Here is a 72,089-nt window from a genome sequence, read left to right as displayed (position 1 = left end):
GCATGTCGAAGCACACCTTATAAGCCAGCGGGAACGTCTCACGCTCACGCATACCGGCAGACATGTACTCCGCGGTTTGGGATATTCAACCAACGCTGGAGGGCACACTGCGAAGACGGAGACTTTACGCCTCGGGCTAAGAGAGAAACTCAACGTGGCCCCAATACCTCGGAACATGCACCCCGAGCATCATACAGGGAGAAGATCGGCGAAAGCGAAATATATATTCAGTCCAGATTCGGCAGTCACCCAGACTCGAGGTTTACAGATGCAGCCAAGTATCCGCATCTGCCCGCCATGGTAATTTCCGTGATCGACCCAGACCTACAGGAGATAGCTGCGGCCTCCGTCAAGACAAGCAGCCCAACAGAGGCAGAAGAGGCAGCTATAGCCATGGCCATAGTATCCAGTGCGTCAGAGCAAAAACACGTACGCGTCAAAGAACACGTACTCCCAGGCCGCCTGCCGGAGCTATGCAAGGAGCGGGGTCTCTTCTATAGTGCACCGCATTCTCGCCAGCAAGGCGCCAGAACACCTCCCAATTGTTACACTAGTATGGATGCCTGGACACGACTCTCTTCGTGGCAATCAGCGAGCAAACGCTGTCGCCCGAGCCCATGCCTCCCGGGTGCCACTGGAGGACAGTTACCCGGAGCCCATAATTCTGCAATACAACACAATTCTACAGCACCAGCGACTCGCCCGACAAGCCTTTCCTCCTCCGCACAAATCCTTAACGAGAGAAGAAGCGACATTCTGGCGTCAACTACAAACACCTTCCCCCACCTAGGAAGGCTCCATGCCATGTATCCTACTTTTCACCCTTTGAACCATTGCCCTTCTCGCACAACACAGTATGCCTCCCTTTACCACATTACGTGGGCCTGCCCCGACATTCCAAACATTCCCCGAATACCCAACCCAACCCTTGAGGAGTGGAATGCTGCGTTGCTCATCTTGGACCCGGAAGATCAGCGACAGCTGGTACGATGGGGCACCTCCCCTCCTCAAGAAAACTACACCCTCAGCGTAAAGTTATTCCTCCTCCTGCTTCTCCAAGTATTATGTACCCCTAGTTGGAGCAACTTGCGCGTGGATGTTGAGGGGGGCAGGCATAGGGCGAGTTTGTAGGCTTGGCGGATAAAAGTATTCAGTTGTTCTTTTTCGATGGACCTGAGAGCTACGTATGGTGTGCCGTAATTTAGACGACTGATCAGTATTGCTTGCGTTTTCTGAGGCTGTCCGTTTTCTGAAGCCCGTAGCGGCGGTGGGTGATGCGTGGCACAAGGTGCGTGAGTTGTGTGAGGGTGCGTTTTAATGCAGGCAAAGTTTGAGAGCCGCTTCCATTTTTGGGTATGCTGAGACCGAGTATGTGGAGGTGGGGGACTGCGGGTACTGCTAGGTTTTTTATCGTTAACTCGGATCAAGGATGGGTTCTGTTCGTTTTTTGTAAGTGCGGGCAAAGAGCGTGAGGAGGGCGGATTTTTCTGGGGCGCATTCTAGTCCACGAGCTCGGAGGTAAGTTTGAGTGACGTCTATGGCTTCCTGAATTGCGTCTTCTTGAGCGCCGGTGCAGCCGGTCGGGACCAACAAGGTGAGGTCGTCAGCGTAAAGTTCATGACGTAAATGGGGGATTGCTGCAAAGAGTGGGGGCAGATCTTTCATAGCTAAGTTGAAAAGCAATGGTGAAATGTCAGATCCTTGTGGGGTTCCCTTGGGCGCCATTGGTAATTGATCGGAAAGGAGATGCTCAATGCCTATCGTTGCCGTGCGGTTGGTCAGAAAGCAAGCGATGCAGAAGAATGTGCGTTCGCCGTAGTTTGTTGAGGCAAGACCTTGCAAGATAGCATGGTTTGTTACAGTATCAAATGCTCCTTTGATGTCTAGGGCTAGTATTGATTTTTTGCTCTGATTATTCAGGGTATCCAGAACGCCGTCTTTAATATGAAATAGGACGAACTGCGCCGATAAGTGGGGGCGAAAGCCGTACGTCGTATGCGGGAAGTACCCGTTCTCTTCGATGTGGGGTGATAGTCTGTTGTGCACCATGTGCTCACCCAGTTTTCGACACAGGAAGTGAGAGAGATGAGTCGGAGGTTCTTTGTAATGAGCGTTTTGTTAGGCTTGGGTATGAGGGCGGTTTCCGCGTGCTTTTACTGTGGGGGAAGGGTTCCAGCCTGCCAATGGGAGGTAAAAAATTCCAGAAGTTTTTCAAGGGCAACGTAATCAAGGTTGCGGAGGAGCCTCATAGGTATCCCGTCATTTACTTGGGCTCTGTTGCGTTTTAGATGGTGAACGGCTGCTTCGATTTCCGCCAAGGTAAAAAGTGCGTTCATGTCTAGATTGGGTTTTCCCATGTATGATGGGCGACTCAGAGTAGTAGTGGAAATGGGTGCTTCAAGCAATTGCTGAAGTTCTCGCTATAAATCTGATTTTGTACCGTGGTAATTATGAATGAGGCGCTTCAGGTGGTGTTGTGTGGTGGATTTTGATTCCTTGCTGCCTAATAAGAATCGGAGTAAGTGCCAGGTGCGGCGGGTGCCGAGCGTGCCTTGAAGTTGGTTGCAGAACTCAGTCCAATTTTGTTGGCTAAGTTGTTTGGCGTACGCATCTGCCTCTGCTGTGATTTGAGCGATGCGGATGCCAAGTTTCTTTTTTGTTCTGTCCCTTTTCCACCTTCGAAGCAGGCCTTGTCGGGCATCTCAAAGATGGAGCAAGTGTGTGTCAGTTGCCGGGGTTTGTTTGGTTAGGTGTCGTCTCGAACGTCTTTCCAAATAATGAGTCTGGCGGTGCCGATGCGTTGATTAGCGTGGCTAGCGTGTGCAATCTCCAGTTGTATAATATGGTGATCGCGGCCGAGTGTCTCGTCAAGTCGCGTCCACGTGGCACTCTTGATATTATATGTGAAGGTGAGGTCAGGGGTGGTGTTTCGGGAGATGCTGTTGCCAATTCTTGTCGGGAGATCTGTAATGTTGCACAAATGCAGAAGGTTCTGAAGTGTTGCGTCATATAGCGTTTTGCCGTTCTTGGTGTCTTTTAGGTATCCCCATGCCGTACGTTGGGCATTAAAGTCGCTACGGATGATTAATTTTTGTCCGCGTCCGCGTGTGCGTTGCCGGTCGGTTTTAAGGAGTTTGTCGATGCCGGTAAGGGGTTTATTTGGGGGGTGTGTATGTTACGTACAAATAGACTGGCTTGATGTTTCTTGCGTGGAATGATTTTTACAAGTGCACAGTCGATCTCAATTGGCAAAGTGTTCGATTGGGCCGTTTTGGGTGACTGTACCAGGATGGCGGTGCAGGAACCAAAGTCGGTTACATGTGCGTTGTAGCCGCGCAGAGTAACAGTGTCAGAGTCTGTTTCTTGCAAAGCGATGACGTCGGGTTTGTGCTGTTGCGTGTAGTGGGTAAGTGTAGGATGCTTGTTGCGGTAGGACCTACAGTTCCATTGCCACAGGGTGAGTGTGGATGGGGGCTTGTCTTTGCTGTTACATGTCATGGTCGGATTGAAGGGTGGATGATGTTCGCCAAGTTTGGGGGGTAGATGCCGCCTCACAGGCTTCTTGCGTGCTTTCTTGGCTTTCTTAGTTTCCTTTAGGAAGTGTAGCTTTTAATCCAAGTTATTAAGGCGTTCATCGAGGCGTTTGCCAATGCCGCGTATGAGGTGCTCTAAGTGGCTGAGATCCACTGTTGCGGGTTCAGCAGCGTGTGGGATGTCGGACAAGGGCTCTAAGTTTCTGCTGGCGGCTGAGGCGCATGAGGTCAAGGATGCTGTTTCTGGGTTTCTGTCGGCTGGTGGGGTTGGGATGCTTAGTGATTGGTTCGAGGTTATTTGTTCCATTTTAGCCAGGAGATGCTCGATGCGATTTTCAAATGTTAAAGTGCGTTGTGCTGCCTGTTCTAGCTGTTGTTTCAGCAGCGCATTTTCTGCTTGAAGCGTCTGGATAAGGGTGCCGGGGGGTGGTGTGATAGCTGTTGTGGCAGGCTCAGCGGGTGTGGGGGGAGGGGGGAATATGTACGAGCAGTAAGTGGTGGCGCAACAATGGCTGACCAGCTTTCTTGGTGAGTGGCGTTTGTTTGGTTGGCAGTCTGTCTTTGCTGCTGGCTGGCGTTGTAATTAGGTGAAGGTCGACGGCTGTTCTGGTTGAGGAATTTGTGCCGTAGTTGAGCGGTGGGTGGCGGCGGTCCTACTTTCTTTTTGCCCTCTCTGCTGGCCGTGAGGTGATCTAGTCCGCGGAGCTGACACATGGGTTTGCAGTCATGGTCTGGTTGGGGATCAGGCGCATGGCATCACTGGCAGATGGCGACGTCGGAATTGGGGCAGACATCTCGTCGGTGTGCAAGCTCACCGCAGAGTGTACAGCACTGCATCGTCTGGTGGTAAGGACGACAACGGGTTCATTGGCAATACGCCTTGATGTAAAAAGGGACATGAACGCCCTCAAATGTGATTAGAGCTGATAGGGAGGTTCCGAGAATTCGGGCGTGCAGTATACGTGGGCCATTAGCTGATGGGATATAGTGGAGCTGCTTGTTGGTGGTGTTGAAATCAAGTCCTGTTATTTCCCCTCGAGACGTGCCGGGTAGTGGTTTCATGTAGGGCAGCACTTCTTGTGTCGTGGACCCTAGTTGTATAGAGGTAATCTCGTTCAATGCAAAGTCGCAGGCTTCGTCGGGGGTGCTCGCACTGATGAGGGTTTGGGCAGCTTGGGTTTGGATAGTGACACGTAAGTAGAATGCAGTTTCGGGTGTGTTGCTTGCCTTATGGATGCCCCGGGAAACTTGGCGATCGCTCCACGAAGCTACGCGGAACCCGGTTTGCGGTCGGCATATTATCTTGTAGTCGGAGTCCGGGATCTGCGGTCGGGGGGTGCTACGTGGCGCTGTCTGAAGTGTCGCTGCTCGCGTTGTTGGCGGTTGCTTGCGGGCGTGGCGGTCTCGTAGTATTTGCTGCCGTGGTCCGGGAGCTGGGATGGCTCTGCCGCTGTTGGGATGGAAGTCCATGGTAGTGTTCGGGTCTGGCGCAGACGCCATGGCAATGAATTTGAAGTCGGGCCAAAGCCCTGAATGCGTTGGTTTGGCTCGAACAAGCAACGCTAGAATTTGCGTTGGTTCCGGTGTGATGGGCTTTATGTGGCTGTTCTCTACGTACCGGCATCCCGGTGACGTACCGGGTGGGCTTGACGTGAAACGCGTGACGTTACGAAGGCGTTCGTGGTAATTTGGTCAGCGAGAGAGGACGCGGCCCACACCAAATAGGCGTTTAAGCAAGCTTAAGCGCAACGTGCGTTGACTCTGTAGGCTGCTCTGGGCTTATAACGAGCAGAGAAGACAATGGGGGCGTCATTTCCGCACTGACCGGCAGCCGAGATGACCAGTAAAGATTGAGCCAAACGTATTGGGAAGCGCAACGTCTACCCCCACTGCTAAGACGTGGCTAATAGCGGATCAAACTCTCTCGGACATTGCCACACAAAGTGCTTAAGGGTACCTAAAAGCTGGAAGCAGCAGAGTAGTGTTATTTGTTATTGCGTTTGTTATATGTTTGTTATAGCTGGGTGATTTGTTAATGAGTTTTTAGCTTGGTGGGTGCCGGGGGATCGACACGGTGAGAGAAGCACTAATATCTGGTAATTCTACTGTACGTGGTCATCTGGCGTTTTCAGCCATCTCCCTGTTGGGAGGCGAGCTGGCTAGCCTCAGATGGTGAGTTCTCGAGTAACACTATGGACAAATTAATTTCCCCTTGGCCAACGCCCACCTCAGTACAGAGCATTTCTTCTGGTAACGTTGGGAGTGCTTGTTAGAGAGTTTTGAGTGGCTACGGAGAAATAAAGCAAGAGGCTAAATTCCGGACTCCTGCTCCGGAATCGGTGATGATTATGGACACCGGTGGCTTTTGCGTTAGCGCTCATTGTATTGCCTCTTTTCTCGCCTGGGCTAGCTGGTGGGGCGGATGGCCAGGACGTTTAGTTGAACGGGATTTCAAGTGCCATAAGAGAAGATTCTGAAGTCATCATGCCACAGATATTCCTCTGCTTGTACATAGTGAACTTCAGGTTTGCACGTATTGTAGATGCATTGCCTAAAATTCTTACGAACCCCGTTTGGCATGACATTATGAGACTCTGCATATAGGTTTTAGTCTTAGTATAGCAAAACTAGCTTAGGATAAAGATGTTGACGGAGTGTAGCTTTGTCTTCGACGGGGAGAGAGGGGAAGTGTTTTACAAAGGAGATTTGTAGCCTCTGAAGAATATAAGCGTCAGTCCTAGTTTTCAGAGCTCGGTGCTTGGAGGTCGGTTCGAATGAGCTTTTTATGGTGTTATTCAGGCCCACGGTTTCGAGTTTTGTGATGTTAGTGCTGCCGGGCAAACGTTTGGCCACTGTATATAATTTTTGAGTATAAGGTTCAGCATTATTAATTCTGTTTTAGATAAATTCAAGTGCGGGGGGAGTACATCAGACTGCCGTTTACCGAGCTAGAACGTGGCTGTAGCCTTCAGTCCTTAAAAAGAAAAATGGTGATGATGATGAAGATAATGATCATAATTATGATACTCAGATGCCAAACAGTGTGCAACTGGACACTGCCACTGGAGGCGCCACGTCATTTGACAGCATGGAACAAGCGCGCGGCTTTCCGCGATACACCTGGGCCGGTGTATGCGGCGGTAGCATGTGATTTGCTACATGAATATCAGATTCGAAATAAGAAGGCGTTCACAATACCGGCATATCAATTCTGCACCTCAACACAATTTTTTTCTCATTTACGCCATCGTAAGGGGTGCTTAAGTGTCCAATAATTTTTTTTTTGTTTTCAATAAAAAGCAACCAGCGGAACCTACAGCGGCAAAGGAGTCAAATGTCTATGAATTTGTATGTTGAATCGACAGCAACCAGCCGAACTTACAGGTACAAAAAACCATCGTCCGGTAGAGCATTTTTGTTTCGGCCATCACAAAGGCGCTAACTCAATAGGAAACAAAGTTTAAACGTGTATGATATAAGCGTCAACCTTTGCCACTTGCTATTTCACAAAAAGCTGGCTGTCCAACCTACTTTATCAATCCCATGACCTTCACAAAGTGACCTGCGTTTAACTTGCAAGATATTTGCATCGCAGATAGTTTATATTTCTAATCTCAAAACGTGATGCAAAATATAATTTAAACTTTCTGCTTTGAAATTCATCTTTCCAAAGTACTGCCTAATACTTGTTGATGTAAATCATGTTGTGTACTAATACGAGATGCTCCGCAGGGTTAACACGAGCTTCTTTATTTCGCCTCTAAAATATGGGATCGACAACAATAAAATGCCAAGACCAGTCTCTAACGCGCCATATAAATGTTGCGCATTATTATAGGGACACCAATGTCACTCATTCACAATACGTTATAACTTCGTCTCCATTGTTGTTTTTCAAGCAAGAGCAATGAACTCTCATTCATGATGTTTCTTCGAGAGTGCAATTTCGAAATCCCCTTCACGCAGTCGTTTGTCCTTCGCATTAATTAAGGGCGCCATCCTGAAATTGTAAAAAGAGCGCTATTAGTTCTCGGTTACGCTGATACCTTTGAAACAACCTATACCGTATACCAAAAAAACGCGGAGTATTAAACGTGCGTCTCGGCCGCTTAATTTATACTCAACTTACCCGCGACCATTTCAAAACACGATGAGCGAAAAGTTCCGATGACCAAACTTCAGCAACTGCATTCTTTATTTTATGGGTGCCAACCGCAAGATACTCATTGGCGAAAAGAGAACGTGCACCTTGCGGTAACAATATAAGCGTTTTGAACACAACAAATCTACACCCCTCACTTCGCGCCCTTGCTGGATGTACAGCGCATACGAGTTCCTGAAGTGCCACAGCGGCGTGAGGAGGAACCAACATTTTTGTGGGTATGTTCCGTAAATATTTTCCAGGCAGTGGCGCGTTTACCGCTGCTTTGCAGAGCTAGACGACGTCACGTTCCTTCTGCCATTACACATTCGGTGGAGCCTCCACAAAAAAATTGCTACACCATTCACGCACGCCTTAGAGCGTAGCTCTTAAGCCAGCCCCTGTGGTTTTGCTTCAGGCGTAGCCGTCAGTCTCGTTGCAACCGCGCTGTAACCTAGAAAACAAAGGAACACCGAACATAGATGAGACAGATCACCCTTGAAAGGGAAGGAGGAAAGTCTGACGATTGTTTGAGGGGGAGGGCGGTACGCCGAGGCCACGCGAGACATGCTCGGCGGCAGCGACCCGTTGCGAGATGAGGCCGGAGTAAAGCGCGCCGTTGTGCGTTTGATGATTTCCTGAGACCCAGAAGATGTGCGCCGCCGCCGAAAAGACTGCATTATTAATGTTCTGAAATTTCTCTTTAGGGAGTATCTTAATCTGTCGGCCAATTTCTTCTCAGGCAATTTTCTAAACCGATGCCTTTAGGCTGTTTCAAGCAATAATGTCGCCTATGTTTGTGCAAGACACTATGGTATCCTAATTGTTAAGACCGAATGCACCTTCAGCGGCGAAACGCGTTATTAGTTTTCTTCGGAACCGCATGTTCTTACCATCCGTCAGTTTACAGCGCATTAACCAAAAACTAAGAAATATATTTAAAATACAGGATAATTTTTTTACAAAATAACCCATCCCAGTCAGACACATTCACGCATTTATTTCAAGTTTTTACTGGCTTAACGTTTTGGCTGAGAAAGAAAACAAAATTGTGTGCAATTCTTCATAGACAAACACCGTGTAATTTTTAAGAAGGCTTTGTTGGTACTCCCGAAGTAACTTTATGCAGATATTTGCTTTTATTCTTGGAAACAACAACAAGAACACCTTGCGACACTATGGAATTCGCCCAAATTAAAAAGTCGGGTCACTTCAACGTGAAAATGTGATTGGGAGTCCGGTAACCACCAGTTATTGCCAAAATATTACTTACCAAAAAAAGCGTTGCGGCCACAAGTACTGCTTTCATACGAGTCTCCAAGTCTATAGGGAAAGAGACGTTATACACAGCCGCTCCAAGGGCTCTTACAATTTGTCCGATTTTAAATTTCCGGTCCCTCGTATATATCTGAAAAGTGAGATATATTTCCCTGAAAATAAGATAACAGCCTTTCTTTCTAATATTTTAACGTTAAGTGACACATCTGGGATATATAAGGAGTCGGTTATGATACTATTGGCCTGGACTTTTTATGTGCCACTGATGGTAATTCTAGCTAGGCATTACCTGTCCTAGCTCTGTTACTTAGCAGTTAGACTGTGTTTTGTTCCTTTTTTATAACTATTAGAGTTTTTTTTAACTAGACGCCGCTGATCCATGTGTATGCAATGGCCATAAAACTGGTAATTTTCCCCAAGGCTGCCACCTGAACCTGTGATGCATGGTACTGATGACGTAGACTACAACAGAAAATAAACTTGGCTCACACACCACACGACCTCGAACTATCATACTGAATGCTATAGCATGGTATATTCAAGAACGAAGTTATGTTAACGCAACTATTTTGAGCGGGGTAACCCAGCATTGGTGAACTAGGATACACTTCAATTTTTTACAATGTTGGGCTTTGGAAAGTTATTTTTCGCCATTTCAGCGGATGAGGTTTGAAAAGAGGAATATCGAACGTTAAATAACCATTATCAATTTCAAATTTAAGCGTGCTGCTGTACGAAGTCATCAACTGCAAACCGCCAACTGAAATTTAACATGGGCTTACACTACGAAGTTTAAAAAATGAGGTTTTAAGGCCGTGGAGCACAAAAAATAGGCGAGCTTTGATTAATGCGTTTGTGCAATACACTCAACTGGACATTCTTCCTGATGTATAGTTCTTTAAAACCGGGCTGGGGCATTTTCTTGAGTCTTACGGGTGCCGGTCAGTATCGGTTTTTTCTTTTCGCTGATATTTATTGCCTTCTGTATTTCGCAGTTGTGGGTATGTAAAATATTAGTACAGAAATTTTCCCTGACAATTATTATGCTTTCTTTGTGTCTGAAATTGATTAAGCGAGGTTAGCATTGAAAATTACGAAACCATTATTGCCATTTTGCCACGCCATAGAGTCATAAGCAGCACTGTCATGAAAACATTCGATAACAAGATTCGTGTATTCTGTGCCTTGGTGGTGTGGTTTAGTTTTACGTTATTTAAAAGAATGTAGGAAGGACGAAAGAAATTGTTTATTTGAAAGGTGCTTATGCTTCTGTTAGGCAGACGCCTGGTGCGGTGTGTCTTCAAACCGTGTTACCACTGTCATGGGTGGCAGTCCAGGCCATCTACACCAGTATAAGAGTTTGGTCACACGATGAAGATCTTTCAGGCAGGCCATCCACTGCTACTAAGAGGGGAAATAACTGATGGTAGGCTGGCAGTTTGTCCGCACTCCCTTACCTGATGTTATATGGTTGCTAGTAAAGGACAGAAATTACAAATGGCCGGATATAAGGTGTTTGGAGACGGTTATAAGAGGGGCTGAATAATGGTGCCATGAGGATATGAGTTTGTAATCTTCAGAGGTTGTGGCGTTTTTTTATTGTATGAATCACTTTGGATGCGGAGCCAGGAATATTCTTCTGCTCTAACGGCAGTGGCCAGCACGTATCCATATATATACTGTCACTGAAAGCAACCGGCTAGTTGGTTTAAAACAAAAGTCTGACCTTCCCAGAGACATGTTAGCGTAGATTACGTTGAGAAAGTGCTGAGAAATCGGTCACGCAACGCTTTTGAAACGTGACGCTAACAGCTAGTGTAGACCATTATTACGTCAATACATAACGAAAGAAGCTAGCACTGGTGATGCGTAATGGTATAAGAGGTACCGAATAGAAAGCTACCACGTACCCAGTGCTTTGGTCAGTTTGGTCAAACCAGTAGCGATTTCCCGAAATTCGATGCCCTTTTCATCTCTGGTCTATTATGCAAAATCTTCCTTCACAGGATGCGTGATCAGTATTAAAGGTTTCTTGAACAAAATCATATTGTTCTTTTGAGGCCCCCGAATGTTGCCGTTGATAAATCGCTCGTGCGTAGCTCACGGGCTTCTTTCAAAAATGGCAACGCCACCCCAACTATGAACGAGTAGGGTCATCCAGCTGCAGCCAGGGAAGTCATTGCGCATGCCAGATGTTTTAACCCCTTGCATTGCAAGTTGCACGCTAACGCCAAGGGAGTTTGAATCTGTCTTCTTGTTTTCGATATTTTCAACCTTTTGAAAAATGCAATATATATTATTGGTATATTCGAGTTCTCGTTGTGCAATTCTTTAAATGTTTAACCAGAGCAGCAGTCTGGGGAGCAGCAGGCGATGCTTGTGCCCTGTTAGGTATGTCCTGGTGTATATGCGCATTGGCAGCGGCTTGGGCAGCCTCATTGCCGGCGAGATAAGTAGTATACACGTAAGTAGACGATTTGTGTTTCTGGTAGCTGAGCCTTGGTTGTGATGTGTCGTGGGCAAATATGCCAGAGGATATAGCCTCGGATGCTCTCCAGTAAATAGGCAGTGGTGATCATCCGGCAACGGCACCCATGACAGAAGGGGGATCTATAAGTTAGCCGAGAGGGCGGTGATATCCTCCTATACCCCAGCACAAAAACTCTAGAATTAGTTGTCCAAACCGACATAGGGGCATCTATATTCGTTGAAAAACTAAAGCGTACGTCAGGACAAATCTTCCATGTGATCCCGCGAGTGACGCCAGGAAGGTTGGTCCTCAAGGATAGGGACACAATAAGGCTCGCCCAAGCCTTTGTGGTGAACAGCATCACATATCCAACATCTCATCTCCTCCTGAACAAAGAGGACACACAGGTGCTGGATGCCATCACCGGGAAAGCCGTCAAGCAAGCTATTGGAGTTCCTATGAGCGCCTTTACATGCAAACGCTTGAAAATCGGAGTGCATAACTCGGCCGACGAGCTTATTGAGGCCCATCTCGCTAATCGGGAGCAACGACTGAGGAAAACGAAAGCGAGTTGACACATTTGGTGCAAAATCGGCAGGAGCGTGACAACATCTCAGGACTTAGACAAGCTGCCCCATGAATGGCTGGAATCCATAAAATCCAAACCTACCCCCAAAGAATCTGAATCCTTCATATTACGGTGGCAGGCGGAATGCAAGAGCTCGTGCTCCTAACTCGCTTCTGACAAAAGAGGAAAGGGCTATGTTCATGGACGCCTCCATAAATGATTGTACGAACCCGTCAACAGCAATGAGGACGACCAATATAGAGCTGCTATCGTCTGCATCCGCTGTACTAAGATTACTGAAGCGGCACAGGAGCTGGTGATTGATCTGGCACTTACTCTCCCGGCAAGACCAAATAGATCACGGATGCCCGGCAAGCCTACAGGAGCTTACAGTACGGCTGGATGTCTCTGTTGGACCTCCGAGTGTTCAGAGAGAAAAAAAGTTGCAAAGGCAACAGTAGAAATAGTGTGGGTACCGGCCCATTCTGCGGTGAAGGGTAATGAGTGTGCCCATCAGCATTGAATTACCGGGAATCGCCAGCAGTGCAGGCAAGAAACCAACAATTCCTTACCTACATTGACATAACCACTTATTACAGGCAGGACAGGCGGAAGCTGCCAGCATCACACGCAGGACTCAGGAAGGAACAGCAAACTATCGACAGGACAATCGAGACACAGTCCTTTCCGCACTCCCGTCAATTCAACCGCATCTTTCCGAACCAATATGAACAAACTATCTTGCCCGCTATATTGCCCGAGCCGAGGAGTTTGTTGTGCTTTAGACATACTCACCGCCCTTGCAATATAGGGCTTTGTTTCCATCCATGTTTTTTGTTTGAAAATATACAACTCGCCCAATAGTACACCTAGTTAAGCTTTATTTCACTTGCTTTGTGAGCTACAGTAAATTGATAAAGTGGAAGTGCTCGCCTCCTCGATTACTGCAATACTACTCTCTTCATCCCATGTATTTTCAGATCATAGTCTACAGAGAAAATGAGCGATTCCTGCTATCGTCGACTCATTAACGGGGATTTAGTTTATGCTCTGCATATTCTCCCATTACATTGGGTATAAATAATGTTTGATAAAATGACTGAACAAATATGGCACGTTGATTGCTGTTACAATGTGTACGCCGACTGTTTCATGTGGTGTCACTTTAATTCCCACCGAATGGACACAATATATGGTAGCTATCAGGCCTGCATTTTAAATGATACCTCTTGTGTTGAATTATCACGGCAACATTACGTGTGTTGAACATTTAAGATAACACACACGTAAGATAGCAGCCTGGAATTTGGGGTAAACGAGAGCAAAGCCATATACTTCTCCGAATAGTTTAGCGAAAGCTATGTGTTAGTAAAATTCTTCCGCCATTTATGAAAACTTCGGATCTCTACACGCTCGTATGCCAAATCATTGAATACGTGCACAATATTGCGAAAAAAAACATGTCCCGGAAAAGCCCCTCATGGCTTCAGTGGAAAACCACCGTACCATATCTACAATTTCTGCCTTTGTAAATAAACCACAGAATGCTTTTTTCTCTTCGTTCTGTTTTTGCTATTTTTCAAAATTTACCATTGGCGCAAGCGACGCTTGCTTTTCAGGACACATAGCTCTAGTTCTCGAATTCATTCAACGCACCTGTCATTTTTATATTTTACAGACTCTCTAACAAGGGTTCCGAATCTGGGAGCCTTAGAGCCCAATTTTCTGCGTACGTCATTGACAATGAATCATCCTTTGCGAGAAAAGTACTAAATCAAGGAAGAAGGAGCACATCAAAAATAAGAGCCCGGGGTGGTGCCTCTCGCTACACCAGTTAGCATTCCCGCGCCCATTGTCCCTCAGCATTAATCACTCCCGCTACAACTAAAAGAAAGATACAATTACAAGGTGCAATGTAAATCTTAACGATACCCATTTTAAGCGCCGTTTGCGCTTACTCTACATCACAGTTTACGTACTCTCACTTGGGTCACTAATGAGGGCCAGAATAAATTTGGAAATTTCCCTATGCAATGTAACACTGGTCGTTCTGCTCACAATAAAGGCCTCGCGTTTCCTCGCAATGTAGGCACTGAGAACCAAAATACCCTGCCTACTTTCAGATTCGCGACCGATTTTTCCTCAATTTCCAGAATGCCAAGTACGCCATCAGCATCTGTTGCACGTAGAATGCCTCGCAGTGCAGTCACAAAGTTTTGTTTAGGAGCATCAATGATCGTCCCATTCTCCTACATAGTCCGTGGTACCGCAGTGGACACAAGCTTTTAATACTCTTTGAAATTGCCCAATACCCATGTGTGCGATAAAACAATCACGAATGGCTATCGCTTGAAGCAGAAAAAACACTTCGCATTCAATCCTTATTTTCGAGGCAACAGCTTTGCTTACTTGACATGCGGCAATGAATAAAAGTTGTTATAACTTTCTATATCTCTCATTACACGGTACCGAAGTTAAAAATGCTTGTGCACAAGTATAGACGTCACGAGAGCCGACAAAAGTCTATAGGACCCTGGTGCAGTGTATCATGCACTCGGGCGAGAAGCCGAGTTGTCGAAAAGAGCTACACGGCAATGAGCACATCGGTGTAGACGAAGATTATTTCTTCCTTCATACAAGGTAACATTTCTAATGGTGCCTCGCATTTAAAACTGCAAATAACATGTATAGCCAAACTACGAGGACGTAGTCGGAAACGAGGACCAACGAACAGTGGGATACCGTAGGAAACCGTTCCGACTAGTACATAGTTTGCTCCCTGAACGAGCAGCATAGAAATAGACTTGCTACGCTGCAATAAAAGGGAGAAATACTTCGTTCCAACATCGCTGTTGCAGCGTCTGAAACGTGCTTCGTCTAGACCACCGGGGGAGGCGAGTGGAGATAGGCAGTGCGCAAAAAAGGTTCTAAGTACAGCCACAGGGGCGCCAATTAGACGAGACGACGAAGCATGATAAGAGTTAGGTATAGGCTTCCTTGTTTGGGTGGGGTGATTTGTGTGTATGTCATCAACTTCCATAATGATGAGCAGCCTAACATTATTAGCAGACTTTCGGGGAAATGCCGGCCGGTGGTAGAGCGCTGTAATATTTGCTTCAAAGATGCAGTCATCAAGCAGAAATTTACCTTTAAGCGAGGGCTATTTCCTCCCGCTGTAATAGAATAATACTATTGCGCCCTTGCAGTTATTTTGGCACTATTCATTGGAGTTTTTAGAGCACCAGTGTCGCCGCTGTGGTAATATGTATTTGTAAAAACAACGTCCTCAACGTGTGTAATTATAGTGGTCTGCTTGGGACAGTTAGCGCTTGAGAGAAAAGGACGGTAGCGGCGGAAGATCAATGGGACACAGCAAAAAGGGGCAATGGATCTGGACGCGCACCACTTTGGTATCTTTTCTTCGCAAAATTTTGTCTAAGTGATTTGTTAGTGAACTGTTTCGGGGAGGAGTAATGATCTGGAACTCCTTGTGAAGGCACCCAGTTAGATCAATCTTCCGTTTTAGCCACAAAAGCAGTAGGCCATCCTTGTTTTGAATACGCATTGTTTAATTAATTACATTCTTCCTTGTATTTAGGCGGGGCTTTCAAAGAAAAGCAGGACAAGGTATACGACGACGTTGAACTTGACTGCGTGTATTCCTTCAAGTTTGACTCACCTGGCCCTGTCATACGCCACTATGGAGTCCTCCAAAGTTTTACCGCGCAGTCGTAGGAGTAACTTACAGAGGACATGTGCCCTGTGCCATTATCCACTCCTCAGCGCGGAGTTGTATATGCTTCAAGAACAATCTTAATAGCCAAAAAAAGACTTGAGTGCCACCTGCCAGGCACAGATGTGTCTTCGTATTCAGTGCTGGGCGTACTGGGTAAGGGAATGTAGGCATTTGTTCTAGCACATCTCAGGTTTACCGCTTCCTTCTACAACTGCAGACGCCTGTACACTATTTATTGGCGGGTAGGTAGTATGGTTTAATCGATACGAGTGTCATACATCTGTAAATCCTTTACATAGGCATGATGAGCTTCTCTGTGGTAAACAAGCATTCTCTCTTTCTGACTTGAAACTTCTACTAAGTTGCATTGCCCTGAGTTTAGTTTTTACGTTCTTATGTGCTCAGCTCTCAGTGCATTTTTAAGTAGCAGATAATGAGCGTCGGTGAGGTAAAGGCGAATATTTTGCATGACGGTCCGAAGACAGATGGTAGCAAGTTTTGTCACAGTAACTTGCATATTCCGCAGATGTACACAAAAGGAGAAGAAATACCGAATATGCTGCTTTGTAACGACTGATTTTTTTACTGAAAAGCCGAGATATACACTAAAATTGTAACAGCAGATCACTAAAAAAATTGTGAACGTTTACTGCATTCAGATTCTTTTTCACCACAGGACAAGAGAACAGAGCACAATAATAAAAGCCTCTATGTCTTCGTTTATTATGAAAGTTTACGCTGTTTCTCGTACGAGTTTGCTATCCTTTTTTCCAGTACGGGAAATCTTATGAAGCTGGCTTCACACATACATTCAAAGGAGGGAAGGGGAAGGGGGCCAGACGAAGGGGTTTTTTGAAACGATGCGTCCTGCCATCGTTCCCTGTTGAGCAAGCATCGGCGGGTTTGGCCTATGTTAACTGCTCTGCAAATCATGCCAGTTCTATAAACCACATTCTTACGCAGAATGAAACTTCTGTGCGTTTCTTGTCGCAACCGAGAATCTCTGTGACGGTTCACCTGATTTAAGAAAGCGTAGTCCTTCCTGGAAGTGTAAAAGGTTGGCGCATATTATGGGGCCCAATAACAGGAAAAGCCATCTACATACGGCAAAACTTGGAAGCACGTTTGGTTTTGTTTTAATTGGGCACGTCGCTCTCTGTGTACGTAAAATGTCGACATCGAAACAAAAATTACCAATGTCCGCGTCGACAGTTTGAAACATAGCCGCCACTGTGGCCGAAGTGCTCGAGCGACGCCCGGTAGTACCTCTAAACGTAGCATATACCAGCGAACGTATAAACACATTTAAAAGCATTCAAAGCAGTATACTAATTTTGTGAACTCGGATACCGTAAAATACAGAATATTGTACATTTTTTTAACAATAATAATTTTTTTTATTCATAGCGCAAAGGGAAAAATACTTCAATCATTGCTCCTTGACCTTCTAGCCTACTTAGTAATTTTCAGAATATTTATTTATTTATTTATTCATATTACCTGCAGCGCCAATAAGGCATTACAGCAGGGGGAGTATATACAGTATACCCCCCTATATTGCAATATATTGAATGCGCGTACATTTTTTTTAATGTTTAAAACCTACTCACACAGGGAATGCCTTGTTTCTGCAGCCTCTGTCACGTGACTGATGCATACAAATCACTGCGCTAGTCCATTGTAAAAACTGGTAGTGCGCCCTAAAAGCCACGTCCTTGGCTTTACAAAAATAAAATCCCCTCATAAGCCGACTGTGTGTCAGTAGCCTCCCCCCATTAGGCATAAGGTACAATTTCCTACACCGGAATTCACAAGGTAAAATATCAAAGCCCTTCTTCACACGAGAAAGATTGTTAAAGCACGATGCTTTTCCCCCGGGGCGCTTAAATAAGCGTCAAAGTGTAAAATCACAGCTGCTTCGGCCGTGTGGAAAAAGCCCATCCTGGTAGACGTCGGTTGCATAACGCGCAGCATCCACGTTGGATTACGAGCTCGAGAAAAGCCTTATGCGCTGGATGAGCCTCCTTTTATCATGCTCAATGTTTGTGAAATGCAGTGTGTAAAGTAGACCTCCGTGCACCAGTGAGATTTGGTTATTGGACAGTCGCCATCGATGAGGTGTACTAGGCTTCGCTGTAATAAACGCGAGTTACCTACCGGGCAACGTGACGCGGAGCCTCCGGTTATTCGTATTTCAATTACTGGGAATACGACAGATTTCGCTGTAAGCGTAGTTTGGAATACGTGCGATGTGCGTCAATAACCGACTGAAGTCGGAATTGCACTGCATTATTTCGGCAGGTACGGTACATGCCAACGCTTCGAAATTGTGGTGCGCCACAGTTACGTGCAGTTTTTCCCAACGGATACCCATCCAGGTCCTTCCATAAGCGTGTCTTACCGTACGTGGGCACGGATCAAGATTCGCGAAGGTAAGGAATCAAGCGAAGGCTTGACTTTCCCTTCAACCTCTCACGTTCTGCTTCTTCAAAAAAGAAGAGATTGATATGTTTGTTCACTTGTGTTTAGTGCTAAGAAATATAGCTTGTTAATTTTCGAACACTAGATATGAATGTTCATTGAAGATTGTCTTATCCAGCAAAATAAATTTGGTTTCATTAACAAAGATAGTTATATTGGCGGAGTGCAATCATGCAACAATACAGTCAGCAGTACGAAATCAGCAGAATAATTGTCCTAGTGATTCTGCCTAAATTTTAAAGCGCTGCCTACGTTTTTTTAAGGAACGGGTGTTTGTTTTCATTAGCGGCTATATAAGTTTGTAAATTTAGGGGTACAAAGGGGGGGAGAAGTAGCGTATGCCGCTGGAGACGGCGTGCTCTCTGGCTTGTTCCAGGGTAACATTCCAGGTAGCATTCCAGCTTGTGAAGGGTGCAGTACTGCCAGTAGATGCATGGAGAAACTCTTGCAGTAGGTTTAGCAATGCCACTTCAAAGGAATACAGTGAGTCTATGCAAGGGTAAGCTAACCCTCCTTGGGATGGTATAGCAGGACTCCACTTCAGCGTTGCACAGCTCCATGGCTGGTTCCATTCCCGAACTCGTGTTGGCAGTTGTTTGATGCTGTTTAAGCGGGCGCCTCTGACACCTCCTCTAGGAATAGCTTGACCCTCTCCCCGCGGTAGTCTGGCGACTCCTGGTTGAAGTGTATGGCTATGCTGGGAGCCCATGCTGGGCTCCTCTGGGTGCACCTGACGCCGGCTATGCTGGGTGTGCCTGATGCCCCAAAAAATTTGTCTTGGACCACCATTTCATTTTTTCGAAGGGTTACGCGGACTCCTTCACTTCTGAGGGTGTATAGAGGGATAAACGCTATCGGTTTCTTAAAGTGGCCGTAAATAAAAAATACAAATTTGTTCTATTAGAAAGATTTCGTGTGTTAAAGTGTCTGCGGTGCTTGTGCGGAAGCAAATGATGCTTTATTAACTGCGAAATTATTAAGTTTAAACTAAAATTGTGACTCTCGCGCCAAAACGTCTGCTTTAATGACGTTTCCAATGACGTCATTAGAATAGGTTTTTCAGCTAAAGTTGGTGTGGAACGGAGACTTGCCTAATGTTAGTCAACATAGGGGCGCAACCACACCGCGGCAAGCCATTTCCTGCCTTTGGTTTGTGGTTGTATTTAAACCTGGATTGTTTTTTTTTTTGTGGCGAAACTATTCAGTTTGTGAAATATGGTGCTCGCTCGACAAATATGGTAACGTAAGATACCGTCGCTTGCGTCAATTGGCCAGTGTCGTCCGAGACAACCCCGAAGCCCCGCAGTGCTGTGCACCTAAACGAAACATAGTGCTCGCAGTGCCAACAGCAGTAAGCATCGGTACTCCTATGTTAAGGTGTGCTTTCGGAACTTCCGCTGTTTGTCCCACCATTCTTACTAATATAAAAAGAATCGGCCCTACATTTAGGCGCAAATAGCACATTCGGCAGGTTCTACCTATTTTGAGTTTGCTTTTTTTCCGGCCTCCGCGAATCGCAGAGCTGGCGGTTATAACATCACAGGTTCTGTTGCAGGAAATGAGCTAATTGGTCGCATAGCCTTTCCCTTTTTTCATAATTATAGAGCTTATTTGAGCAAGTTGAACTTAAAAGTTGTCAGTATGATTCTAACAGGGCAATCTCTAGAATGAACCACATTTTCATTTTATCTTCATGGCCGCTTTATATATCGTGCGGTACTGGTGTACTGATCAGTTCTCGTCAGTACCAGACGTGTGTGGTGTAGGTCAAGAGGTTGACGTAAGGCGCACAAGCCCCTTCGTAGTACAAATATGAACGTGTCAGAATCCTTCGTGTGGAAGTTTTACTATAAGTTTATTCCGTCTATGCAAGCTCTAAACCCTCCAAAAGTGTGGCATACTTACTGGAAAAACGATCTCCCCGCAGGGACCCCAAAGCCTTAAAGAACAAGGGATGTCAATGAACATTACGAGCTGGTTTTGTCCATCCTCCACACGGACCGAATCGATGCAACATTGTGTATCGAGATGCACATGACCAATGGGAGTTCCCAAAGGTGCAGTTACTTGAGCCTGTAAAGAATAAGCAATTGAGGACGTCGTTTAAGTTTGCTATTAGGTTTGCAAAACGCTGTGCAAGTTTAAATCATTTAGAGAATTTACAGAATGTTAAAACGTCGTATGGCCATAAATAGAAATCACCTTACAAAAAAATAGTGTTTAAAATCAAACGCTTTTAATCCGTAGCTGTTTAACGGCCATAAAGGTTAAGCGGTTTCAACCCCGACCCATTAGAAGATAATAACCGATTATACAAGTCCTGTCTGGTGATCATACAAGTCTAGGCGGGTCAGGTTTGGCCTTTATACAGGTTCAAAGATGATTTGTTCGACTTCAAACGGGCCTGGTGCAGCAAACGGTCAGCAAAAGGGTCCGGTTCTGTTGACATACCAGCGTCAGAGCAGACATGTTTGAGCTCTTACAGGATCGCAGTCGGGTGCTTCCATGCTATGCCTGACTGCACTAGGGACCACCGCAAGTACAGGGGATTCTTAATCGTGAAACTCGGGGGCAGCCATACGTAAGAGAGTTTAATGAGCTGTTTAGTTGCATCAAAGCAGCCAATAAGGTAACGCCTGTGCATGGGCGTGCAATGTCTAAATGTAACATTTAAAAAACATAAGACAGAAAAACTATCAAAATTGCATGCAACCTTAAAATTTCCAATTAAAGTGGAGGCAATAAAGTTTCATTTTTGATAACAAAAGTGCGGGTTTGAAGATTTCAACCTCGTTATTCGTAATCGAGACAAACTACCTTGAAATCTGTGAAATCTGTCGCTGTGAAATCTGTATTCGAGTAATTGTGTATTGTGTTTTGTTCTAAAATTTATTGTATCAAAACGTGTTAGGAACCGGTGTTTGTCCATTTTTAGAGAATTGCTCTGGAGAAGTCCCTACGGTGAGGGAGGTGACTGGGGGAGAGTTGGGGTGGGTAACTACTGCCGGAGCGAAGCCGTGCGCGTGTCCGTACTCCGCGGCGTCCACATACATGGTTGTGGGAGAGATGGGGTGTTTATTTGTGAGCACACGAGTGCGCTGGCACCTGCGCTCCGCGTGGTGTACTAGGTGCATGTTGCGCGGCAGGGAACGTATCTGCACGCAGTCTCAGATGTCTCGAGGCAACGAAGCTTCGATTTCTACCATTACCGGGATCCCAATTCGTAAGCGGTGAAGGATGTTCCAACCGTTGTAAGTGGTGGAGAGGCGCCGTAACTCACCAGGCCGCAACCACACATCATAATCACTGATTCGAAGACGGCCGTTCAAAACTTCATTCGCGGTAGCGTTTCGGCTACCGCACTCAAAATTCTTCTCCAAAATCCCCCTACCCAACCAGTCGACATCATCTGGACCCCGGCCCACACTGGGGTGGGAGGCAACGAAGCCGCCCACAAAGCAGCACGAAAACTAAACAGCCTTGCTGGGCTCCCTCCTGCTCCCCACCACTGTGCTCAGTCCGCCCGCGACCGACTGCTCTGGTACCAAGAAATCACAAAGCATTAACGCCTCTCCCGCCGCCGCTATCCCCCTGCCCACACATCCCTCACCAACGCTAATGAGCATCTATGGCGACTCCTTCAGACCTATTCTCGCGCCAGTCGTTCCCTCCTCCACAAGATCAATCCCTCTGAGTTCCTTCACCCAACTGTCCCCTCTGTGACTCCCTGGACACACTAACCCACGCCACATGGGCGTGTCCTCTTAACCTACATTCCCTCTGTCCCCCCTCCCCATCTCCAGCGTCGAGCAGTGGGAGGACGCGCTGGGCAGCTTGCAACGGGGGGTGCAACTACTCCTCGTTGACCGAGCCGCCACCACTGCGGCTGGCGGCCACCACGCGTTCCTAGCCAATTTGCTTTGGAAATAAAGTGATTTATCTCTCTTTCTCTGGAGAAGAAACAAGAATTTTACTCCAAGGTATCTTGCGCGACCGCTGATTGTTGGGACCCCAGCTAATTGTAACAGTTCATTTGGGGAATTGTGACGACGGTATTTGTGATAGATGAATCTGGTTGCTCTTCTTTTTACACCCTTTAACTTTGCTATTGCACACTAAGCGTATGGGAACCAGCATATGACGCCATATTCCATGATAAATTGAACGAGTAACGTGTATGCAAGTAGCTTGGTTTTTGTCGAAGCGTATCAGTGGGACCGTTTGACGGAAAAGCGCTGAGAGTGATTTGGTTGTGATGTATGACACGTGCTTGTTTCATTTTACATCAGAAGAAAGAAGGATACCTAAGTGTTTGTGTTTATTGACTCTTTAGAATTCACTTTGGTGGATTTGGTGCGGGAAAAATCAAGGGTTTTTCTTTCTCGTGACTGTCATGCAAGCAGTCTTTTCTACATTTATTGTCATCTCCCAGTCTAGGTACCACTTATCATTATTTTTGAGAGCATCCTTCAAGACCAACTGATCATTCACGGTCTGTATTTCCTTGTAAATGATACAATCCTCTGCGAACATGCGCACTGTTGCTTCTATATCGTTCGCGATGTCCTTGACAAAACGCAGGAAAAGAACAGGAGCCAAAACTGTACCCTGAGGCACACCAGATAAGACGTCAACACATTGTGATGACCGGCCTTCGAACTGAAGGAACTGCTTCCGTCCTAACAAATAGTATTTTAGCCATACCGTTAGAACGCCGTGTGCCTGAAAATACTTGGAATTTATAAACTCGTTTTCGGTGTGACACGCGATCGAAGGCTTCTGATAGATTCAAGAACACAATGTCGACCTGTTCACGCTTATTAATCGTTAGCGCTAGGTCATGTACAGTCTCTACTAACTTCGTTACTGTCGACAAACCGCTCCTAAATTCGTACTGGTTAGGGTTAATTAGCGAATGGCTTTTAACGAAAGTTACGATGTGTTATATTATTAAATGCTATAAGATTTTGCCTGCTCTACAAGTGAGCGAAATTGGGGGAAAATTTGAAGGATTTGAAGCATCCCCAGACTGGTGTATTGGAATTTTTATAACAATTTTCCACCCTTGTGGGACTTCGCATGTTTGTAATGATTTTGTAAATATCAACATTAAGTGTCTAAAACCCCATTCAGCATACCGTCTACGAAAGGCGTTTGAAATATTGTCAGGACCACTGGATGTTTCTGTATCGAGGTTGAGTAATAAAGATAGAATTCCTGCTTCCGTTATGGAACGTTCGCCCGGTAGCTCACCTATGCCTTGTGTGATCAGATTATCTAAGATAATGTCATTGTCGATGGTGAAAATTGTTTGGAGAAACTATTAAACTGAGTGGCCTTGGTTAAGGCTTCCGTTGGCAATAAGTTGCTCCGGTTAGTATCCCTAGAATTGAGGTAGTGCCAAAATTTATGGTGCGCTGTTTTAATGAAGTTTTGAATAGTTTTGAATAGTTCATATGGGAAGTTCTTTTGTGTCTAAGCTTTCTGAGCCTCAAAATTTAGCTTTTTAACTGTGTAACCTCTACTCATACCCGCGGGCTGGATCTGCGTACGGTCCTAATTTTTCGGGGGAATGAATATTACGAGACAGTGGTGAACATTGGCCTTGAAAAACATCCATAGGCCATTAGTCGACATTTTTTCACAGTTGTGACACCGAAGGAATTCAGGATTAAATTCTTCTAAGAAATCCAGGACACTGACGTCATCGGCATTTGTCGAGTCATATATCTAGGTATTTTTCTTTCGGGCATGTGGCCGGTTATATAGCGTTAAAGAGCATGTGGTTGCTTTGTGATCCTCAATCCCACTGACTGTTTCCCAAAAAATTGTGTTATCTGGAACACTGTCACTTAAAAAGGTGAGGTCTAATATTCTGTTGCTGTTCTGAGTGACGCGTTGGGAAGAGGATAACCTCTCTGTGTCCAAAGTTAAAAGCAATTTCCAGCAATGCTTCTGGGCCGTACGAATCGGCAGTTCTGTGATGTAGTGTTTCGCAGTTTTTTGAAGGCTGGTTGAAGTCACCCGTGAGTATTATTTTTTAGTTTCCTGAACATAACGTTTCATATAACCTGCCAGCACGTTCAGCGTACTGCAGTCGGCATTTGGGGGACGGCACATAGCTGCGAGGAAAAACACAAACTTTCTGAGAGTAATCTCAGACCACAGCGCTTCAATACAATTAACATTAACATGGGCATCGTTGGGATATCATCCCTCACTACAATTGGCCGGCCACCGTAGGTGCCGGCGGACGGCCGATTCGGCGGACGATTGGCCGTCCGTCCACCGAATACGGTGGACGGATGGCCGTCCATTGTAGGCCGTCCACCTTAGATGGCCGTCCACCGTAGGTGCCACAGGCCAGCGTAGAGAGAAAGCTATGCCTCAACAAAGCCTGCGAACGCACGAACTGCTGATCTAGCCGCGCCACCTGCAAGACGTGGCCATTCAGGCCGAGGGGGCAAAAACCCGTGTTCATTCGCTGTAGATATTTCTTCGTGGGGTGCCAGCAGTTCACGGCATGGGCGGACGTCGTCCTGGCGACTCAGCGCTACATGTGGCATGAGCAATCGCTATTGGCAATGCTAGAGTAAATCATTTTGAAACCAAACTCGGGCGTAAACTTGCTCACAAGGTGCCAAAATATTTCCTCGCAAGTGAATTAGTGTGGCCCTGGTTCCTTAGCATTTTGTTTCGGTTACCAAAACTTCAAGTTAAAAATGGTATGTTGCAGAATCTGGGTAGGAAGGAAATGGGTGAAAAATGAGAATGCAGTGAAACCTACTCACCGAATCAGTTTCACACATTATATTCTTCTAATGAGGTATCAAGGCTCTGACGGCACTGTTCTAAAACGCCTTTGATGGCAGAAGAATAAAACAACAATGTGATAGAACTAGAGCTACAGCAACCGCTAACTTCAGACATATATGGATGATCTAGCTTTAACCCATGTGTTCCAATACCCTGGTTTCTTTTTGCGCCCTTTTAACTGCATGCATTGCATTCTCTGTGGGCAAAAAAACACATTTTTGTAGAGTAAAAAGCACGATGAAGTAGGGGAAAAAAGAGTGTAATGGGCCAAAGCAACACACCGAAAACCACTGTTTAGATTTCCGAGTAAGAACAAGCTTATGAAATTGAAAAAAAAGACTTGTTTAGAATCTTGGGTTTATTGCTTCCACTCTAAGCGAATTACCACAACTGTACACAGTACTTTTTGGAGGAATGCGCGCATCGCGCACTTGCGGTGTTTCAAGTTACAATTCACATGCGCTGCCGCCATCTCTGCGGATTAGGTTATCTATGATGCCGGTTATGGCTTCTCGTTTTCGTCGACGGCCTTCTCTTTTAGATATGCCGACGAAGTACTCGCCACATACTAACTAACTAGCCGGAAGTCGCCAGCGATAGTGACGCCATTATCTAATATCACCATTCCGTCCTGATTCCGTTCCAAGTAAAAGACGCCTAATTCTATTTCAATTCCATTCCCATTCCATTCAGATTATATTCCGGCAGCTCGAAAACGTGGACTAAATCTGGAGCCGTTCCCATTCCACAACACTCGATTGAAGTAGCTCGTTTCCTGTCCCTGGGGGTTATTCCTGGTCCGTTGAGCCGAGTTAAGTTTGCATTCAAGTTTCTTCAAAAGGCGCGAAGTTCCCGCTCCGTATGCGAGTGCGGGCAGGATGCTCTGGTTGTAGCGATTTTTCTTTTGCGTGGCAGAGGCCGCTCAATTTTAGTTATTCGGATGTGCTCACTAAGGCGGCCGTCCATCTGCTCTAAATAAGTAAAATAAACGTTTGTTCCTCCTCCTCACTGAGTCCTCCCTAATCCATACCTATTATGTGGCTGATCTCTCTCTGTCGTGGTACGAGTCAGCACTGACCATATGTCCAAGGAAGTTATAGTTTTGTACCTCTTCTGGCATTTGGTTTTCCAAGCTTCAGAGGAGGTTTTTGGCGCGCTTATTCCTCATTACCTTATATACATTCATATCTTTTAGCCCTACGGCCGGGCTTTCTGATTGTTGTTCCTGAATCTTTCTTTGCAAGTGTTCCGCTGTCACACTGAGAAAGACTATGCCGCCCGCAAAGTTCAAATGGCTCAAGTATTCCCCGTTTATACTGAATCATGCTTCCCAGTCAAGCTTTCTTTCCAGTGAAGCTTCCTACCCGAGCTCTCATCTCAAACTTTTTTTTCCACCTCCATGACTGGAGAAGAGCCGCAATAACTACCCTAATCTTTGCCCTGCTCATCAGGAAAGTTATTTTGCACCAGTTAACTAGCGGAAACGGTACTTGGTAGTGCTCCTCTGTACTATCTACCACGTTTTCCTGAAGCTGTGCTTTGCGCATGAACGATTTTTTTAATGGTATACTAAGTAGCCTGTTTCGACATATTATTCCACTTTAAGCTATACTGTGAGTAGTTTACACTGTAAAGAACACATATCCCTTTCCAGTACTGAATATATGGGATCTACTTAGGTATAGACATTGGTTGCTGTTCGAGATTTCAGTGTCTAGATAGGTTAAACCTAATATCCCACTACAAATTTAAAAATCGAAATAACTATGCGCCTATTATGCAATTATATTGTTGAGTAAAAGTGGACAAGTGAAACCTGCACACATACAACTGTCGAAATAAAGAAAGGTAAAGTTGCGCGTCACGTTTAAGTTGTATACCATTTTTTCTGTTCACTTCTAAAACGTAGACACAGTGGCAATCTTTGGTTCGACAAGGATAGGAGTCCTTCAGGTAATGCACATATAATAACCGGTGGACATGGATAGTGGACATGGATAGTAAAATGTTTCATGTCACGTTGTCAAGTTTTAAAGTTGTCGAATATGAAGTATTTAGGTATTTTTATTAAAAGGTGCTCTTTCGCATTGCGAAATCTCGAATTGTTCTTGTTTATCTGAGGCACCTTTTAATATTACCACCATTTTTTTACCTCTTGCATGTTGTTACTAATCTTGTATGGTAACATCCCTACGAAGGTCCTCTCAGGAGTACCGCACTTCAAGAGCAAGTCTGGTCTGTCCAGAAGGCCCGTTAACGGCGGATAGTCTCGCGCTCCCCGCCCCGACGTGGGAGATGAGCTCAACACGTTTACACTAGGGAAGTGTCCTCCACGACCCACTTTGGAAACGAAGATTTACCACCACCACTGCACAGTTACAACCTTATATGTAGGTTTTATTACCCACTTCTATGGTCTACCTCCTAAGATATTTTGTCACCTTAGAGTACAGTTTGCTCTAAAAAAATGCACAGTTTCACTGGCTCATTCAGGACGCAGTCTACAGGCTCTATTCATTTACGAATTCACAATGTTGTTCATCACACACTTCATGCACGATCCTCTATATTGCAACATTATGTACGTTCAAGTAGAAACAGAATGAGAAGGATGTTGTCTTCACCTTACGTTGACAACACTCTTGGGAGCCCTCGGCAAAGCGCACAATCTTCATTATCTGTTGTTTGTTCTCATTCAATACAAAGTAACGAAGTGGCAGGTATGGAATACGGTGTCCTCCGGCTTCGGGATCTGTTGAAGTTTTAAGACGAATAGTATTTTGTTAAAATTATAACACACTTCGAATGCCTCAAGGTTTACTAAATCTGTCTCAGCATTAGAGACTAATAACAGTTTCAAATCAATATCAAATACTAATGATACAGAAGATATGCAACGCCAGTTCATGTGGATTAAAACGGGCTAACCAAATGCAAATCAGAGAATGCTTACGTTTTTTCAACTCTAGTCGAAAAAAAACGACCTTTTAATGTAAGAGAAGGCGCAAGAGCTTGAGCAGGTAAGAAGAGCTCACGCCTCCATGGATGAAGATCCCTCACCTGATTTAGACGATCTACCATCGCAGCGATGGGCCGGTTCCAAGGCCACCCCAATGTTAGTAGCAGCAAATATAAAACCACGCGCCTGTTATGGAGAAAACAGCTAGAGGAGTTACACAGAGCATCCAGACGTGTCATTACGGGGCTTTCCCGGCATAAGCGAATAAAAGAGCGCCAACTTTTGTGTGGTTTTCCTGCAATGGCTGTGACTACGGGAGAGCGGAGGCGCAATCACACAAGGCGAACACGGACTGTCTCTGGTCAACGTCTATTAGTGCGCTTGTCCAGTGTTATCCCCTTCTTTGTCCATTATTTGTGCACTGTGAAGATGAATCTGTACCAAGTAGCCCAATTTTCTACGCTACTTCAATTATTGCTGGGCTCCTCTATGCACCATACCGACCTACCAAACAGCCCTCCAAAAATTCCACCATGGCAGGATGAAAATGTCCGCCTGCAGAATCCAACAACCCGCAAGCTTCACAAAGCGCCCCAAATTTTAAACGATTTGCTCGCACTACCCCTACTGATGCCGCTCCTGAGGCCATTTTCGCCGCGCGTGCTGGGATACTTCGATACACCGCGAGGCTTGCGTTTTATCACCTGAAACGTGACATCACGATGGCCTGGTGCTCTAGTATGGTGATCATGATTACACCACTTCTTGTGAATCGAAGTTTCGCACTATTATATACCCTTGGTCTTTGTATCACAAGTTTCTCAATGGGAATTTCCCACTGACGAGTGCCTTACCATTTAAGAAGATACTCTTACAGCCATAAGATAATTATGGCAGATTCCACGGCGAGGTTCTGAATCTCATGAAATTAAGAGAAGTTGCCGCGCACTTGGCGTGCAACACAATGTGACGTACATGGAAGCTCGGTTCCCAGCCACGCGGGCGGCTTCACCAATAACTTTGCTCACGCTTCGGTGAGCACGCTTTCAACTCCCGCATACCGCCGTTGTAACACGGGCTCACTACCGTGCGTTCACTCGAAGACCCTGATGAAGACCGTGACTTACTGAAGCACACGATGACTAATTGCGTCTGACATCGGCGCCTTCCAACCCGCACTCATTCCCGAACAGACTACAGCGAGCTGCCCAGGTTTTCGTACACAATTCTTGAGCAGGAGCTGCGCCGGCTGACTATGTCATCGCCAAGAGGCACGCCATGGCTGACTATGTCATCGCCAAGTAGCACGCCATCCATCGTCATGAACTCCAGCAACCTGGCAATGTTTAGTCGTCCCATCCTGACGTCTCTTGCTGGACATGTGACTTGGGTGTCCGACCTGGTATGAAGCGCCCCGTATGGGAAGCGTTCTGGTCTTGAGGGTGTTCGTCCGAATTATCGTCAAGTCCCAACACGCGAGTACTGAATTACGCTGCTAGAGTGCACGCACGTCGCCAGGGGACAGCCTTCCATGTGGGATCACGCAAGGTTGAAATTGTCACTGGGACCTTATTTGAGCCCCTCCATTTTCTGCCTGCTATCTTTATAGGCTTCTGTGCCAGCCTCTTTCGTAACAAAGCTCCATCTGTCGCCATTCCGAGCATATACGAATACTGCGATAGAAGTCATAAGTATAACACCCTTAAAGAACTTGCACCGTCCTCGCCATCTCGATGAGCCGAAGCTCCGATAAGGGTCACAGATGACCAGCTCTCGCCCTCAATGGTGAATAGGCATATTTAGTTGGGACTTGACGTGCTTTTTATAAGCTCATGCAATGTGAAACAATGTCGAGGGGCCACATGAATGTACGCATTTCGCGGAATATACCGCTAAGTGTAGCATGGTGAGAAAAGGTATTCTTCAGTAGCCGTTAAAATGTGCTTTGTTTCTTGGGAGGAATATCTTGCCGAATGGTTAATATCGGGAAATGCTGTAACGCTCACTGATATCTCTCTACCGCAAGAACGGCTGGCTAACCCTCTGCTGGTCTCCCTGTGGAACCTAGCCACCTAAATCTAGGCCACTCATGCGAGCGACGACGTTTCTCTTCTGGGAGAGATTTGCTGGGGGCGTTGCAGAGCGGTTTTAGAAATTCTCCTAACGTAATTTCTGCACGCTCCCTATGAGGCTTTGATGTCTGTATTGGCTTTTGTTTGAGCAACGACTGTTTCTTCGGGTGTAGCGTACTGGTGCGTTTAAGGGGAACGCTTGTGAATGTGTGCACGCCGTCGTTACCATTCCCAGCGTGGGAAAGAAAATATTGTGTGGAGCCCCCAGACTTTTGTAATACCCATAAAATTGAGACAAAATGAATTTTTCTCCGAACTAGACACAAATGCCCCTGTAGTGATGAAAGAGGTCTGGAATAATGAAAGTGTCATCACAGTTCAATGTTATATGCTCCGTGGAAGGCTGGTTACTTAACAAGGCGTTTCAGGGGTCGTGATAACTTCGTAGCTTATCAGTTGCGTAGGAAGATGCGTGCACGTAAACTTAACAGAGTCGGTGCAAATTATGCCGCCAGCCTGTACGGATTACTGGTTCGCGTATTTTTTGCGATCGCCTTATTAGCAAGAGTATCTGCAAATGCGTTGCAAATGCGTTTTCGCATCCGTAGAGGGGCGCGCAGTTTCAACGGTTGCTTGGATCTGGTGCTAAAGAAGATAAAATTGGAAAGATTGTCGGTGTTTATTCAATTAGAATGCGGGCAGCGGTACTGCACTTGTGTACTTATTCAAAGGTTCGTACCGTGATGAAATGTCTTATAACCGCAGCCTTGCGTTCTAGATCAGGGATTAGCAGCGTATTGGCATGTCTTATAACGGCAGCCTTTACGGAGCGTGTTTAGGGCATTGTGCACACATGCTCTGGGGCTGGTAACGGCTAAGAGAACTTTTGGTTCAAATTTTTTTTGCACCAGAGTGAGTGGCTCGTATGCCACAGTGAAAGACATTTGCACAAGGTCAGCTAAACAAAAAAAACGATAGATTTGTTGTCACACCAGGATAGGTTCTTCTAAAGCCCGATAACGTCAGCGGAAAAAAGTATTTAGCTGTTTTAATAGTTAGCAGAGGAAGTGATTGGCAATCAAAGCACGAATGCACATTTCACGTGCGGGAAATGTATACTTCTGCTGCCTACAGTTTTTCAATTTATATCTCGCGACTAACAAATACGGTCTGTAGTAAGTTACGTCGTTTCAACAATACACATCTTCGTTACTTTTTACGCATACATTGCAGCTGTAAGTTTGCTGTGTCGTGGATTGACCTTTTTATAGTGAGTGCAGCGACAGTGAGAAAGGGCCGCTCGGCGTTTTGGCCGGGTTGCAGAGACTTGTCTAATCGTGGCTCGTTTTAGTGTGATTTACTGATGTGGTCAACAAATCCTTTCAAGCTCATTATAGTGTGGGAAACATGCCACCCAGTTAGAAGGGCACTTTGTCACACGAATAGACCGCAAGGAAGATCTCACGACAGCATGTCCATGGGAAGTTCATTATTGTGGTGATCATTTTGGTGAAAGGCCGTGCAAGGTCGTCTATGTAGTATTGTGCGAGCTGATTTTGGAGTGTGCCGGTTTGGGGCACGTCGAATACTGGAGATGTATTAGCGATGACCCCTGTTTCAACTTAAACAAGCCTTTTTTAACATATATCTCCAGGTACCATTGTCCTCGGTAAACGTGTGTGCAGGGAGTGGTTAAGGTGAAAAGTGTTCTTTTCCGAATCCATTATATCAACGACTTTCGGGTAACTTTTGGGTCTTCGGCGGATTCCGGTACGCAACAATGCAAGATGTTAAATCTTCGTGTTCTCTGGCCTGAAAGCGTCAGGCCTGAACCCTTGTTTTTTGGCACATCGCCATAAAGCTGTTACCGTACATCTTAGACACCATTTATTTGCGGGGTATGCCGACATTGAGACGACAAAAAAACTGCAGTTAGTTTTTAGCAACATTGCTGGCAATGGCCATTTCGGGACTTTGTCTTCTCTAGTGTGTGTAGCCGTTGTTCCCCCATGTTTATATTTAAAACTGTAATCGCAAAGGGGTAAAAAGTGATTTACAAAAACCTCTACTTCTGGAAAGACGAAATGCGTTGCGATTCCTAACGCTTGTTAAGGCCACAACATAAGAATATTCTGAACATTCCACCAGCGTTTCAATTTACTCAGTAGGTATAGGCAAAACCTCAATCGGCAGCAGCCCAATATTTCTGGCTTCTGTTTCTTCTGCTTCTTTCCTTTACCGTCTTTCCGGCATATTTTTCTCTATTTTTGCCGACGTCTTTATCCCAACGTTCACTGCCTTACGAGACAACACTACACTTGTGCGAAGGTAGTAAATGGTCGTCGCTGCCACTTTTCCGGCTCACGTCATTGTTATGGATGGCCCGGCTTCATCAAACCAAGCACATTATTTTAGCGAAAATGGAACGCCCGAAAACTTGTGCGTTAGTGCAAAGTGTAACAATGATTTCAAGTGAAAGAAAATACAGTGTAATTCCGAAACTGAAATTGCTCCCACAAGCATTAATGGGCCCCTATGCTGGAACATTCATGGTATTCTTCTTCCCACACTTAAAAGCGCTCATTTTCCTCTTAGCTTTCGAACAACTGCACGCCGGCGGTGTTTCATTGAATTTCCCTCCGGCGGGGCAATGGTCCGACGACAGGGAAACGGGTACATCAGGGGAACGAAAAAAACACCGAATACAAAGAATACAATAGAACTAATCCGCAACAGTCCCCCTGCTGGTTAGTACTACCGCGGCCGCATCTTGTCTGAAGATAGGTTTGTGAAAGAACTTGGTGACTTCCGCAGCGGTTCCAAAAGAAAGAGCATTGCCCTCGGCATATTGTGTTAACTGATCCGCGGCCACAGTAGCCCACCTCTTCTATAAAGTGGACATGAGATAGGGGCCAAGTAACTTCATTCTGATTTGCCTAAATGGCGTGCTAGGAGAGTCTAATGAATTAGGTAGTAATGCAGGTTTCGCCGTCGACGTCATCCGGGGCTGGGTGTAGCAATAGGTGTTCACATACTATAGCACCAATGCTAGCAGCTTGGGCAACCAATACATCTTATAATTTCTGGCGACAGTGCAAGCGAAACTTGGGTACCCAGCTTCAGGATCAACATAGTGTGCTCTTAAAATTCCGTGCCTAATTCTCACGGTGTAGCAAGACGAAAGTTCTGTTTACTGTAATCGCAATATCGTTCATACAGCACGTTGTCGGGGAAAGCATACAAGGTTGTCACTCTAGAGAAAACGCGGTGTGCCACAGCGTTTCTATTCCGCAGATTTTCGATGAGCGGTTGGAGCTCATGGTGTGATCTGGAGGGCAGCCATACCCGTGGCTTCAATCATAGTGTGAAATGAAATCCTTCTGCTCTTTTTTTGCGAAATCTGTGGCAAGTGTTACCCTTGACAGCCAATACGCATCGTTGTGCTTGCTTTCCGACTTCGAAACCCTGAAGTCACACTCTTTTATCCCTAAACTTTACCGAGCAAGCCGCCGGAAGGGTCATTTAGGTTCGAAAATGTAGCAGACAGCATGGTGCTCGCTGACAGCTCTGCATGCCCTACCGAACAGCTATTACAGAATTTGCCGATAAATCATATGCCTGTGACCCATTCGGTGTACTAAATGTCGTATTGGCTATAACTATTTTCACCCCAGCAGACCATTGTATAGGAACTGCACCAATTCCCACAGTGCTGGCGTCAGCGCGCATTTCCCGTCGGTAGCGTCATCGAAGTGTGCTAGATTTTGCGCGCATTTCAGGTGTTTAGGTAACCTGCCCAATTCGTTTCGCTGGTCTTTGCTCCAAAAGAACGAGAGAGAGAGAGAATAAACATTTTTTGAGTAAAACAGGAGACGTTGTCCAGGAGGAGAAGGGACAAGTAGACATTGTGTCGTGAGTGAGCATGGCGTTAACAAAGCACTAATAATGTTGACCGGACGTCACCGCTAGTCATCTAGACTCTTCTGCTAGCTGGCACAGTTGGTTCATGGGGGCCTTCGTCGAGATCAGAGGCGTTCCGCTACCCCCGAGACAATAGTGTACCTATAAAACCACCAATTTAACGCCTTTAAATCACTGGGTCTGGAGAAAAAGATGCACCAATCATGGCTAGCGCACGTGTGCGCTTTTTGATCCAGGTTGTTCAAATTTACACTTGTCTAAAAAGCGAAAATCTTTATCTGCTGGTCCTGCCATGGCCCGACAGTGATACCAATGCTTTTATTACTGGCGTATTGTTCACGCGATGTTTCTTGCAGAGATTTTGAACCGACCCTGGTTTTAAAACCCAAGAATTGTTGCAAATGTTGGACGGGCAAGAGCCGTTGCGAAGCGAGGTGCCAGACCTAAAAGCGAAAACTGACCGCCAGATAAGGGAGTTGAAGAGCCGTTTCTTAGTAAGTGAGGTTTCCATAATGAGCTCAAATAAAAACTGCTAGGCTAAGCGACACTGACAACGCCAAAACCTCCTTTTAGACCTCGTGGAAACCTCAAACGCGTAAGCTTGCCGAAGTCGAAGACCAAGGCGCCCGCTTGAACTTGGTTTTTGGCTTCGCGGCGGGCCCTGACGAAGCAGAACTAGATTCTAAGGGAAACATAATTATGAAAAGATTTCTGGGAGTTAAGTACAAATCCTTAGGTAGAGTATAAAGGCTAGGCAAACGACCTGTGAAAAGGCCACTCATTTTCGCAGAGAGAAGCTCTTTATTAAGAGAGAAAATGTAGAAGGTTTTCAAACAGGCGCATGTCTACATGATACCCACCAGGAAGGCGTGTGTGGAAAAGATAGATGAGTAATAAAACGAGGTGTACCAGGGAAACAAAAAAAAATATATTGTCATACAGACGGACATTGGATGTAGCGACGACAGGCTGCATAAGGTGGGCTATAAGGTCTCAGTGACGCTAATATCTTCAACATATCAAGTAACGCATCCATGACCTTCTGCTGAGACGATAGCCAGTGCAATGCTCCAAGTAGCAGACACCGCGCAATTGGTCCAGGGTGAAGATATGTTATCTGCTGTAACACGCTTCTTACGTAGGTGTAGGTGGAGCACTCTAGGAGGGCATTCTCGATGATATCGTGGAAGACAGAGTTGCCGCAATACGGCACTTTACTTTGTCCTATGCGCTGTCAGTAATCACAAATGCCACATTAAGTCGTAGTCTGTGAAAGAACGTTTCCGCCGACGAGGTGGTCGTTCTGGCAGCCGAAATCGCATCGGTGGGTCAGTTGAGAATATAAAAGTATTAAAATGTTTCGGAAGGGACCATAAGCAATTTCATTCTGCTAGAACTGGTGCCTTATTCATAGTTCAGGTGTAATTTTTATAAAATAATCTTCCTTTTTTTGTCAATTTCTTGGCCCATGCGTGAAGCCTCATCTACCTTCTGATTTCCTACCACACCAAAATGTCCTAGACGCCAGAAGGGTCACGCGATGGCCAGCCACGTACCCGATGTGGTGAAGGTATTTACACTCTCGCTGGATCTGGTCGCGGTTGCTGAAGCATCTAGCAAGCCGCAGGCTTCTCAGTGCGGCTTTAGAATCTGTGAAATGGTTCATTGTGTCGTTGACTCACGAAGTATGTACCCGATGGCTTATTTGATTCCATTAAGGTCAGCCAGTGAGGAAGAAGCCGCTCACTCAAGCACGTGTGGCAGTGATTTGTTTGCTAACGGAATAAAGTTTGAATATCTGCGCTCAGATGTTGCCAATGCATCTGTAAAAATAACAGTCATTTCTGAGTAAAATTTGTGAATATATGCAAGTGTAACATATAGTAGGACCTTTCGGGATATGTAATTTTTTTATTCATTTCGAGATATAAAATGCTTTATGGTAATATGGGACAAAGTTCATGGCGGATAATCCAGTGGTTTGTGGTACTCCATTTGGATCTGAAGCAATAACTGCCCTTGTATGGCCAAAGACTGAAGTGTCGTCATCCGCACTACGATTCCGTAAATGGGTTTTCCAACGTAGCCTATGCGTCAAATGATTGGGTAACATCTCTTCAAGCTGCAACACGTCCATTAGCAGGGCACCAGCTTCTGCAGGAGTCCCACATGGCGAGTCGGCAGGAAGGCCGGGGCACTTTCTCAAACAGTTTTTTGTTGCCTCTTCCAGGTGTTTTCTGGTTGTCGGCCCAGGTGCTCCAGGACGGGAAGGCGGCAGCGCAATAAACTATCAGCATATGCCTTGAAGAGCAGCAGCGCAGAGCGAAAATCACTGCCCCAGCGAGGGCCACAAAGTTATCCAATAATTTAGGATACTGTTGATATTGGCGTATTTCTGGGGACCAGAATAGGTTTCGGACAAGTGCAATGTAAAGGTGTCTTTGGGTCCTACGTATGTCCAGGCCGGCCACTCAGGGTTAGAAGATATAGGTTCATGCTCTTGCGGGTGAACGCCATTGCGACAGCTTTTTCGGGGGATAGATTGAGTCCTCTCGGCAAGAAAAGCGGCATACATATGTATGCCGCTTTTCTTGCAAGAGCTTCCTGCTGCCTCTGCTGCGTGGTCTGAAGCTATTTCGATGCACTCCGAACAGAGATATCCGTGCAGATCCACACATAGAAGCCACCGGGGAGAACACGTTTTATGTGAGTAAGCGTTAGAATAATGAGCCACGGGCTTAATTCTGCTCATTTTAGGGACTCCTCTATTTACATCATAAAATGGTGTTGTGCCTTCTGTTGCGCACAGAAAAATGTTGGGCCTTTCAAAATAGCTCAAAATCCATGCATCCTAATCGTATTCGAGTGCGATAAGACATGCTAGGATCGCATGGTGGTAGACAGTAAATGCTGGCTTGATGTCTAGAAACGGTGCAGTTGTGATGTATCACAAATTTATTCCTTCTAATGATGATACGAGTGCTATTATGTTCTCAATGGCCGATCGATTCTGTAGAAAACATTTATTACAGGTGGGTAAATTTTTTTTTGGTTTCGACATACCAAGTCATTCTTTTCAAGGTCATATTTTGCATTATTTGTAATGCAACCGAGAAAGGCGACCGGTCGAAAGTAGTCATAGCATATCGGTGGCTCTCCAGGCTTTAGAACGGAAGTAATCTTCAGTATCTTTTATTCAGAAAAAATGCTTCCATGCAGTCACGTAGCGTTATAATACTTCAAGGAACGCAAGCGAGGGTGGTGGGATAAAGGCGAAATAGCGTCGTCAGAAATTTTATCGTAACCAGGAAAAGAGCGTTTCTTGACATCGAACATGGCCGTAATAAATTCTTGTAATGATAACGGCTGGTCCAAGGCAGGCACAGAAGCGGAGATGAAATGAAATGGTTTAAGTGCGGGCGCATCTATGCGGATGTGAAGGCGGAGAGCAGCTTTCAATATTCTTCAGCGGCTTCTCTCCAAGCAAAGTTCTCAACGCTTCAACGCTTAATCGGTGTAGGTGGGAGATTTTGTTACCCATGCCATTTCCTACACGCCAAGTGTACGACAAATGCTTCCGAATATCCGATTTCAGGCCAAACTCTTGCCATCGCTGCTGCTTAACTTCTGTAAATGTCGTACCCCATGTCTTTGCACCCTGCATATTTACCGCATGTCTTTTAAAGTTTTGGTAACTCGAGCCTTGCGCTCTACGCGCCTGCGAATGGCTTGTAGCCTCTTATACTCCTCATACCTTGTGATGTTTGGAAGTCTTTTAATGTCTCGCGATGATTCCAGGAGGTAGCGACCCATGATAGGAGTTAGGTTGTCATCGCTAGTGGATGCGGTTATCTGATGACCCACACTCTCTTCATAGGCTTCCCGTTAATTTACTTCGCTACTTCTCGGAGTGCATCTTTGTCAAGATAGAAAGCAAGACGTGTATTGTTCCCTTCTTCCTATTTCTAGGCCTCTCCACCAGGAAAATTTCCGAGCTCAGCGGTTTGAGATAAAACAGACGTCGATGCTGCTGTTCCCTTTGACGTTTTTTATGTAATGCTTCCTTCGTTAAGAATGGAATTGAATACTTCATCAGCAACTCCGATTGCCGCGTTCCACGGGAATTTTTGTATGCGTGGCCCTAGAGCTCATGGGGCGCATTAGAGCCCCCATAAATTAGGTAAGGCGTGTCATGAGTAATAGTAAAATTAAGGCCATCGCATCAATGAAAAGGTTGCCTTTCTCAGGAATACAAAAAAACAAAGGTCACAAGCAATTTCATCCTTAGTGACTACTCAGCTTAGACACTTAAAAGAGAAAATGCTTTGAAAAACTTCCGAAACCGAGAACGCTTCTAAAAAAACAGTGTACGCATTGCATGATTCATTCCACGCCGACGACTATACTTTTTTCTGCAACTCCAAAGGTAATCATTGCCTGAAAATTTTCACTTATTCAGCTTAACGACACACGCCTTCACACGCCAGTGGGAGAATTAGAACACGCCTGGCACATAGGTCTTCGGTACGACATCTGATGATGTTTTAAACATTAATGAGCGGTCTTGGCTGTTAGAGGCATCTCAATATAACATCAGGGTCAATATAATAAATTTCCTATGTCTCGGAAACCTAGCTGGCAATATTGAAGCACTTCTGCTAGTTCAGGTCACTCACTAGCGCGCCACTTCTGAAGCGTAGTTGCACAGTGAGATTCAAGTTTGCAATGTAGTGCCGTCTCGTAAAGAAAATATTTCGAAAACAACCGTGCAATCATAGGCAGCGGTGTTGTAGTTATTTTGAAAAGGAGTATTAAAGCCACCCTTCTTCCGCATTCAAAAATTACTGAATGGTTGTTTTAGGGCTTCTTTGGGTAACAGAGTATTTATTGTAATTTATGCTTAGAGACCACCACATTCTGTTCCGGATTTTCGTTTTCATTTGCGGTCCAATCAGGCCCCTTCTATAAACAAAATTAAGAAATATCACACTAACCAGCAAACCTTGAAGATACGAAGAAGTATTGGACCTTCACGACCATCACGGAGGTTTAAGTTCTAATCACTGGACATGGAACGTTATGTGGCCTTTGGCGCTCTTTACCACACTGACACTATTGAGTTACAGGATCGTTTAATAATCAAAATCCAGAGTAAGGGAGTACTCTTCATTTTCATTAAGGACTTCGCATAACCCTCCTTTTACTCGCTGACCACAGACATTTGCGCCATCCGATTTAAGACAAAACGGTCGAAATGCGAGTTAGGGTGATTCAGTGGTGTTCTTAGGCATTGGCCTATGACGTGGACGCGGCGGTGCGCGAACACTGACACTCGAAGCGTAGAATTAGAACAGTTGTCGAGAGCGGGACGCCCAAAACCTCGTTTTGCAAACTTCACAGGTGCACACCTCGGGAAAAAATGGCCTAGTAAACATGAAAAGCGCGTAGTGCAAAATCGGTCAGTTTTCAAGATTTTGCTGTTTACCCTCAATGAGCGGGTAAGTGTTTTTTGAGCTCAACAAACACAACCTGAGATTCCAGCTGTAGAATTTTCGGCGCTTTCCGGCGCGAAACTCTCGCAGCGTTCCGTGACGCCCCACCCCCCTATAAAAGTGGCCACTACCTTTTCCTCCTCATTCGCTCTGCAGTCTGCTAGGCGTTCGGACGCCAGACACTGCTGCGTCAAATTGGAGCGGGGTGGCTCGCACCTGGCTAGAACACGACACAGCCAAAGTTCACTGCCTTTTTTGCACCCGAAAAAAGTTGTGCTTCACTGAATACCTTGGGCTTTTATTCCTCGCAGTTGTGGCGAAAATAAACCTCAACTACTTCAGTTTTCTCGAGTGGTCGCTAATACCCAAATACCACTTATAACGAAATTATTTGCCATCCCACTGACTTTGTTAGAACAAGCGATTACTCTATATCTATGGCTCGCTTCATGGAACATCGGATATTTGGTATCTACCAGCCAATGACGGCTGCATGTGCTTACAAAAGTCCATACCAAGGTGTGAGGGGGTGCTGCGGTGTTAAGCTAGCAGTCGGCTCACAAACGAAGTAAAGAAGAGTAGAGAGAGAGAGAGAAAGAGAGAAGCTCTTTATTAGAAAACAGAATGTTTAGCCGGCATACAAAATCGCCCTCTCACTACTCTGTTAGTGGAGGGGGAAAAGGAAGAAAGACCCAAGACACAGGAGGGCAGAACAGAGATGCAAGCTGAGAGAAGGACCAACGAAATTAGGTAGAAAAGGCAAGTGCAAAGGTCTGAGATTGAAGAGATTTATAGTTTTTGAAATAAGCCAGTGTCGCCGAGGTACCAAACACAAATTTTAGGGCGAGGCGTTGCTGAGAAGAAGTCCAGGGCTCTAAAATGGTTCTGAAAGTCACTGGTCCTTGCGTATAACCTATTCGTGCTGTGCTGTACACAAAGTTGACCTAGAGTCCTTGTAGGCAGGACAGTAGTGTAAAATATGCTCAATTGTGTCCTCCGATGCACAGTGGTTGCACCGGGAATCGGGAGATAGTTCAATGCGGAAACAGTAGCTGTTGGTGTACGCTGCATTAAGTAGGAGCCGATGAAATAATGTTCCTAGATGACGGGGGAGCTGGTGAGGAAGTATTGATGACACCTGAGGGTCAAGGGAGTAGAGAAAGTTGTAGTAGTGGGTAGGATCTGTGACCTGATTCTGTTTCTCTCTGAAAGGGCGTAGCGTGTGGCCAAGGTGGAAGCGTCGTGCTTGGTAAAAAATATTCTTTTTATATTTCGGCAGGTGTGGCCTGCAGGCGCAGCGTCATCAGCTTTTTGGTTTCCTGTGATCCCACAGTGACCAGGCACCCACTGAAACACAATATTGTGCCCAGCGCCTGCTGCAAGGTGGTGTAGATAGAGTATATCTTGAACTGCAAGTTGATATATGAGGTGTTTGCCACTCTTAAGGAGGCACTGAAGGACAGGTTTATAGTCGGTGAATATGGTCTATTCATTGGGCTCGACGTAGGATGTAGCATATTGCCTCTCTCAGGGAATGTAGTTCTACTGCTGTCGAGAACGGTGGTTTGTCTAAACGGTAGAAAAAGATTTTACTGGCCGACGGGACAGATATTCCAGAGGAGAAACTTTGAGGCAACGAAGACCCATCAGTCAAAATATGAGCCCTGGTGGAATGCAACCTGTGCATGTACTCCAACGCCAGTTGGATCAGTTCAGGCAGGGGCGTTATTTTCTTGTCATCCCTGGGATGCCTAAACCTATACGAGTAGACGCTAATGTCCAGGGCGGAAACTGAGATGACATTGCTCGCGGTGGTTGTTTTGTTTTTGGAAGAGACAAAGCTCTAATAGTATCTCTAAACCCAAAAATCTGGGCCGCAGTGAACCTGCTCAGACAGTGGGGTGTAGGTTGAAGTAGATGCCGGTAATTGACACGGAGCGACTCCGGTAACATGAGTGCGTCCAGGGGCAAGTAACGAGCTTCAGCAACAGTGCCGGCACCCGAGGAACCTCTGGGTAGACCAAGACAAATCTGCAGGCTGTTCCGTCACGCCGCTTCTAGCTTCATTTTGTTAGTAGGCGCTGCATGGTGTACTAAGGGAAGGCTCTAGCGTATGAGGCCATTGACGTAAGCTTTGTGAAGCTGTAGCACCGAGCCGCAACTGCTGCCCCATCGCGAACCGGCAAGGTATCTCAGAACATAAGATGTCGCAGAGATGCGGGCACGCAGTCTTTTTATCTCAGGTGACCAGTAGAGATTATGGTCGACGATTACGCTAAGATACCTGTGGGTCCGGGCGCACGGGAGGGCTCGCCCACACAGGAGAATTGGGTACCGATCCGTGCGTTTCCTTGTAAACGCCATTGGTACGCTTTTTTCCTGCCATAGGTGAAGTCCACGAGCAGCTAGGTAGGTTCAAATGGAGAAGAGGGCCTTCTTGAGACATTGCTGAGTGGTTCGTCGGGAGCGTGCTGCGTACTAGATTCAAATGTCGTCTGCGTAAATCGTGATGTTAACTTCCCGCGGTAGGCACCGTTTCAGCTCTGTGGAATCAAATTAAATAGCAGTGGACTTAAAACCGCTCCTTGTGAAACGCCTTTTTCGAAGGGAAAACGTGATGTGTCACCGTCCCAAGTGCGCATGAGAAGATGACGTCCAGCAAGGTAATCCTCGATCCAGGCGCACAGTCTTCCTCCAAAGCCATGTACTGCAAGAGAAGTTAGAATGGGTATGTGTGTGACAGAGTCGTAGGCAGCTTTTGGGTCTAAGAAAATTGCTATTGGTATGTGGCTAGAATCGACGATAACACGTGGAACACGTGGAAAGAGGAATAACACGTGGCCGGCCGCCTAGGCTTTAGAATAGGAGTAATTTGCGCGAGCGTCCGATCAGAGGGGAGCTTACCCCTTATCCAAGAGGAATTGTAGAACTCTAAGAGATGGAGCAGGGCATTGTGAGGCAAGTGCGTGAAGGTTGCTTAACTAACGCCATCCGGACCTGGACACGACTTGGTTTTAGATGCGGGGCGTCTTATGCTGGAGGTATGTCCCGCGGCGTCGGCGGTGGTCCGTCGTCCACACACCACCGTTTCTTGGCCAATCCTCCACGTCTTAAGCTCGGGGGTATGTCCCGCGGCGTCGGCGGTGGTCCGGCGTCCACACACCACCGTTTCTTGGCCAATCCCCCACGTGGGTACGTGCCATAGAAGAGGAACAACAACAACAACAACAACAACAACAACTCCGGTTGTGCTTGCGCTTGACTCCGTGATTCTTCAGATGTAGGATGGAAGCAACAGCCCCGTCAGTGAGTGTGCTGACGCAATTAAGTGAAACCATCAGCGCAAACACCAGCAGCAATTACACCCAACTTCAATCCACGGAACGTGTATCAATCTCGTCTTTACCAACTGCAACGGCGACGACTGCATACAGCCGCTGCTACGAGATCCACTGACTGTGCACTTCAGCGACCATACGGCCGTCATACTCAAAATAAGAAGACATGCAAACCTAAAGAAAGACCTCTAGATACCACTTCAATCTCGTCTCACTCGCGTATATACCCATGCCATAAGGAAAATTACACCCATCTCCCCGAAGGGAACCATGAGTAGGATATATGAGCCTTACGGGGTTCACTACATTTCCACCAAATTTGGCTAACAAATACAACAGAAACTCAAACGGAACCCCCATGACGCTCCGCATCCTACTCATAGTTACCTTCGGGGAGATGGGTGTAGTTTGTTTACATCGGAGATTGCTGCTGTGAGTTCTTGTAATGTAAAAGGCAGGTCCAGAGCTGGAGCAGCTGAATCTTGAGGCTTAAGAGGTGGAAGTGTACTCAGCGTTAATGAGGAGAGGATCGTGCAATATTCCTCTGCGACCACTTTCAATGAGGACTGCTCGTGCATTGATAGGGCAACCAAAGGGCGCAGCTGCTTAGGTTGCGTGCCTAACCTTTTGACAACGCGCCAGATGCGCGTCAATGGTGCATGAGTATTTAATGATGCACAAAAGTTCCTCCACCGTTGTCGCTGAAGCAAGTTTAGGTGACGCATTACATGTCTCTGAGCCCTTCGAGAAGCGCGTAAATCTTCTACAGATTTAGTATGGAGGGCTTTTCGCTCGGCCCGTCGACGAATGGCACATAATCTTTGGTACTCACCGTCATTGTTGGGTTCATTTTCATTCTGTGAGTCACGAGTTGATATCAAAATCGGGTAGTGGTCACTTCCTCTTGTCTCTAAGTCTGTGCACACGTGAATTTTGCGGAGAAACCAGCAGTAACGAAGGATAGATCGATACAGCTGGTTGTTGTGAGCATACCTCGGCAAAGTTTGCGTGGCTCACTCAAACTCACTCAAAATTTTTTTTTCGAATAATCACTCACTCAAACTCAGACTCAATGCTGAGCAGCACATCTGCGCTCACTCAAACTCAAACTCACATTGAGCGCAAAACTCAGAACTCACTCGGACTCAAAACTCAAACTGTACTCAGAACTCAAAATGTACTCAAACTCAAAACGTACTCAAACTCAATATGGAGTCAAAACTCAAAATGTACTGAAAACTCAAAATGTACTCAATCTCAAAATGGATTCAAAACTCAAAATGTACTCAAACTCACAATGGACTCAAAACTCAAAATGTACTCAAAACTCAAAATGTACTCAAACTCAAAAAGGACTCAAAACTCAAAATGTACTCAACACTCAAAATGTACTCAAACTCAAAATGGACTCAAAACTCAAAATGTACTCAAAACTCAAAATGTACTCATACTCAGTATGTACTCAAAACTCAAAATGTACTGAAAACTCAAAATGTATTCAAACTCAAAATGGACTGAAAACTCAAAATGTACTCAAAACTCAAAAAGAACTCAGAACTCAAAGTGGGCTGAGAACTCAAAATGAATTCAGAACTCAAATGGCCTCAGAACTCTCTCACGCTAGGAATTTACTCGGGGTCAGATGGAGTCTGATTTCATTAGCAGTGAGAGTTTTCAAATTCACGCGTGGTAAAAATATTACGGGTGCAAATTCGTGAGCTCAAACTCTTGCATTCGCCACGACATGACACCGTAGCTCCTGTGAGGTCGGAAACAATTTTTGTTGCAGATTTAATACAGCTATACCTGCTGCCCATAAAGAGTAGCGCTGGCTGGAAGCAATTGTACGTGTATATTGGATACCAAACTCTTGATGTAGGCTCCGTGTTCGTGTTCATGACAGAGGCCGTCCAGGCTCGAAGGTGTGCTGGGTCCCCAGGTCGAAACAAGCAAGATTGGGTGAGGGTACGTGCGCACTGCTCCGTTCATTTATGTCGAAGCTGTTTAGGGTTACGGTTCCCTGCATTCTTGCTCTGCATCCTGAAAAAACGCCTTGTGTCAAAGCGAACTGTCCCCGCTAATCTCTGAAGTGCGAGGCGTACATGGATATACCTTCGCTGTTTTATTGCGTAGCATTGTTTGCCGAGTACACCACTCCCCCTATCCCCGCCATGATCTTGTAACGCCCTGCATATACACAAAAATGCAGATATCATGAAAGTTCAACCTGTAATCATTATAAAGCGTAAATGTAGGGAATAGATAGAACTAAATGTTGGAAATATAAAAAATAAATAAGAAAAATATCGAAAATGGCGAACCGTGTAACACGGGATTGTCTCAGATTGGGTGAAATCGTCTCAGATTGGGTGAAAATGCAAAGAGGTGTGGCGCTAAAGAATGTTGGATATCAAATTGAGGGTCTCGAGGAGGGAAGTCACGTGGGACAAACAAAAAAGTGCCTCGTTGTTTGCTGAGGCACTTGTATTCGTTTTTATTAGCATTTGCTAGCGTTAGAGTGAGAGTGAGAGGGAGTGAGAGTGTGAGTGTGAGTGTGAGTGTGAGTGAGAGTGTGAGTGTGAGTGTGACTGTGAGTGAGAGTGTGAGTGAGAGTGTGAGAGAGTGTGAGTGAGTGTGAGTGTGAGTGTGAGTGAGAGTGAGAGAGAGTGTGTGAGAGTGTGAGAGAGAGAGAGTGAGAGTGTGAGTGTGAGTGAGAGTGAGAGTGAAAGTGTGTGAGTGTGAGTGTGAGATCGTGTGAGTGTGTACCTTTTGCTATATCCTCATAATTATAACCAGAAAGCATTTTTATATTTGTCCCACGAGATCCCCCTCGACGAGACCTTTAATTTGATACCCCTAGCATTTAATTCGTATGACCCTAGCAGGGTCATATGAAATTCATACCATTTAAACTAAGCATGACTGTCATGCCTGTAACCAGGACGCATTATTTAAGTGTCCGACGTGAATCCTCTAACTGGAACCGTCTATTTGACGCCCCACATGCTTCAGCGGCCTTACTTTGAATTTAACCCAATCTATCACTCATAATGACTATCTCATGATTCGAACTACGAAACCTTTTTTTATTTGTACCACGTGATTCCACTCGTCAAGACCGTAAATTTGATACCCTACACGCCCTAGCGGGGTCAGGTCGAATTTTACCCCAATATAAGACTGGCGATGATAATCTCATGGTTATAACCAGAACGCAATTTTGTATTTCTCTCACGCGATTACGCTCATCAAGACCAATAATTTGATACCCATTTCATCCTAGCGGAATCAATTTGAATGTTACACCAATCAATGACTAACCATGACTATCTCATGATATAACCATACCACGTTTTTGTCCCACGTGATTTCCCTCATCGGAACCTTCAACTTGATGCCCCGGACACCCAGTGGCATGATTGTGAATTTTAACCTAATTTATGGCCCATTTTGCCTATGTCCTGATAATAATCAGGAAGCACGTGATTACCCTCATCGAGACCTTTAATTTGATACGCCACACGCCCTAGCGTCATGAACTTGAATTTTAACCGAATCTATGACTTACCATGACTACGTCATGATATACCCATAATTCATTTTCGTCCCGAATGATTCACCACATCAAGACCTTGAATTTGATTCCCCACATGCTCTCGCAGCGTCATTTTTAAGTTTACCCCACCTATGACTCAGTGTTACTGCCTGATGACTACAATCAGGAAGAATTTTTTTATTTACCCCGCATGATTCTATAATTCCGGACCTTTCATTTGATACCTTACATGCCTTAGCCTCATCAGTTTTAATTTTCACCCAATCTAATGTGGTCATTATTCTGTCTTAAGGGGCGCTGCCAAGTCAATTCAGCTATTTCATTTGAAACAGCCGAAAGGACAGCCCCCCCCACCATTTCCCCCCGGCTCTCACCTCTTCCTTTGTGACCCCTAGTATATCAAGCCGTTAACAGTAGCAGGCGAACAACCAGCACGCCAGCGCCGCCGTATGCTTTCCCACCACCCTTTCCCATGCTCTTAGTGGATCTGTCAGGAGGAAAAGTTAAGACAACCCTTTTTTATGACCTCACCAGTCAATTATCACTCACGCGCCCAGCCGCGAAAATTAGGTAAACAGCAAGTGCTTATGGCCATGAAAATTCAACAAGAAACTAAAAAAAATCAGACGCCCCCTCCCTTCCAACCGATCATGCAGATCGCAAATGGTGCCGTACCCGCAGATAACCTGAATTCTGAGCCCGCAGTGACGCATGAAACTTACAAGCCAACCATAGCTGCCTGCTAGGCTACTCATATGTACTCAAACTCAAATAGGACTCAAAACTCATATGTACTCAGAACACAAAATGTACTCAAAACTCAATATGTACTCAAATTCAAAATGTACTCAAACTCAAAATGTACTCAGAACTCAAAATGGACTCAAACTCAAAATGGACTCAGAATTCACTAGGTCTCAGTCGTACTCAAACTCAATCGGACTCAAACTCAGTCGGGATCACTCAGCTCAAACTCACTCAAGCTCAAACTCACCATGCCACACTAGCCTCGCGCTCACTCAAACTCAAACTCACGCGTGAGTTTGAGTCCAAATGAGTCTGAGTGAGTGGTCTGATGAGTGAGTTCGCCGACCTCTGGTTGTGAGGGATTAGAGGAGGGTAATGCTTCCATCATTTATGGGCTCAATGCCATGCCTAATTAGGGGGTCCGCGAGTTTTACATCACGTAGGCGTGTTTGGGAGCTGCCCCAAATTTCATTATAAGCGTTAAAGTCCCCACAGCTAATGTGCGGCTTGGCAGTCGATGTGATGGGGTTGTCCAGGCTGGTCTCGTCAAAATTGGCGTTGGGTTGTAAGTAAGCTGCGATAAGTCTGAAAGTCTGAGAACCAATAATTGTATTTGCGCAGACGTACTCATTTGTTTAGTGCGATGACACTAGGAATTTCAACTGCCGGAACGTCAGTACGGAACCCGATAAGAAGCCGGTTGTACCGCTTATTCTTTGTAAGTGGATGAAATAGTAACCACTCATACGGAAATTCTGATCTACTCTTGAATGTGAATAGACAATGATTAGGAATCGGGAAGCATGGCTGGTGGATCATGTTCATTTAGTAAAATATTGTCCTCTGGAGAGAGGGACGCTGTAGGATGCTTTCCTTCCGTTGTAGCCATGGAAGAAGCCTCCATTACGGCATGAGGCACCAGTGATGGCTGCCCCCGCTTAACAGCAGGGACCGCTTATTGGGGCCGTGAATGGCTCTCTTGAGTACGTTTTTCCGGTAAGCCGTCATCCGTAGCTGTTTATAACGCCATACTGCACAGCCGAATTAGGAGGGAAGCTTTGCAATGGCACGAAGACATGAAAACTCAGAGTGGCGAAAGCAGTGGACCGGCTAGCCCATTCTTCGTCTTCTTCCCTGAAGACGACTAAGCGCGTGCCAAAGTCCACGAAGTGCACGATTAAAAAGAGAGGGAAAGAAGTTGAAGGTGAGGAAGTAGGGTGACAGATGTGGCTAGTTTTGGAGGGAAGAGGAAGTAGTTCATTCGAGAAGCCCCTGTTGGGTGTAAAGGTTGAGGACACTTTTGCGCCGAGCCATTCTGACTCTCCCAGCTGCAAGAAAGTATACGAGTTAGCAGTCTCGGCAAGCCGATGGTGTTTTAACACCAAACAAGACCATCCCTTCAAGGGACGATGGCAACAGCTTCACCAACTAGCGCACCACTCTAGCCCTCCACTCCTCTACCCTACCGACATCGACCCTGCATAGAAGCGTGAAGATTAGTGATTACGACGCTTTTTCTATAGTTACTGATTCCAGTAGGCTAGTTTTGCATGTCTCTTTCGCTCCGTCATCTATATGGTTCCATTATTACATATCATTTGTAGTGTCTGTCTGAAGCTAAATCGCATCATCTTTCTTCAACAATAGTCCTCCCATACAAGAGAACTTGCGCCATACAAAAATTAGGTCTTTCTATCATTCAGGCATGAAGACGAAGGTGCCGATATACGTTAAACCTTTAAGTTTAACCAATGCCTTGCACTTACCCGCGGGACTAATCCTGTGATATCCGGCTGTGAATATCTGCAGGTCATTCCAAGGCTTCACTACCGTCTACAGTGCCCTGCTAAAAAATAGTTGACACGGAATGGTGTGCACCCGTACAGCCCAACGCTGTCATATCGCAGCTATTGATTTTCACGAACATGGCACAAGCTATATGTTGGGTGGTTCAGTGCCCACTCTCAACTAGGTAGCTTGCGTCTCGCTGTTGTCTATGTCTACTTCTAAGTACTGTTCCCATGAGTACTGTGATCCCAATCACAGCACTCCTGAGTGCATGCACTCCTAAGTACATGCACTCGTGGGTATAGCAGTGAAAAGAAGTTGGATCATAAACTCGAGTTGAGTGTGTGCGTATTGCTTTCGTATAGCTGCCTACGGCCAAGCATGAAAACAAGTGGCAATGGCAGTTGCGGCAGTTTCGAACTGCACCACAGAAGTTAGCGCAATATTTTTTTCTTTATTTACTATAGTTCATTTATATACACGGCAAACAAATCAAGGCTGTATTGAGGAAATTGGCTGTAGCTTACAAACAGACCGATTGAAACCCACTCCCAATTGGACAGTGGTCAAAGAAAAAATGCTCCACCACGAATCGCGCACACAATTTTATGTGAAGGATAGTTTGACATCCACCTAAACGCAGCCATACGGCTACAAAGGAAAGCTATACAGCTTTCTCGGAAACTTCGCAGTTGAAGAATTCGTCCAGGTCCTGATCCTGGACCAGGACGAATTCTTCTTCAACTGCGAAGTTTCCGAGAAAGCTGTATAGCTTTCCTTTGTAGCCGTATGGCTGCGTTTAGGTGGATGTCAAACTATCCTTCACAGAAACTTACTCCACCTTGGGGATTTTCCCTAAATCTGGTCGATTAGCACACAATTTTAGTATCTTGCTTTCGAATGTCTGTTGTAATCTGTAAAAGACACAGCTGCACTACAGTACCAATTTGACAAATGGTATATATAATTTGTGTCTGTGAATGTTGACTGTTCACTGTAACTTTGGCCACCAAGCAAGGGTTCGGTGAAATGAAAAAAAAAGTTGGCGCGGCTTGCACTAGCGGTGCAAGACTGGAAAAACAGCCGAGCTGGGGCCCCTCTCCCTCCATCGACGCCGCTATGCACATGTCCTTATCACATGTGTTGGGCGGTGACATCCCACCATGACGGGCACCGGAGAGGCTCGGTGGAGCTATGTTTATACTGGCCAAGCGAGAGCGAAGGCTCTTAAATCTGCGCCTTGGGTTGCTAGATAACGCGAGGGGCTGCCATTGCTCCGCGAGGTTTGTGGTGTGACGGATACATAACACTCGGCTTAAACAGCTCTGCGGTTTAAAGTGAATGTCAGTTTCGGCCTCATTAGTTTGTAATAGAACCTAAATTACGTAGCTAGTAATTACCTCGAAGAAGCTGATATCATAGGATTGCTTAAGAATGTCTCCAGAGTAAAAAGACTCAGCAAATCAATTAAGGCACCTAAAACATTCCTTCACTGTATACATGTGACGCTTCCCTACGTATTGTTTTTCAGTGTCACCGAAGACACGCATTGACTGGTGGGCTAGTTGGTATTTACACATTCTTATGCACAGCAAATGGCAGCACGACACAACCAAGGTATGCTCACTTAGCTGTCTGTGTTCGTCATCCCTTCGTGTGCTTTTGCTGTCGAAGACTGCCGAAACAAACATGGCGTTTAACAACAGTCAAAAAATTTCGGCAGTAAATAATCGTTCACATGGCACAGTAGTCCGAATTTATTTTAAAGCACGTACCTTCATGAGCATCAAACAGGGCCTGCCCCTGGGAATTTTGTATTTTGTAGCACCTATATTCTCTTGTCCATCCTCTTCTAGAAAATACTGAAAATAAAATGGATACCACATTTCAATGAGGGCTGCAAAAAAACAGACATTTCGTTCTTACAAGGCACTTGAAAATTTTCCGGAAAGAATAAATAACGCAGAATAAATGCAAACCCATGCTTTGTACGCAATAAATTGTAGCATGCGTTTATGGACTACCATGAAATATTGAAGAAATAATGCATTACAAGGCCTTAGATGTTCAATTAGGTTAGATACTATGGTATTTCTATAGAAAATGCATTTATTGAAATAACTATCAGAACCCACTGCAATCCAGAACAAAACTGGTGACCAGGTAACAAGGTACAATATGTGCTCGTCCCAAAGACTAATGTAGCGCGACCACGCTTCCTGCGCAAAGTTTGCAAGGGCTCTGCAGTTGGCCTCTTCCGAAATCAAATTAATGGCATAGCTAAGATTGTTTGGGTTTGTACGGACACACACCCATTCATCTGAGTAACCAGATGAAGATCCTTCGAAGCGTTAGTAAACTAGTTTTTAAGTTTAATCGTGATTTCTTCATTTTCACAAATATATAAATACATAGTTAGGAACTGAGGGGCTTGTTGAGCAAATACAAAGATAGGCCAGCAGTCCACAACTCCAAACGAGGCATAGGGTTGCTGTTAGATTCTTTTTTACTACGGTTAGTGAAGTTAACATTTTATCAAATCGAAAGGTGTGGGTTCTGTCCCCACTCTGAAAGCATGCTTTTCCTTCTTTATTTCTTTGTTTCTTTCTGTCTTTCTTTCATTCTTACATATATTGGAAAAATGGTGGCTTCACTAACCATAGTAAAAAGAGCCTAACAACACAGCTATGCCTCCTTTGGCGTTAAAAACTGCCGACCTGTTTCTGTATATACATAAATACATATATACACGCACACACACATGCATATATATATATATATATATATAGAAATAAGGGTTGGCAGTCGAGAAAACCTCGGAAAGCAAAGGGGAGGATGTGGTAGATCATTGAAACAGATTAGGAATTTGGAAAGAAAGGAAGAAAGTGAAGACAAAATGCCCGCCAGGTGGGATCCGAACCCACGACCTCCAGAATACCGGTCTGCCGGTATTCTGGAGGTCGTGGGTTCGGATCCCACCTGGCGGGCATTTTGTCTTCACTTTCTTTCTTTCTTTCCAAATTCTTAATCTGTTTCAATGATCTACCACATCCTCCCCTTGGCTTTCCGAGGTTTTCTCGACTGCCAACCCTTATTTCTGTGTTATTTTCAACGAGCCCCTCATTTCCTATTCTGATTCGCTATATATATGTATATATATATATATATATATATATATATATATATATATATATATATATATATGTATTCCACAGTGCCATTACAAAAGACCAGCGACGATGGCGACGAAGAAAGTGCTGGTGGACCCTATGCTGGCTGTCTGATCGCCGCCATGTAACTACTATAAATTGATTGTTCACCTTCTGCGTGGTTCGTCTCATCTGCTCTGCCACTACGTTACATTTGCTGGAGTGTGCGGGTTCGTCAACCTGTCCTGGCCCTAGCTTCGCACCTCATCAGCACCGGCGGACTCGTCGAGGGTCCGTGAACTGCGTCGGGCAGCCCCAGCCCCACTGCTACAAGCATTCTATGGCATCCCCCTGCCCCATGTCCCCATCACGTGACGAGCCGATCCAGAGCCGTCAAGACCCGATGACATGAGACGAGCCAACGATGACGTGTCCCCAGCCCTGGGGTCTGAAGTACTTACGAGCCCTCACCGGTTCATCGTTGCTTTGCTGACGTCGCTGCTGCAAGACATTGCTCACCAAACCCATCACTTACATCCGTGTTGGCAAGAGCTTCTTCACTGTATATTCTCATCAGATCGTTCATATTCACCCAGCTCGTTATGCTACTGCGGCCTTGACGTGGACAGTCACCTTCAAGGAGGTGGTTGCTACCCCTTCAAAGACGAGGAAGACGGCAGCGACGTGTAACGTCACGTGCGACAATCATCGACGACGACAAAGCGGGGTGACACGGTGTTTGGCTTGCATTTTGCAGCATTGCTCGTCGGCATCAACGTCATCATCGTGTAGCAGCTTCGGCCGGAACGGTCACCCTCGACCGGGGGGTAATGTTAGGGGCATCTGCGTGGCCAATACCCCCCAGCGCCGTCACAAAATACCAGCGACGACGACGACGACGAAGAAAGTGCTGGCGGATCCTGCGCTGGCGGTCTGATCGCCGCCATGTAAATACTGTAAATAGATTGTTTACATTCGTCATGTTTCTTATCCGCTCTACCACCACGACAAATATGTGTATATGTACACACACATATATAAATATATATATATATATATAGGGAGTAGTAGAACTTTGAAGATGGTAGAGAACACAAGAGAAGAAAAACTACGAACAAGGTAAAAGCACGATTGTGGCGTTCGTTTCAGCAAAGAAAACTTGCTTTCCTGAGGGAAGCAAGTTCGCTCTCTCTCTCTCTCTCTCTCTCTCTCTATATATATATATATATATATATATATATATATATATATATATAAGTGTAGGTTACACTGCAAGAAGAATAACAAAGGTTTACTCACGGAGTGGCAACGGGGCCTGCCGTTATCAAAGTACAGTTACATAATTTTGCTATATCAAACATTTGGGACACTTTCTTATATAGCTTTGCAAAAACATGTGAGAAGGAGCGGAAGATGTTTCGGAAACGGAGAGTGTGCATGCAGTCGGGCTGTGTCCATGTTAAAACTAGAACAAAAAAAGAGAAACGAGAGAGAGAGAAATAGAGAGAGGGAGAGAGAGAGAGAGAGAGAGAGAGAGAGAGAGAGAGAGAGAGAGAGAGAGAGAGAGAGAGAGAGAGAGAGAGATTAAAAAGGCACGACGGGGCAACGTACGTGGCGTGGGCTGCAAGTTCAGACAGTCTGGAAGACTGGACAATTGTGGTTTCAAAAAGAAGGTGAAGAGTATACAAGAAGCTATTCACTGTGTGTGAAGACTGGTTCGTGTGTGCCCCTCGTGGATGGAAAGAATCAATACAGTGCACAAAATAGCATTGCGCAGTGACCTAGCAACCGAACAGGAAATAGCGGGGTCCGTAGACAACAAAGGGTTTAACGTTTCGAACAGGTTGGGGGAACGCAGCCTCTTTCCCAACGTCACGTCGCTTTGTTGAGCAGCATTAGGCTAATAAAGCTGCTGTATTGGAGAGTGTCTGCAGATTCTGATGGGAAACTCAAGGGTAGGATTAATGAACAATGTGATAAAAATTCTGTTGTCGCCAATTTTAATCGAGGGTTAAGCTCGTTAGTGTTCCGTAACTTTCATTATAACAAGCGTCGCTGACCCGAACTTATAAATGAGATAAGATTCCCAAACATCGCCGTGGTGGCTGGTTTTGAAAACTGATTCCAAAATTGTTACTTTAAGATGTTGAAATGAGAGCACGAAACTGTTCACATGTCTTGACAGTTGCAAATAAGGGCAACTTTTTGCATGAGAGCGGTTAATATTGAACCGTATTCGGAAGGGCGTTTCAATTTGTCCGATATATTGTTGCCTACAAAGAGTGCACTTTAGAAGGTATACGACATCAGCGCAGTCGCAGTTAAAGTTAGCTTTTATATTTACCTATTACCCTGAAGCCGTGCTGGTTGCGCGCTGTGTAGTGGTCATGTGTGAGCGTAATTTACATCGAGGTTTATTACAGGGCATGCAATCAGAAGTTTCCGGTCGGTTGATACGAGAGTTAGTTAGAAAGCCGCCTAAATTCTTATTACGCCCGTAGACAACGCCTGGTAGTTCAAGGAAGGTGCTTTTTAAGCGTTCGCTTTGAATTAGGATATTGTGATGTTTTGTTAGTACGATTGACACTCTTAGAACGGAGGCTGAGTGGGTTAAAACTAAGTTTGTTTGCGGGTTCACGTTGGGGACGTTTTTCTTACAAATTTTGTTGCGGTCTAATTGGTTGGCTCGCACAATACCGTCGTCGATAACGTGTTCCGGTAAATTTTTATTCAGGAGGGCACCTTTACATTCTCGACAGGTTGAGTCAAAGGCGGCTTGGTTTGTGCAAATTCTCCTAAAATGGTGGGCTTGGCTGTACGGTATTGCTGTCTTGCAGTGTCTGACATGGCTACTTTGGAATGGCAAATACTGCCGCGTGTCTGTCGGTTTTCTATACAACCTAGTTTTGAAGCGGACCCTGGGTTGTAGAAAAGGTGACGTCCAGAAAGTTTAAACTGTGTTCCGAATAGGAATGAGCAAGGGAAATACTAGGATGGGCAAGGTTAAATGCCTCAATTAGGTTGAGGAGCTCCGCGAAACCGGGCTGCCAGATCATGAATACGCCGTCATTGTACCTTTCATAGTGCAGTGGGTTTATATTTTGAGTGTCAAGAAAGTTTGATTCGACGTGAACCATAAAGATATTGGCGTAGTTGGGTCCGATTCGAGTTCCCACCCGCTGACTTGGACGTAATGAACTGCGTCAAAGTCAAAATTGTTAAGTTCAAGAATACGCCTAAGGAAAGTGTGGAGAGTAGAAGAATCGATAGGGTTGTCGCAAGATGACTCCTCATATGCAAGCGATACAGCTGTGATGCCATCTTCATGGGGGATTTTTGTATACAGTGACGCAACACTAGGAGGGAGTTATCAGGAATTTCACTTTTTAAGATGTCTGAGATAAATTCATTGGTATCGTAATGAAGGAGGGAAAAATGGGCTTAATGTCGCAAATGAAATTATCCACATAGCGCGGGAGGTTTTTGGTAACAGTGCCATTGCCAGAAACAATTGGGCGCTCTGGGTTGTTCACCTTGTGAATCGTAGATAGAGGATAGAATTTACTGGCTACTGGGCACAAAGGGATCAGGTAACAAGCCGTGGTTTCATTTAGTGTTGTATTGTTAAGAATCTCAGCAAGTTTATAATTGATGACTTGCTTATATTATTGAGTGGGATCACTAGGTAGGGCTATGAAAAACGTCGATACCGATAGTTGCTAGTTGGCTTCGTTAGTATAGTCGGTTTTGTAAAGGATTACGATGGCGACTCCCTGATTGGGAAGTTTGATAATTATGTCGGGACAACTTGCGAGTTCCTCTAGGGCTTTCTTTAGGTTGGTAGTCATGTTATGGTGGAAAGAAATTTGTTTTTGGTATGATTTTCGCACATCGCGTCGGGCAGCTTTGATGTACAAGTCGAGCAACATCACGCTGTGTGGTAGGGGTCCAGTGCTTATAGCTAGGTAGGGTGTGCGGGCTTCTTCCGTCGCAGGGTGATCGTAGAAGTATTTTCGCAGCCTTATGTTTCTGGCGAAATTATCTACGCCCTTAAAAAGTGAAAATTCGTCAAAGGCTCCAGTAGCGGGGCACAAGTTTAGGCCCTTTGACAAGACGGTCATATGAACTGGGGAGAGGGTTATACTTGAAAGGTTCAGTACATTCCCGATAAGATGTTCTTTTGTGGCGGCAGACGGGAGAAAATTATTAGTACTGGTTGGGCCGCAGTAGTCGAAGCATTTATTACAGTCGTAGTGACATTATCGGTTGTATTGTCAGAGTGGGGGCTGTTACTATTGCCGGTGTTTGCTAGATTGTTACTCATGTAGCTAGTGTTAGAAATATTATCTCCGTAAATTTGCCGGGTTTTGTTCGGGATATCGCAGAGGCCTTTGGAAATTCGTAGTTGCTTAAAAGGTTCAACTCTCTTTTTCCTATTTCATTACTGAAATGTTCCTCTTTGTTTTGGAGAGAATGTGCCGCAGTCTTGTGGTGATTGAGGATTATTTCAGCTAATTGTGGCTCCCGCGGTGGCTCCCAGGGGTCTCAGGATTAGAATAAAACCTGCTACTATCGAACTCCCCCTGTTTAACATGAAAAAGTGAAAACAGGTACTCAATAAAGCATCTTTATAGGAGAGTCTTCGTTGTCATAAGCTGGCGATGCAGCATCCAATGCCGCCGTGGATGCACACCGGGAGTTCATTGCACCGGAGACTGAGCCATCGCCGCCTGTTTGCACAAGTGCGGTTGAACACTGTATGTCCCCGGGTTTTACGTCTGATTGCTCGAGTCGCGCCGGAGTAACAATATTGCATTATAACATCGGTCATCCGATGTTATAATGCAATATTGCATTAAAACATCGGTCATCCGGCGGGATTTCCCCGATATCCCTACTATCCGATGACCCCCAGGAAGCGCGCGACCAACGGCGGATGACATGAAACTGCCGCGGGCCTGTTTCGCGGAACTTGAGCCCGCTCCCTCGGTTCTATCTAGCATGCAGAGGTCCTAGGGAATGTCAGCAATAAGCAGAGCCTCGGGAATACTTTAAAAGCTTTCTCTCTTCTTTCTTTCTCTGTCTCTCTCTGTCTCTCCAGTGTGGATTTTTTATATCCCATATTTTGTTTCTTTCTTTTCCACCAGCTGCCCACTCCTCCACACAATCGCTTTCCCCCTCTCCTCGCTGGCGTCTCTTGTTGCGCAGTGTGCTGTTCATTTTCCCAATAAAACGTGACGCGACAATCGGGTTACGCTGACAGGCTTAGGCTTCTGCATGGGTTTTTCGTGTTCACGTGTGCCATCATTTGCACTTGCGTAGGCGAATCGCGGCCACGAAGTGCGGTATTATGCAAACGGAACACAACAAAAGAAGGAGGCAGGCTCGAACCGGATACATCCGCAAACGGTTTCAACACGTGCGGACCACCAAATACACAGACCCATCGCCATTCCAGGACCAGCCGGCTCACGCAATCAGCGTAATCGACGAGGCAGCAAAAGAGCTATTGGGAGCAACCGTTTTAACAAAGTCAGCGGAGATACCAGAAGAAGCAGAATTGGCTTCGCCGCCACCACTGGGAAACCGGACATCACCATCATCACCGACTGACAGACGGCGTGCCGCAACTACTTAAATGAAAGAATTTCAAAACCCGTCCTACGCATACTGCAACTACACACCCAGTTTCCCAGCGTAGAAATTGCGTGGCCGCCCAGACACCACCCTGATGATGATGATGGTTGCATTATATAGTGGCGCAAAGTCAGCTAGGGCAATGAGCACCAAAAACAGATGGTTAGCTGGCTTAGATTAAAAGTGAATGCTAAAACTGAACAGCAACAGACGTAAAACAAATAGATACAATGGAAATGGCTGGTTGCGAGAGCCAGGTTCTGGTTATGCATGACACGATATGAGATTCAGAAATTTACATCCTGATAAATACGTAAAAACACGTTGAACAGAAAACATTGGTTCATCACTAAAGAAGTGCGATGGATGGAGTAGGATATGTCGTCTGTAGATTTCTTGAAAGTGTGGGTCGTGTGGTGTGGAGTGCCTTGCGAGTGATTAGTATGTGAAATACCGATAGGCCCTCTTCACACCTACCACAGAGGGGTCTGGAAGACTCACTGAGCAAATGTGAATGTGTTATGTAAATCTGGCCTAACCTAGCCTGGCTAAGCCTACTTGCGTGTGTCTGTCTAGTATGTCTGTTATGTATTTCCTCCACGTGTCTTTACAGTGTGTAGCTTGTTTGTTTGTATATCCCATGTTTCCTGCCAAGATTTACGAAGAGCCCTTCGTACCAATGATTTCTGGTCGAGATAGGTAACATATGGTACATTGGTGGTGCTGCGAAGAGTGGTTTCAGAAGGATTCTGGTCTGCAATTTCATTTCCCAGACTCCCGCTTTGTCCGGGAACCCGGCAAACAATTACTTGTAGTTTGTAGTATTAGGCAGATATTAGTAACCCAATTAAGCAATTGAGAACAAAATGTCTTGTTTTTTTGAGAGATTGTAGCCTCTAACTACACCTAAAGAGTCTGTAGAGATTATGGAGTGTCGTGTTTTGGTTTTGTGTGATGTGCTGTACTGCAATTTAAATGCCCTACGCTTCTACTGTGAATATGCTACTGTTTATGTGTAATGTCCTTGTGCTGGAAAAGTGGGGACCATGTGCAGCACATGACACAGCAGAAGAAGGCAAAATGCATCTGTGTAAAAGGAGTGTACGGGTACTTGTGTTTCAGTTGTAAAAAATGTTGCAATACTATCTCTCCGGGCGCGTTTTGCACGTCAGTGGACCTAAAGGATAAAGGATATGTCACAACAGATTGCTGAACTGTCCCTAGGCGGGACAAAGTTAGCAAAAGAGGACTTCATGCTCTCTGCAAATGAAATTCCTAGTCTCTCCCCATGGGCTCTCACAATCAAGGAGACGGGAGCAGGGGATGATGGACGTGCTGCTTACAAATGAGTGGATAATATGTCGTTAAGAATAAAAGTAAAAGTGTCATTTTTATAGAGGTCACCCTTATGGCATGCAGCAGTGATATGTAAGTACGCAGGTGTTCAAAGCTCCACTTATCGCACTCTGCATACAGTCTTTCAATGGGGCTCGTCCGGAAAGCTCAGAATGCAAGACGCAGGCCCAAGTGCAGCATTGGGTCTAACATTTTCAAAGCGGTTTACACTGGTCGCATAGACGACACTCCCATAATCCAACAGTGAGCAGAGAAGACTAGAGAAAACACGCAGGAGTATTTAATTGTCTGCTGCATAGGAGCAATGCACGAGGACCTTCAGCATATTCAGTGCTTTTAAGCTTCTTTCAGATGTTTTATGTGCGGAATGAATGGCAGTTTTTCATCAAACACCAGGCCTAAAAATTTTTATTCCTACTAGAGGAATAGAACCAATTTATGTTTAATGTGAGGTTAAGGATGATTCCCACGCCTCCTAGAAAATACAACGTAAGTAAACGTTTCGGTATTTAGCCTAAAACCATTCTTGTCGGACCAGTCAGCAAGTGTGTTAACACCAAGCTGGACTTGCCGCTCGTTTTGGACAGATTAGAGGATTTAAAGCACATTTGAACATCGTCTACATACATAAAGTCAGAAACTTTTGGCGGTAGTGCCTTCCCCAGTGAGTTCATTTTTACTATAAACTGTGTGCAACTTGAGGCACCCCGTTTTTCCGGACATGACCCCGTCAAAGTGCAGAGCCCACTCTCACAAGGAAGGTTCTTTCTGACATGTAGCTTGCAAGCTCATTAAATATGTTTCCTGACAAACCAAAACAGTTGAGGTGACTCAGAATACCATAGCGCCGTGCAGAATCGTTGGCCTTCTGAATGTCAAAAAATACCGTCATACAATATTCTTTATAGATGAATACATCTTTCATGTAAGATTGTATGCCAACCAGCTGCTTGTTTGTAGATCGGCCCGCCCTTAAGCCTGCCTGGCAGCCCTCCAGAAGACCTTTGTACTCTAAAAAGTACACGAGTCTCCTCTTAATCATCTTCTCGAGGAGCTTGCACAGGTAGCTTGTCAGGGTTACGGGACGCTTACTTGCTGGAGAAGACAAGTCCTTCCCCTCTTTAAAGAAAGCCACTATAATGGCTTCTCTCCAAGACTTTGGTAGGTGTCCCGAAAACCATATTTTATTGTACAGGTGTAGCAGTGTTTTCACAGTGTGGGTGTGTAAATGCTGTATCATACGTTATATAATGTTGTCTGTGCCCGGAGCTGAATGCTCAGACGTCCTCAGAGCAGCCCTCAGCTAACTCCGAGTTGTAACACGTAGCTGGCCTGTTGTTATATCGCAGCGGCTTCTTTTCGGTAGCTATTTTATGTTGCATGAAAGTTTTCGTGTAATGTGTAGAGCTGGGCACGTGTTGAAAGTGTTGTACCAGTGTATTAGCCTGGTCTTCAAGTGTTCCCCTGTTCTGCAAAGCAGGCGTAGGATGTGTGTTTGTCGCGCTTTGAGTTTTCGTATTCGTGTTCATACCCTGCGTGTGTCTGTGTATGTAATATTGAATGTTAGGAAAGAGTGCCAACTAGACCGTTTACCAAGTGCTTTCGCCTTTTTAAACGATACAAGGAGCCTGGACGTGGGGTACCGACGAAGGATACCCCACACCTTGTTCTGTACCTCTCGCGTCCGCCAACAGTCGTCATTCCACCAGGGCCTCTTTGGGTTTCCCAGGGCACCGGAGGCCTGAGAAATGGACTTTTCAGCGGCGGCGAGAATATGCGCCGTAAAGAGTTGGCAGCTTCTTCAAAGTGTAGGTGTGTTATGAATGTGTGGTTATTTGTATGTTTCTGTAAATGTACTCCAGTTCGCTCTAGCTTCATTGAAACTGTTATCGGAAGATGAAATGTTCGGGCCGTTATCTATGTATGTTAATTGGTTGGGAAGTGCTCACTGCCATATGGGTTAGTGCGAACATCCCACTCAAGAGAAGGAAAGAGTACTTCAGAGCCAATAGCCAAGTTGAGGTGTGAATAAGTGTTTTGTCCTATATTATGGTATTTTGGGTTGTTTATAATAAATAGGCATGCTCCAAGAGGTGTTTGATATTTTGTGTCAAGGCGACCTCGGGAATACGTGTGTGCAGTCACCTGAGGAAATGAAATTTACGGGTAGCTGATCTACAAGGCCCTCGAAATCCGAGCTCGAAAGCTGGAAATCAGGAGGATGTAAACGGAGCATAGTGTTAATAGACTATTTAAATTTATGGTACGAATGGGAAAAGCCTCAAGGACGGTCTGTAACTGAATAGTCTGACACGCCAAGAACTTTGAGGCAATGATGGTCACAACTACGGAAGATGCACCACCTCCATCCCTGTCCTTTCTAAATACCACGTAACAATTCAAAACATTTGTGTGCTTGGAATTCAAGTGTGTTTTCTGTAGACACATAAGACTGGGCAGAGTGAAGTGCAGTATCTCGTAGACATCATCAAGATTTTTAAGAAGGCCTCCAGAGTTTTATTGAATTATGTTTTCCCTTACCATTATTTATTGTGAGACCTACTGGAGTGTGCATGTTTATGTGTCGTCTTTCAGGGCTGTGACTCTCATATTTTTTGGCTTGCCGGGAGGCCTTGTCGTCGGGACGCGTTCATTGCGATGAACCGCTGACAAGAACGATCCGGCTGTCATTTCGTCCTCGGATGTCCTCGGAGTTCCTGCGTGTTCACAATTCTTGGACCACACACCCTTTTGGGAACGCTTTTGACTTGCCCGCAACCGCCGAGGCTTTCCGGAACGCCTCGGATGGCGCAGGCGGTGCGGTGGGGGTGGGAGCTGCCGCTGGTTCTGTCGTCTCTATCTCCTCCGTGCCCTCTTGTGTGGTTTGGGACAGTGGAGCGGAAGTGGAGGGTGCAGCATCACTCCCACCAGACGTGATTGTCTCCACAACCGCTGCTGGCTCTGCAAGCGATGTGGGGTCGGGATGGGCCCCATGGGCAGCCCAAGGGGGGCGGGGGCGGGACAAAGTCTGAATCGCAGTTCTTTGTCCCACCGAAGCCAGACGCTGCTCTGCCCCCCGGCGAACTGCGTCGGCGTACGTGCCCAGAGGGAAAGAGGGGATCCTCTTCCGCGCCTCTGGGAAGGTGATGTTTTCAGTGACGTTTATGTTGACGATTTTCTTTTCTAGTTGAACCTATTCGCATTTTTTGGAGTAGGCCCCATGTGGACCCTGGCAATTTACGCAGAGAAATTATTACACGTTACAGTTTTTGGATGGGTGGTCGTGCTAGGCGCATTATGCGCAGGTACGTCGACCGCGACAGGAGTTTGTGCCGTGTCCGCACAGTTGGCACTTGAAACAGGGCCCTGGGTTCGGTATGTAAGGACGGACTGAACATCGGATGTAACCTGCGTTGATGAATCCTGGAAGAGTCGACTTGTCGAAGGTTAAGATGAGGTGCCTTGTCAGTATTTGTTTGTCATCTTTGCGTCTAGTTATGCGCCTGACCGCTCTTACGCCCTGACTACAAAGGCCCTCCAGCAGGTCAGCTGCAGTTTTATTTAGTTAGTAATATTCGGAAATCACGCCCTGCGAGCTGTTTAGGCGTCGGTGAGGCGTGACTCGGATGGCCAGATCTGCTATTCGGGTTTGTGCAAGTAATTGACCAGCCTGATCCTGGCGACTAACCTCCACAAGGATTTCATCGGTTCTTTGTTTTCGCCTTTATATGAATCTCCGATGACAGCTTCCAGAAATTTGGAGACTACAAATACTGACTTGGAAGCAAGAGAGTTCAACTGGTCAACTGATCTGGTAAACTAAGAAGCGAGAGTAGTTGTTTGGTTTCGGAACACTCAAGTTAGGAAGTGGTGGAAAAGAAACTTAGGTGCGGCCCCTTTTCGGGTGCCGATCATATTTAAAGGGACACTGAAGTGATATGTAAACATTGCGGGATTACTAGCGCAAATTGTAGTCCGGAGTCCCCATGCCATGTTTCGACCACTCTAGGCGCGTTTACGCGATTTTATTTAGTAGAAAAACTAATTCGAAAACGCTGTCCTCCTCTCTTTACGCTCGCCCATTTTCTGTGGCGTTTTCGTGTGACGTCAGGAGGGGATGAGCTGGCAATTGGCTGCGCCACGGCTGCGCTACTGCACTGCTCCCCGGCCGACAGAGTCAGTCGGCCCAGCGTTTCGTCCGCCGGCCGCCGGCGGGTCGTCGCAATCAAGGAGGTTAAAAAAAAATTGCTTGGTCGCAATTCGTTCGCTTAGTTGAAACGAAGCCAGGACACGTTTGTGAATGGAAGAATGTGCCTTTCTTTACTTGGTTTGTTTGTACACTGTATCTAGCTCCAAGTCAAGGTCGCTTCACACAAGCGCTGCACATGCGACGCTTCGCTGACTGGTACGCCAGTAGGAAAATATAAGGCCTCTTGAAGGCGGGAGAAGAGTCAGCGAAGTCAATATAGATACTAAGCAAATAAAATCAACTGATATTTTTACCGTACAGCGTAAAACTAGGGCGCGGGAAGCACTTTTTTGCGCTGGGCGAACAAGCACAGCGGTCAGCAGCACGACTACGCATCTGCGAACGCTTTTCCGTCTACGAAATGCAATTGCTAGACGTGAGCTACTGTGGAAACTCGGGCGACGCTTACTGCACGATCGCAGTACAACAAATAGTCACCTAAGCGGCTTGAAATGCCAAAACTAAATATAAGTGTAAACCGGTTGTACAATATATACCCTATATTAGCAAGCCATTCGCGTCCCGCTCCGTGGCCTAGCAGTCTGGGGCGCTGGGAATTCACCCCGAATGTTTTGCGAGTCACGTGTTCGAATCCCCGCGGGTACGTGCTTTTTTTTTTGTAAGTTAACTTTTTTGTTTTCCGCCGGTGTTTTCTATATTGAGTTCACCTTTTTTGGGGCCGCAACGTTCATGGCTACACGAACTAGTTCACAAAACGAGCGCAGGCTGGCACTGGCGCGCTAGCGAGTTCTCGTTGGCGTGCTGTTGCCATAAGCACCGACTGCTTGCAGGCAGTGGGCACAGGCCAGAATGAACAGACCCTTGGCCTGGTGCGAACACGCTTTTTACGATACAGGCATGAGGGAGGCAAGCTCCAAATATGGGGGAAAAGCGCATGACATTTGGGCGTCTGCGGGTACGCGGAGGGCGTTCATGCACTGCGTAGGTCTCGGCTAGTGAATGCTACGACTACAAGCCGTCCTGGGAGGCTTATCTTGTGCATTTTACAGCCGACAACATGGCAGAAGCGCGGTACGATGATTACTGAGATATTGAGAATGCCCTTCCAACAAAGCCATTGGTTAGGTTTTACAGGACCGAAACCGAAACCGAAACTTGTGTGATTGCTAACCTTGGGCATCGTCCAATCACGGCGCCCCTCCTCTCAACGTCACAGCCTTAGTTGGTGCGGCCGCCGCAAACCGCGCATGGTAGTTTTTCTTCTTTCGCGCTTTGTAAAATAATTACCGATTTGTCAACCGGATAAACGACGAAAAGTGTGCTAATTTGAGCCAGTCTACGCAGTGCAAGCAAAAACGGGAGCTTGACAAATTCACTTCAGTGTCCCTTTAAGGTAGGGTTTAGATAATACCTAAGCTATAGTATAAAAGCAGGAAACGGGGGTTTTTTCTCGCTCGGATTACCCTTATACCGAGAGAGGTCCAAGAGTGCCCTGCCTGGTAGATAGGCAAGGAGCCCATCCGCCGGAGCTTTACCTGGGCTCCGAAGAGTACTGTTTGAAGTTTGTATCCTTCAACTTAAAACTCATTACCACGGTCAGTTACAGCGTGAGTATGAAGCCTCGGGGTCTACCGTGTCGCCAATACCGTCACCAAAATTGCTCAAGGTGCACCTTTCGGGGGACAAACTGCCCTTGAAAGAAACGAGCGGCGCATGCTGCAGCCCGAAAAATTTCGCACCGGGCTGTCTCCCAGAGGGAACCAAACCATTAGACCGATGCATGTCCAAAGTCTATGCCTCTGCACACATACGCAAAAATACTGTCACACTAGACACAGGCTCATCGCAAATACCCAGCGCCGGATTACCGACTAGCCAATGAAGACGCCACCACGCAACAAAAACTCCAAACAAAGAGATATCCTCACAGCAGCATACTTCACGCCATGTACCCGGCACAATGTGTACCCGGCACAGGCACCCTATACCACGTCGTTTAGGAATGCCCCCCGCGCCGTAACTCACACCAAACTCCAATCCCTTCTTTCAGCAGCAGATGGAGATGCTGACCAGGTCTGACCACCCCGACCAGCAAACGTTGTTGGCGAGAGCGAAGAAGGCTGGTAGACTCCAAGGGGTCCTGGACTGAGAACTCCACTCACCGGGCGGGTGCCCCTGACACTAGAATTTTGCTACTTTGCTGTTTAATAAAAGTTTATTGCTCCTACTCTTCCTCGCATTCACATATGCTACTGATTTTGATCTCCGTGCCCATTAAAACATTGATTGATTGATTGATTGATTGATTGATTGATTGATTGATTGATTGATTGATTGATTGATTGATTGATTGATTGATTGATTGATTGATTGATTGAATGAATGAATGTTTATTAGCATTTGTCACATGAAGTTTACAACACTGATTGGACCCGTACCTAGAGGCTAGTGCAGGGTCCAATAAGAAAAGTAATGGACAGAAGCGGAAAATATCAGTTACACATAATACAGATGTATATATACGGACACTGTAAATATGCACTTCCACGTCATTATGAGCATGCACGTTTAGAGTAGAGAAGTATTTCTCTCCTCAAACAGTCGTTTCACAAAAAGAAAATTACTGCCACCCCCCTCGCGGGAACCACTGTGTAGAGGCGACGCATAGGGGGTTCCGTTGTTGTTTCCGTTAGGTTGATTCTCCCATCGCGTGAAACATGCCGTGAACCCCCTGCTGCGGCTATGACGCCACGTGGCGCGGCTATGACGCCACCTGGCGCGGCTATGACGCAACACAATCCAACACAATCCACTTTAATCCAATCCAATTCAAATCCAATCCAATCCAATATAATCCAATCCAATCCAAGCCAAGCCAATCCAATCGAATCCAATCCAATGCCCCTCGCGAGAGAGAGTTCGCTATCAGAGAGGAGAGGGGGTGAGCGGCGGAGAGCGCAGCTCGCGCGGCGAGGAGAATGGGGGAGGAGTCTGAATGGACAACGACGCCGTATGCAGGGACAAGGCGAGTGAATGAGATGCAGTTGCATCTAAAACAAAACTACATGTGCGCATAGAATCAAAAAGTTATGACAGATCACTTTGTGTAGACACCCAGAAATATAAATAAAATAAAAAAACACGATAACTATCAGAGGTTTTAGGAAGAGGGAAAAAAGCTAGGTTTACAAGATTCACCAGTGTATAATTATACAAATATAAATGTTTACCTCCAAAGAAAAAAAGAATCAGAGACAGCCTGATCAAGAATGGAGCATTTAGTTTTACCGCAGCAGTGTGTGATCTCTTCAGTTCAATGGCCAAACTATTCCAGATATTTTCCCGGTTAATTGCATAAATCTATCCCCTTAAACGTTATTTCTTGGCGAAAACTTAAAGTTACCGAACGTGAGACTGCTAGTAGGGCGAGAAGAGGAATAAAATAACAAGACATCAAATGAGCTACTGTATTTCACAACACTATTAACACAAACAGTCGTCTTGTATTCACGCAAAAGATCGAAGGGTAGTATTTTTAGTGACCGAAATAACGGCCGCATTGGCTCGTTGTGGTTAATGTGACTTATTACTCTTATGACACGCTTTTGTAACCTCCGAAGGGGATCCAGATAAGAGTCATAATTCCAGGCCCACGATTCCACGCAGTAAGTTGAATGACTATTGACGAATGCGAAGTAAAGCGCCCACAGAATGCTTTTATCAAAGTACCCTCTAGCTTGTAAAAACGCGTGACAGCCGGAAGGCAGCTTTACACCGACGGCATTTATTTGACCTGCCTAGTAAAAGTGAATATATAGTATAATCCCGAGGTATTTAAACGTGTCCGTACGTTCCAGTATGCAGTTGTGAATTTTAACCTGAATATCTTCGTAACTGATTAATTTCCTGCGGGACTGAAATAAAATGTACTTCGTTTTGTTCGCATTAACCGTTAACTTGTTAGCAAAAAGCCACTGGGAATCTTTTTTTAAATTCTGAGTTTACTTGTGTTTGCAATTCAAAAACATTGTTGGCCATATATAATAATGCTGTATTATCGGCATACATAATATTTTGCAAGAGCTTAATACATGAGGCAAGTCATTGATATGAAGCGAAAAGAACAGTGGCCCGAGAACCGATCCCTGCGGCACCCCTGTGTTCCGATATTGCATTGTGGAAGTAATATCGGTCATCACGACAGCCTGCTGTCTGTTTTTGATGTAATTAGAAAAAACTCATAGGCTTGATTACGCAAGCCGTAGTGCTCTAATTTATGCAAAAGAATTAAACGATCTACCGTATCAAATGTTTTGTGTAAGTCTAGAAAAAAAACTCCCACTAGCTTGTTTTTATTTAGGGCCGTGTTAATCTATTGAGCCAATGTCAACACTGCACATGACGCAGAATATTTGGACCGAAATCCATGTTACTGAGGACAAAGAACCATGTACTCGTGTAAAAACGTATTTATGCGGTTTGATAGGGCTTTTTTAAAAATGGTATTTACAACGTTAAAAACAGATATCGGCCTGTAACAAGACTGATCGGAAATGTACCCGGTTTTGTAAAGTGGGATTACTTTTGCTATTTTTACTATGGACGGTTAAGTTTCGTTTTGTATACAATAAATAAATAGATTGCATAAGATTGGGCCAAAAATATCTACGTTGTTTCTTAACAATCGTGCTCTAATTTGGTACAGTGCAGCTGATTTGTTAGTTGAAATATTTTTATGGTGTGAACAACTTCGGAAAGTTCAATATTCTACATCACAAACGTATTGACTACCGGGTTTGACGCAATGTAGCTGTGTACAGAGCGGGAAATTTCGTCTGCCGGAGCTTTGCCTACAGCAGAAAGGAAGGTGTTGAACGCTTCGACAGCGCTGTTGTCAACGCTGTCAGGAGTAACGCGCTGTGATTGACGGCACCCAGTAACCTCGTTTATGATACCCCATTTTTTGCGTGTATCGCCAGATGCCTCCTGGATTCAGCGCGAGTAGCATTGTTTTTTACGGGCTCTGATTATCCTAACGCATTTATTGCGTAGTGGTTTGTACTGACCTAAATTGTAACTGTTTGTCTTTTGACGTTTCCATTTACTGTACCAGAAATTCTTTGGTTTTAGTAGTTGCAAAATCTCTTGATTGATCCAACGTTCATATTAGTTCGTAGTTTACATTGAAGGTTCTGCAAATACGTGGCGGGAAACTCCATTTATCGGCGTTATTATTGTTCGCATTTAACGACGTCCGTATTATACGAGACGTCATGGCCCAGAAAAAAATTGTATAATCGTAGTTCTACTGTACTCTGAACGGGACGTTGTGACGAGACAGCTAACTAGCAGAGCATGGGTGGAGTTGATCCTTCAGCTCTCAAGACCACTGGTTGTGACAGTGCGTTCGCATAAGATGTAGTGTTGGGACCACATGAACGCCCCCTTTTCTTCGTCATCGTCTGGGGTTTTTCCCCCAGCCGTAATGAAGAAAAGGTGGTATTTTCTGACCTCTGTTGTTTCGCTTGCTTTGGCAATTCCTATCCAAGGTCAACGCATCTCATCTGTACAGCGGTTTTTGTGAACACCAGCGGCATCGCGGTGAGCTGGACCCCAGTTTCTTGAGCGAACATTTGCGCTTTTACCGGTGAGACTTCAGAGTTAGGCTTATCGTCACTGGGACGCCATTACTTCCGGAACACAATAGCTAGCGAGTAGTGATGACTCGCCACTCCTGGGACAATTTTATAAGGTAAAAGAGTTCTCGATGACCGGGTTGCAAGTTTCTTCGAAGCATCTAGTATCTATTGACAACCTTGATTTGCAAGCTATGCAGTCCGACGGCGCCGTCGCCCATAGCCTTTCTAGTTCGGGCAATCTCACTGGGATTAACTCGGAGCAATTACCCGGCTCTGTAAATTATCATCAGGAAGGAGGTTCCAATGCCCTTTTGGCCAGTCCAGCGCACCGTTCAAGAGCAAGCCCTGCCAGCTCTGTGACCACCTTTGAAGGCTGCGTCCCACTCAGTGGTGATGATATATGGCCATAGATGTTAGGGATCCCATTACACTGGGCAAACAGCTAATGAGCATCCTGTCGGATAACCAGAGCATGGTTCACGTCGCCAGGCGAGAGAAGATAATGGGACTGTTCTTTGACATGCAACGCAATATCGTGGGCATGAAGACCAATCTTGCTCAGGCAGATGGTCGCATTCAAGAATTACGAGCACAGCTTGTTGAAGTAAGGTGTCACTGCGAGTCCCCTTCTGGCCCTAAAGGTACATTTGTGTCCCCGGCGTCGATGCCGACTTTTGTAGAAGCAGTTCGCGGGGGTCGTGCCAGGCACACAAATCCTGCTCGCGACGAAGCCATGAAGCGGAGCCCAGCTGGTGCATTTGCCCTTGAACAATCGAATGCTGTAGGCCCAAACGCACACCTGGCATTTTCCAGCAACCCAACCCAAATCATGTTCTTCTGCGGTCTCCCGTAGTGCCATCTGCTAGCCCGGGGCCAGACCCAATCACATTACTTAAATCTACCTTCGGCAATGACCACTCTGGTATCGGAGTAAAGCAAGTGAAGCTTATTCCATCACGCTCGGGCCTCACCATCGTCTCTGGCGACCGAGAGTCTATCGAGAACCTCGAGAAGGCCATTGCTTGCAACGTGCAAATCAAAACTGCTCTCAAGGTTTCTCGGCCCCCCGTCGTCTTCCGCAATTCAAAATTTCTGGTGTGGACCCTAGCATTCTTCCTGAAATCCTGCGTGCAAATATCAAGGCGCGCAAAACCCTCGCCATTCCCAAAGATGGCTTCCGTCAGCGGACGTATTTCAGAGACCGCGCGGGGAACAATGTGCACATCATCGAGGTATCACCTGCGGTGTAAGGATTACTTAAAAATTGGGACCGACTCATCATAGGCTGGACCTCCTGCCCCATCAAGGAAAACTTCTACGTAGCCGCGTGCCAGAAGTGATGTTGTGATTGCCACGTGTCCACCCGCTGTCTAAATGATCGCATCACCTGCCCATATTGTGCAGAGGAGCACTCAGCAGCTGCCTGCAATCTTGAAATAAAAATAACGTATGTGCAGGGAGTGTCGTGCAGCTGGGAAAGAAAGATTTACTCATACTTTATTGCACCATGCTGCCAAGTCTTTATTTATTTATTTTATTTATTTATACAGGTACCTACATCGCCCTCGCGGGCATTATTGTAGGGGGGAAAACAAGCAAAGGAATACAGTACAGTCAATATAACAAAAAATGGTTGCGGGTAAAAGGCTGTATGGTTGAAACAACAAAGTGTTGACTTACACTGTCATAAATAAGGCATCACATTGCAGATACAAAGCAAAAACGCAAAAAAGAAGAGTGTTATCGGTTACACAGGGCAATAAAGTAAAATAAAAAGCAATTAGTACGGAACGTATCAGAAATGTACAGTAGGGATTAGTTCAACAAAAAATTGTGCAAATTTCTAACAAAAGATGAGGGAGGCGCAGAGACAATTTCCTCTGGCAAGCCGTTCCACTCATGCGTGGTCCTTGGAAAAAAGGCGTATTTGAATGCATTGATCCTGGACGCGTATTCACGCAGTTTTAAAGAATGGTCAGTACGGGGTGACACATAGGTAGGTGGTCTTATATACTGTTCTTTGTCGATGCCTGTTCTGTTCATGAATATGCTGTAAAATAGGGACAGTCGTAGGTATTTTCGCCGGTCAGCTAACAGAGGCCATTGTAATCCTGAACGAATGTCAGCTGATCTTACGGTGAAGTTATAATTGCTTGCCACAAAGCGTGCTGCTCGTGCCTGTACACGCTCTAGGGCTTCTATATTTGATTTTGTTGAGGGGTCCCAGGCACTGCAAGCATATTCCAATATGGGACGCACATTGGATATGTATAGTGTTTCTTTCAACTTAGTTGGTGCCTGTCTAAAATTGCGCCTCAAAAAATTTAGCACGCGACTATCCTTTAATGTTAAGTAATTAATATGAGCGTTCCAAGACAGGTTGGCAGAAAAAATGATCCCTAGATATTTATATTCTGATGCAACCGGCAAGGTAGCCCCGGCCATGACGTAATTTGAAATCCGAGGCTGTTTTTTGTTCGTAAACCTCACCAATTTACACTTCGACACATTTAATGTCATTCTCCATGAATCACACCAAGAAACTATAGAGTTCAAGTCATTCTGCAATTGAACGGTGTCCGCTTCAGAGGTAATGTTATTGTAAATGCAGCAATCGTCAGCGTACAATCGAACACGGCTAGAGAGATTGTCAGAGATATCATTTATAAAAATAAGAAAAAGCAGGGGCCCCAAAACTGACCCTTGCGGCACTCCTGACAATACATCGACGCTTGATGAGCACACACCGTCAAGAATCACGCACTGCTGTCTTTCAGAAAGGTACGCTTCGATCCACATGAGAAGGGCATTAGGTATACCTAGACAACGAAGCTTTTGCAACAGCAACACATGTGACACGGAATCAAATGCCTTCTGGAAATCCAGAAATATACAGTCAACCTGAAGGCCTGAGTTAATAGAAGCTGCAATGTCGTGCGTAAACTCGACCAATTGTGTATCGCACGAAAAACCCGCCCTGAAACCGTGTTGCAATGGGGAAAAGAAGTTATTACTTTGTAGATGATTTATTAAGTTTGTGTAAATTATATGTTCGAGTGTCTTGCAGCACACGCTTGTCAGAGAAATAGGCCTGTAGTTACACTTTTTTGTTTTATCTCCGCTTTTATATACTGGAGTTACGTTGGCATTTTTCCAATCAGCTGGTAAAACGCATTGTTCAAGCGACGTTTTGTACATGAGT

The sequence above is a fragment of the Haemaphysalis longicornis genome, unplaced genomic scaffold (assembly GCF_048455015.1).
Source record: "Haemaphysalis longicornis isolate Haplotype H1 unplaced genomic scaffold, Haemaphysalis longicornis Haplotype H1 scaffold_3, whole genome shotgun sequence".
NCBI classification, from domain to species: domain Eukaryota; kingdom Metazoa; phylum Arthropoda; class Arachnida; order Ixodida; family Ixodidae; genus Haemaphysalis; species Haemaphysalis longicornis.
Note: the sequence above shows the minus strand (reverse complement) of the source record.